Consider the following 59,267-nt stretch of genomic DNA (forward strand, 5'->3'; position numbering starts at 1 on the left):
AAAACAGTGATGGTCACCGTGTGGCGGTCTAGTGCCGGTATAATTCATCGCTTCATCATTTTATACTGGTGGTAGGACCTCTTGTGAGCCCGCACAGGTAGGTACCACCACCCTGCTTATTTCTGCCGTGAAGCAGTAATGCCTTTCGGTTTGAAGGATTGGACAGCCGTTTGTATTATAAAAACTGAGACATGACAACTGATATCTCAAAGTGGGTGTGGGCGTTTACGTTGTAGATGTCTATGGGTTCCAGTAACCACTTAACACCAGGGAGATATAAGGCCGTGAGCTCGTCCGTCCATCTAAATCAGGGGTTCCCAAACTTACTTTGTCTACTGCCCACTTTGAGAATAAATAATTTTTTAGCGCCCCCATTTTTTCAGAGAGCTCAGTCGCTGTCTAAGAGTCCTCCTAGATGAAATCGCCTCCCAAGCTTCTACACATCGTCCCCTTTTTTTTTTGGTTCTCTTACCGCCCCCCTTTAAGTCCACAGCGCCCACGAGGGGGCGTTATCGCCCACTTTGAGAAAGGCTGATCTAAATAAATAAATAAATTTAGAATGTACTGCCAACCCTACATAAATTACGTTTCAATCAGCCAATTTCAATAGGTAAAGGACTATTATTTTGACAACCTATACAAAATGTTACACCAGTCTATCTTCTGAACAAGCCCTATAATCTATTGAAACATTAGCTTTTGTGGATAGAACACCATAGCGACACTTTAAGAGCAATAGCAGCGGCTTGGCTCTGCCCCTGGCATTGCTGACGTCCATGGGCGACGGTAACCACTCACCATCAGGTGGGCCGTATTCTCGTCTGCCTACAAGGGGAATAAAAAAAATAATAAAAAAACCGCTTAACATCAAGTACAACGTGAGCTTGCTTATACCTTATACAAAACCAGAAGTCGATAAATGTAATCTGTATAAAATTTACAGAATAAGAATTCGTCTAATCTTTAATTAATTGAGTTTTCAAGGTCACGTTTGGAAATAACTAATATTTAACTATTTATGTCACGTACAAATCATAAACAAGATATTTTATAATATAAACAAAGAACTAATTTTTGGACGATGATAAAAACAAAGGTCATTCAATGATGGTTGGGTTCGAAGCCGTTCTAATATTTATTAGGTTATATGCAATTGGATCGTCAAAGCGCGTCTGAGTGCTTTTAGGCTTTTTTTTATTGCTTAAATTGGGGGACGAGCTCACAGCCCACCTGGTGTTGAGCAGTTACCGGAGCCCATGGATATCTACAACGTAAATGCGCCACACGCCTTGAGATATCAGTTCTCATGTCTCGGTTTTTACAATACAACGGGTGCCCCACCCTTCGAACCGAAACGCATTACTGCTTCACTACAGAAATAAGCAATGTGCTTAGTGCGAGTTTTTTAACGCTCTCAATAGCGTAAAAGTTAGCTCATATTTGTATGGGATGGGATCGTTTGCGTACGTTTGCCGCTAGGGGCGCTGTTCCAACTGCATACAAAATTGGGTTAACTTTTACGCTATCGAGAACGTTAAGAAACTCGCACTAAGCACACAGGACTCTTCAAGCTCCTGTCCCCGTGCTCACCGTACTCGTCGAAGACTTCGACGTGCGAACTAACCCATAGACAATAGACACAAGTCACTTGTCGCAAACATCTACACGTTTCTGTTGTTTGTTCAGTGATTTTATGACCTGGTAACTAAGACCTTTAGGTCATGTCTTATTTTAATTTACATTCTTATTTTTATGAAAAATGAAAATATGGAGTGAAATAAAATGAAATGAGATGAGATGATATGGAATAAATATCTATATATTAATACGTGAAGGAAAAACTTTGTACCGCTTTTTACGAAAATTGCGCGGACGGAGGAGTATGAAACTTCCCACACTTATAGAGAATATAGAGAAGGAGTGCAGAAAGTTAATATTTTTATTAAATTATGCCTAAAAAGTACATTAAATCAATAAAAAAAACATTACACACACTACCATGTATTTGACGCACACACGCATGCATACTATTTGTTTATTGTCAAACTTTTCTTTGCAGCTGTCAGTTATAGTCTGTCAAATTGAGAATAGACTAAATATTGTTTTCTCTTTTTTAAATTTTTGTCTAAAATGTAGTTTTGACGAAATCTGTGATTAAAGGAGTATTTAATAGTCTTTGACAACAGAATCATAATAGTGTACGAACTTATAATTTCCATTAGTTATAGTCGAATTTCGACTACCAGGGGACGACTAGTAAGATTAAAAGTACTTTTAGTGTTTGTTGAATCTCTTGTTTATTTCGTTTATACAAAGAAGTATTTAGAGTCGTAAATAAGGATAAATTGTAGCATGACGTTGAGGCGATGACGTGAGTGGAATAACAGAATTAGTTCACTCTAATTTTCAAATCATAAATGTTCGTTAAAGAAGCTTAACCCACTGAGTTTCCCGACATGAGAACCCTCTTGTCGTAGCCACTGGAAATTACATACCCGATCCTGTAGACCGAATGGTAAATAGTCGACGTCGCCCAATATACGTCATTACGGATCCTCCCGATTCACTAACGGTGCTTTTAGGTACCACAAGCACCGGTCATCGTTGTCACAAAGCGAATTTTCTCGCCAGATTTTCTCAGTGGGTCGCGTTTCCGATCCGGTGGTAGATTCTGCGAAGCACTGCTCTTGCTAGGGCCAGCGTTAGCAACACTCCGGTCTGAGCCCCGTGAGCTCACCTACACGTTAGGGCAAAACTGAAATAGAATCTCAAGGCTATCAGCATACTTGGGAATAAAAAAAACTGAGTTTCTCACCGAATCTTCTAAATGGTCGCGATTCCGACCCGGTAGCAGACTCAGCGAAACACTGCTCTTGCTAGTGCTAGCAATTCTCTCAGGTTGAGCCTGTGAGCTCGCCTAACGATCCGTGAGCAGTTGAAATAGCACCTTAGGCTACCAACAATTAGGTGGGGAAAATTTCAAACCGCGGCTACGTTGTCACATACAATATCATCTATTGGCGAATAATAATACTATTTTCCTCAATTGAGAGCAACTAACCGCTTTAAAGACACGACAAGATGGAGTTATAAAAAAAAATACCGAGTAAAGCTCGGTCATCATCTACTACTATTAATTAAACACGTAAATGTTTTCAGCTTATTAATTCAGCCGATATGGGGCTGTCAAGAAATGTGTTTCCCAAACTCGTTCAGATTCGGAGCCTCAACGTCTTCGTACCAGATCGAAGGGTCCTGGAATGTCAGTGGTGAGTTGCAAAAACGTAATTCCTCTGTAATTAACGTAATTTTCATACACATTTCATTCATACGGTGAAGGAATAACATCGTGTAATAAAAATCAAACCCGCAGAATTATAATTTGCGTAATTACTGGCGGTAGGACCTCTTGTGAGTCCGCGTGGGTAGGTACCACCGCCCTGCCTGTTTCTGCCGTGAAGCAGTAATGCGTTTCGGTATGAAGGGGGTGGGGCGGCCGTTGTAACTATACTTGAGACCTTAGAACTTATATCTCAAGGTGGGTGGCGCATTTACGTTGTAGATATCTATGGGCTTCAGTACTAACCACTTAACACCAGTTGGGCTGTGAGCTCGTTAACCCATCTGGAAAAAAAACGAGGTATAAAGAAAATAAGAAAGTAGAAAATAACTTTTCATAAATTTGAATTAAAAATAGTGTAAGAAAAAATTATTTGATTGTAAAAAAAGCGTGGGGTGCATGGTATCAGTAGTTATAAATATTTTATGAACAGATATGAGTAGAAGGGTTATTTTGATAATATCCTGAAAAGCACCCCACGCTTTTTTTACAATAAAATCATTTTTACTTACCTACACTATTTTTAATTAAAACTTATTAAAGTTGATTTTCTATTTTTTAGTTGGATTTTCTATAAAAGCGTATTTTGTTAGTTTTTATAAACTATTATATTTATTAAATTTTCATGCAATGCTATTTATAGTTTTTTTTTTCTCTAATATTATACAATGAACCGCTTTTTTAATTAACAATGCATGCAGTCGTTAACTGTAATTGTGTTAGCATTTAGTGTGAGATCAATGTATATGTTTGTTATCTGTAATGCTCTGTGCTTATGTATAACATGTTGGTGCCCAATAAATAAAATAATAAAACAAAACGACATGACTGATCCAAATGAGTCTCGTGAAAGAGCATCATGGATAACCGCCCTCCTCGATCCACGCTGATATTGACGCGGTGGTAAAATCAGGGGATCCGATTTGGCGGCGGCAACTAAACGGTCTCCGAAAGATCGCCAGATCGATGTCCCGTGGACATAACGGGGCAGGAGAGATGCAAAACGCGTTATCTTGCCTCCAACCTGCCTTGGTGTCATTCGAAGCTCACAGATTCTGAAAAGACTGGTGGTAGGACCTCTTATGAGTCTGCACGGGTAGGTACCACCCCCCCGCCTATTTCTGCAGTGAAGCAGTAATGCGCTTCGGTTTGAAGGGTGGAGCAGCCGTTGTAACCATACTGAGACCTTAGAACTTAAATCTCAAGGTGGATGGCGCATTTACGTCGTAGATGTCTATGGGCTCCAGTAACCACTTAATACCAGGTGAGCTGTGAGCTCGTCCACCCATCTAAGCAATAAAAAAAAAAGACTGGAATTCTAGACGGTTCAACTCCGAATTGCTACCGTCTTCAGCGTGTGTGCCAAAATTCAGAGAGCTCTTCGTGACACAAAACCGCCTTCGCCACTTGGACTCCGGCAGCGACTTGGCACTGCCCATGGCGTTGCTGACGTCCATGGGCGACGGTAACCACTCACCATCAGTTGGGCCGTGTGCTTGTCTGCCTGCTCGGGCAATAAAAAAAAGAAAGATGTGTGGTGTCATGGGACACCGGATAGGAACGAAGTTCCTTAATATAAAAATATTAATTTTAAATTCTATTCGAGGTATAAAGAAAATAAAACTAGAGGTTTCGCAACAACCCACAGTCATTCGGTAACATGCGAACTTATTGTGGTACACTTCATTCACGGTTGTTTGCATAAGAGTTAGTGTATTGCGCAAACGAACGCTCTGAGATCGTGGTCAATGAATAATAAAAAATAAGTTATTTTTTGTACGTTATTACAAAATTAAGTCGTACACTGTGTGCATTACTAATAAAAATCTTACCTTATGGACGTTTTTTCCGGGTTAGGATACCCCTCCGCATCGTCCCATAAGGAACTTCATCATCATCATCATTATCCTGCCCTTCTCCCAGTCACCTGGGGTCGGCGCAACATGTTTTCTCCTTCCATACTCTTCTATCATATACCATTTCTTCACTCACTCCCCTCTTACCCATATCGTCTTTCATACAATCCATCCATTTCTTCTTAGGTCTACCTCTTCCTCTATATCCTTCCACATTCATAGTTAACACTCTCTTAACAACTTCATTTTCATTTCGTCTCATCACATGTCCATACCATTCCAAACGCGCACTCCTCAGCTTCTCCCATAATGGAACTTCGTTCCAAAAAAAAACATAGTAGGACTATTAAGACGAAGGATGGTCACCAGGACTAATAAGTATACCGCTCCTCAAATATATCTTATTTTTCAGTCCTTCCCTTTTTTCAGACAAAGCTCCAAGCATTTGGGATCATTTCATTCACACGCAGCCTCATAAAATCGAAGATCACTCCAACGGTGATGTTGCTTGTGACTCTTACAACCAATACTTGACGGATATTGAGATGGCCGATCACTTGGGACTTGATTATTATAGGTAAGAAAAATGTCTACTTACTAATTATTTAGTACTTTAACGGCCGTCTGGTGTAGTGGTAAGTGACATGGTCACTACACAGGGGGGTCGCGGGTTCGTATATTTAATATATGTATGTGTATATTAAAAATATTATATTTATTTCCGTTATCTGGTACTTGTAACACAAGTTCTTTACGAACTTAGCACGGGACTTGTTAACGTGGCGTGATTGTTAGTAAATATTTATATTTATTATATTTATATTTAACATCAATTTGTAGATCGCGTAGCATTAAGACTTCCGATTGTAGTCCGTACGTTTGTAAGCTAATCGAACAACGTTTCGATAGAATATAAATATAAAAAAAAAAAAATTGTGATACAGACCGAGTTAGAGTATGATGAAAGAGAAAAATAATCTAGAAAAATCAATGATTAATAGCATTATGTCTGGCATTGTATATTCGCAGATTCTCCATATCATGGCCAAGACTGTTACCTGAAGGGTTTTGTACGAAGATCAGTAAAGATGGCAAACAATACTACGATAACCTGATTAATGGACTACTGAAAAAGGGAATCCAGCCATTGGTGACTTTGTATCATTGGGATTTACCGCAGAAGCTTCAGGATTTGGGTAATATTTGTCTCTTGTAATTTGTGCGCGTATCAAAGGATACCTAGGGCGCCGAACCTTTGCCTAAAAAAAATGCAGGCGTCTAATACGCCTTCAGCTCTAACACTAGGAGTAGGTTTATGGACCCCGATAACCGTACTCGTCGAACTCGACAAAGAGTTAGACGTGCAACCTAACCCATGCATCAGCCCGCTGAGTTTCTCACCGGATCTTCTCAGCGGGTCGTGATTCCGATCCAGTAGTACATTCATTCGTGAAGCAGCTGCTCTTGAGTTGTTAGGTCTCCTTCGGGGGCGCCCGAGCAGCTGTTAGCAAATCCCACCCCTCCTAGCTGAGCATATACTCGCTCTCCTGTCCTGATGAAGCTAAAAACGCTTCTGGGCTACCAGTAATCACTCATTCAAAATAATATAAAAACCTAGGTCGTGTGTGTCGCGAGCTTAAAACAAAAGTATTTTGGTGGTATATAGACAGGCTGAACAGATTCAGATCAACACACCTTTCCAAGCTACGACATAATATGATTACTTTAAAAAAACACAGTGTGAAATCACTAGCTCAGTCACTAATGTTTGATATGATTTAAAGTTTTAATAATTCCGTTTATAATAGTAATATTTTGCTTTTATTTTCCTACCTAGGAACTGGTAATACAATTTTTTTAGAGCCCGCACAAATTATACCATCGTCCCATATATTTCTACAATCAACAAAGCTCCAATCTTAAGGTTGCAAGTGCTATTTAAAACGCAACTGTAACTAAAACAAAATGTTACGAGTGATGGGCCGAATTCATGCCTGTGAACCTCGTGAGCGCTTATCAACGGGATTAAGCTAATAAAATTTTATTCTCTATATAAAAACCATAGGTATTGCAGTAGTGCGTGTACTGGTGTTAGGGCGTGCTTACTGGTGGTAAGGGCATGTTGTGGGTCCATAAGGTATCATCAACCTGCCTATTACCGCCGTGAAGCGTTAATGCGTATCGATTTGAAGGGGAAACCTAAAGTCAAGAACGATGAATTAAAGGCGATATGGAATGAAGGTTGGAAGTTTGCTGTCATCCACCGTACTCAACAGATATTGCGCCGAAAGACTTCTGCTTTTTCCAAAGTCTGGACAATAGTTTTTAGTTTAATTAAGTTATATTATTTGTTTACAAAATAGGGTGGGGTCGGTTACAAAATAGGGTTTGTTGTTTCCCGTACAGCTTCTTCAAAAAGGGCGTTGAAAAATTTGCCTTTAAAAAAATTACTTTACCTATCTCCATACTAAACGGCAATGCAGGTCAAACTCATAATAATAGCGTATTAAATAACTTCGCTGCAGAAATAAGCAGATCCTGAACAACGACTACCACTGGTGTTCCAAGATATTCAGTTGTGTTTTCAGTAGGCCACTTGCGCAAACTTTGCGATTTTATGAAACGTTGCGCTAATGTCTTTCATTATTTACCCTGAAATTAATGTGACCTGACTTGATTCTCATTTGGTATTTTAAATCTATACATGTATTTGATTCTGTAAAAGATGCGTCTCTCTCTCTCTCTCTCTCTCTCTCTCTCTCTCTCACTGCTGAGGATCGTGACTCCGTCCGATTTCGTCAACCAACTGTCTCCATCGATCCCGCCCTGCAACCCGGTGGAGTGCGTCGCTGATAGGTATCCCCAGTTCCTCCGCTATTTGGTCCGACCATCGTTTGGGACCTCTACCCCTAGGCCCTTTTCCCTCTATTTTAAAAGATGCGTATTGCTCTTAATTTCCAATTTGTTGCTTCCTCGTGAGACTAGTCACGATAGCCATTTATATAAATAAAAATGAATTGCTGTTCGTTATTCTCGCTAAAATCGAGAACGGCTGGACCGATTTGGCCAACTTTGGTCTTTAATTACTTTATGGGAGTCCAGAGAAGGTTTAAAAGTTTAGATAAATACGAAAATGCTCGGAATTTAATAAAAATAACAATTTTGTTTTTCCTTTCATGTGTCCCCCGTCGGACGGATTCCTTTTGTTTGTTTTAAGTTTATTTTATACAAAAGTTTAGGTATTTTATTTATCGATTGAGGCACTACGAAATCTGCTGGGTCAGCTAGTTTAATATAACTTTGTTACAGGAGGTTGGGCCAATCCTGAAATGTCAGAATGGTTTGCCGATTACGCGGACGTAGTATTCTCTCTGTACGGAGATAGAGTGAAGCTTTGGATCACGATCAATGAGCCTGTGCTTATTTGTGATTTCACGTATAATAGTGGGCCCCATGCTCCTGGAATCGATGAACCCGAATTAGGCCCTTACTTATGCACCAAGACTGTACTAATGGCCCACGCTAAGGCTTACCATATATATAACAAGAAATATAAGCCATTGTATAAAGGTTGGTATGAAAAGCACTTAGAATTGGTATTAAGAGCACCAAAACGGATATGTGCATTACAATGCAACATCTTTTTTTTAATCGCTAGATGGGTGGACGAGCTCATAGCCCACCTGGTGTTAAGTGGTTATTGGAACCCATAGACACACACAACGTAAATGCGCCACCCACCTTGAGATTTCTAAAGTCTCAGTATAGTTACAACGGCTGCCCCACACTTCAAACCGAAACGCATTACTGCTTCACGGCAGAAATAGGCAGGGTGGTGGTACCTATCTATGCGGACTTACAAAACGTCCAACCGTCAGCGATTACGCAAATGAAACATCCAAATCAGCCAAACCGCAACTTAGAACACTTCTTAAATATGTTCGCATTTTCGTATTGGTACCATTGGTGCCTGCGAGATTTTAGGATTGGCATAGTAGTATTGCTCGATAGGAGTGCAAAGGATGTCCTTTTTACGCCAAAACCAGGTTTGAATTCCACATACCACGCCTACCAATGTCAAGGTTGCTGCTTTCTCGCCATCCAAAAAGGTAGCAATATAATATATATTACAATATAATATTCAGACTTCGACTTCAAATATCGAAGATGGGTGAGGGTATTCATATTGTAGTTTCATTCTATGGGCTCTGATGGGCTCTGATGGGCTAAACGCAGCTGTAACTGAACCAAAATGTTACGAGTGATGGGCCGAATTTATGCCTGTGTATTTTGTGAGCCCTTATCAACGGGATTAAGCTAATAAAATCTTATTCTCTATGAAAACCATAGGTATTGGAGTAGTGCGTGTACTGGTGTTACGACCTCTTGTGAGTCCGCACGGGTAGGTACCACCACCCTGCCTATTTTTGCTGAGAAGCAGTAATTCGTTTCGGTTTGAAGGGTGGGGCAGCAATGTTGTAACTATACTGAAACCTTAGAACTTATATCTCAAGGTGGGTGGCGCATTTAAGTTGTAGGTATCTATGAGCTCCAGCAATCACTTAACATCAGGTGGGCTGTGAGCATATTTTTTAAAGTCAATCGGCTAAGACCGCTTTTCCTCAACATCTCGCCTCCTAGCTTAAAACATGAGAAAGCGGGCCTCAAGATTGACTCTGTCTAACTAAGAGGGAATATCTTCCAACGTCCTCAAACCTTACTGAAGGTAAATATATTTACATTTCGGGAGGCACTTGTGTTGAGTGCTAGCTTGATATTTAAAGGTCCCTTTTTGTCCAGGTAAAGTCTCCATCGCTAATAACGTCGTTTACTTTGGTGCAAAAACTGATGATGACAAGGAAATCACTGATCTATGCAACCAGTATAGCGTAAGCGTTTTGATTGTTAACATTATCCGGTAAATTTACTGGTGGTAGGACCTCTTGTGAGTCCGCGCGGATGGGTACCACCATACTGCCTGTTTCAGCCGTGAAGCAGTAATGCGTTTCGGTTTGAAGGGTGGGGCAGCCGTTGTAACTATACTTGAGACCTTAGAACTTATATCTCAAGGTGGGTGGCGCTTTACGTTGTGGATGTCTATGGGCTCCAGTAACCACTTAACACCAGGTGGGCTGTGAGCTCGTCCACCCATATAACCAATAAAAAAAAATATATCTATATATTAATACGTGAAGCAAAAACTTTGTATCCCTTTTTACGAAAATTGCGCGGACGGAGGAGTATGAAACTTTCCACACTTATAGAGAATATAGAGAAGGAGTGCACAATGCTAATTTTTTTTTTAAATAATGCATAAAAGATACATTAAAGCAATAAAGAAAACATTACACACACTACATACCATGTATTTGACGCACACACGCATGCTTACTATTTATTGTCAAACTTTTGTTCTTGACGTCTGTTGTCAAATTGAGATTAAATATTGTTTACTTTATTAATATTTTTTATAGTGTAGCCTTGGCGAAATTTGTGACTATAGAAGTATAAAATACAATCATAATAGTGTACAAACTTACAATTTCAATTAATTATAGTCGAATTGGTGTGCAATCATTTTGGAGGTTTATTAGCCTACTGGTACCACGCTGGCTAGACGGGTTGGTACAGGGTTTAATTTCGAGTTTTCCTTCTCTCACACTAGTAAATATTGTGTGTTATGCTTTCCCTTTTGTCGCCTCTTACTATGCTTATTATGCTTAGCGTTTGTGGACTATGAGAAAGCCTTTGATTCCGTCGAAACATGGGCGGTCCTTAGATCTCTCCAGCGGTGCCGTATTGACCACCGGTACATCGAAGTATTGAAGTGTTTGTATAATAACGCCACCATGTCAGTCCGAGTACAGGAGCATTGCACGAAGGAAATCCGAAACTGTTTATCACTGCTCTGGAGGATTCCTTCAAGCTCCTGGAATGGCAAGGACTTGGCATCAATATTAACGGCGAATACATCACTCATCTTCGGTTTGCCGATGACATCGTGGTCATGGCAGAGTCACTGGAAGGTTTAGGGCGTATGCTCGGTGACCTCAGTAGGGTTTCTCAACAAGTGGGTCTTAAAATGAACATGGACAAAACAAAAATCATGTACAATGTCCATGTTGCACCCACCATAGTTACTGTTGGGAGCTCTACTCTTGAAGTTGTTGACGAATATATATACCTAGGACAGGCAGTCCGATTAGGTAGGTCCAGCTTTGAGAGAGAGGTCAGTAGACGGATCCAACTCGGCTGGGCAGCGTTCGGTAAACTGCACAACGTCTTCTCGTCCAAAATACCTCAGTGCCTTAAGACAAAGGCGTACAACCAATGTGTGCTACCAGTGATGACTTACGGCTCGGAGACGTGGTGCTTCACTAGGGATCTTTTTAGAAGGCTCAAAGTCGCGCAGCGAGCTATGGAGAGGGCTATGCTCGGCATTTCTCTACGTGATCGAATCCGAAATGAGGAGATCCGTAGAAGAACGAAGGTTGCTGACATAGCCCGTAGAATTAGTGAACTGAAGTGGCAATGGGCCGGCCACATAGCACGAAGAGAGGACGGTCGATGGGGCAGAAAGATCCTGGAGTGGCGACCACGTACTGGCAAGCGCAGTGTGGCACGGCCACCTACTAGGTAACTAGATGGACCGACGACCTAGGAAAAAGCGCTGGGTCTCGTTGGATGCAGGTGGCAATGGACCGGTCGCACTGAAAATCTATTGGAGAGGCCCATGTTCAGCAGTGGACGGCAATAGGCTGAAATGATGATGATGATGATAGTCGAATTTCGACTACTGCGGGACCTCTAGTATATATTAATATACATACAATAATACACCGTTTAATATTCGTGTTTTGAAAAACTTTCAGTACGGGCGTTACCTGCACCCAGTATTCTCCAAGACAGGCGGATGGCCCCCCAGTCTCGTGATGTTTATGAATAAAATCAGCGCAGAGGGAGGACATCCACGTTCCAGATTACCATCCTTGTCAAAACGCGAAATCGAACTTATCAGAGGTTTGATCTAGTATCTATTTCTGCCGTGAAGCAGTAATGCGTTTCGGTTTGAAGGGTGGGGCAGCCGTTGTAACTATACTTGAGACCTTAGAACTTATATCTCAAGGTGGGTGTCGCATTTACGTTGTGGACGTCTATAGGCTCCAGTAACCACTTAACACCAGGTGGGCTGTAATTTCGTCCACCCATCAAAGAATATTTATGATTCCTATTTATGACATGACACTACCTATATTTAAGGCAAAAAAAAGTACTTATGGCACTTTCAATTTTCGCGGCTACTTTACATTATAAACAATACTTTAATGGGTCCTTACCAGTATTATAATTACTTTTCGGCTATGTTTGCAAGCGTCAACTTCATATACGATATTGGTAGCAGAAAAATCTGTCTACACGTCCTTACGGATCCTTCGGATCCAGTAGCTCTTGCATTAGACGCCTTTAGCTCTTACTAGGAGCAGGCTTAGGGACCCCGAAAACCGTACTCGTCGAACTCGGCAAAGACTTCGACGTATAACGTAACCTAAGCTTCAGCCCGCTGAGTTTCTCGCCGGACTTTCTCAGCGGGTCGCGATTCCGATCCGGTAGTAGATTCATTCGCGAAACAGCTACTCTTGAGTTGTTAAGTCTCCTTTGGAGGCGCTCGGGTAGCTGTTAGCAAATCCCACCCCTCCTGGCTGAGCCCTTGCTTGCCCACCTGTTGAAAATGGAAAGGCCTTTGGGCCACCAGTAAACCCTCAATCCTTAAAAAAAACAACAAATGTCTACCGAAAACAAGTAGGAAGAGAGTCAAACAAGAACGCATTACTGCTTTATGACACAAATAGGTAAGGTGGGAGCACTTACCCGTGCGATTACAAGTAGGTTTAGAGTTTAATCTCCTATTTTAAGCTATTGCATAGCTTTTATCGGGGGCTTTGAGCGCGGCGACCGAATCAAGAAATGCCGTAACGAAAATAAAACCTAACACCCCCCCCACTCCGCTTACCTTGTAGCTCGCGTTCAACACATTCACACGTTGTGCTTGTGTAGTGTTTGTGAATAAGCGCGCGGCATGACGTCGCACTGCATACGCATCTTGAAAAGTCTGCCCATCTCTCTCTCGCGCGGTCTAGCTTATGAGTGTGAAGGGGACAGTTAATGTTTTGCTTTTGTTAATGTATAAAAATATATCGTGGTCTTAATTTATTATTGTTTTAATATTAAATTATTATTGTCCAATTATATTTGCATGAGTTGATAAAAATGCTGTGCAATAGCGTTACCGCGGGAGTCCCCAAGTGCCATTACTTTTTTTTAAATTTATTATCTGTATACGAATCAGATGAATTAATTAGCACGACTTTTTAGCGGGAATGCGAGGAGTGAAGTTGTGTGATTTGTTTTATTTTGTCTATTTAGTGTTTCTTCGGGTTTAAATGTGTAATAATGGTGGTTTATTAACTGTTTAATATCTGTGAAAGTGCACAAATGTGGGAAAATGAAACAAAGCCGCTGGACGTAGCTTCTCGGGATCCTCCAAAAAGTCCACTGAAAAAATCTTAGTAAATGACCACCATTTTACTGAGATTATATTTCATCCCATTTCATTTCATTTAATTTCATCCCAGTTGATTAATGTCTCAAATTGATCATCTTCATTTCATTTCACTCCATAATATAATTTTTCATACAAATATGAATATAAATTAAAATAAGATATGACTTAAAGGTCTCGGTGACCAGGTCATAAAATCCCTTAAAAAAAAAATTAATTAGCACAATTTTCAAATGTCGACGCACAAAACCACGTACCAAAAAAGTAGTACGTGCTCACGGAAGTTGTTAAACATTACAAACGTAAAAAATATTATAATGACAATTAAAAAAAAAACACCAGACTAAAACGTATAAGTAGGTACCTAGTTTAATTTAACTTCACAATGTTTATTCTTTAGGTACTTACGACTTCTTCGGATTAAACTACTACACCAGTCGTTTGGTGAGAAAAGCCCGAGCCAATGAAACTTCAGAAAAATCACCCAGAAAGCTTCTGGAGTCGCGTGCGATTTTCGAACACTACCCAAACAGCACTGAAGGATATCCTGAACCGTTTAGTGTATGTTCTCTGATATTAGATATTACTCTTTTTTTTTATTGCTTTGACGGGTGGACGAGCTCACAGCCCACCTGCTGTTAAGTGGTTACTGGAGCCCATAGACATCTACGCCGTAAATGCGCCACCCATCTTGAGATATAAGTCTAAGGTCTCAAGTATAGTTACAATGGCTGCCCTACCCTTCAAACCGAAACGCATTACTGCTTCACGCCAGAAATAGATAGGGCGGTGGTACCTACCCGCGCGGACTCACAAGAGGTCCTACTACCAGTAATTACGCAAATTATAATTTTGCGGGTTTTATTTTTATTACACGATGTTATTCCTCCACCGTGGAAGTCAATCGTGAACATTTGTTGGGTACGTATTTAATTAGAAAAATTGGTATCCGCCCGCGGAATTCGAACACCGGTGCATCGTTCAACAAGAATGTACCGGACGTCTTATCCCTTAGACCAAGATGACTTCACTCATTAGGGAACATTGGGGTTCGCGTACTTATAGATGTTTAATTGAAGAATCAAAGGCCAATTTACACACGGTTAAATCAATACATTTCACTGCGTTCAAAACTGCTGCATACATACCAGATTACTTTTTTTTAGTGTCGTAATCTGTTGCATATATTGTTGCTTATTCATTAAAATTTTACAGTCGTACCCTGAAGGGCTTCGAAATACAATAAATTGGATCAGGAAAAATTATGGGGAGCAAAACATAATCATTACGGAAAACGGCTACTCCTCTTTTGAAGACGACCTCAACGACTATAAAAGGATCGCTTACATTGAGAAGCATTTGGAACAAGTTTGTATATATTTTTTTTTAACATTGATATCGCGACATGTGATATAAATTTGTTAATTGTTTGTGAAACTTTTATTACATCGTCTCAAACTGTTTCGTCTGTGTGTCGCATGTCGCGTGACGGTCGGCCGCGGAGTAGGGATAAAGTGAAAGGCGCTCGTCAGAGCAGTCACGGCCAATATGGCGCCGCCTACAGTTCGCAGCAGCTGACCGTATAGTGTATAGACTATTGCTCATTTGTGCCAGTACTCCACGCTATTTTGTTTGTTTTTGTCAGTGTTTAATGTAAATGTTGTTTGTCAGAGTTAAATGTCTATAATGTGAAAAAAAGTTTCATAAAACCACACAATCCTTTTTTTATACGGTTTTATTTACTTTTTGCGTGCTAACAAAACTCACCTCTCTCTAGTCATTCCCGACAAATACTTCGAAATTACGTTTGGACTTATCTTACTGACACAAGCGCCATTTAGAGAGAAATATACTGTCGCGACGGCCAGCAGAGGCTATCGAGAAACTTGTTGTTCAGGGTAGGGTCAATGGTAAGAGATCTCGTGGACGAATCCCCATGCGCTGGACTGATCAGGTGAAAGACCTTACTGAAACCCCACTTAACGAGTGTGTGCGCCAAGGATCAGTTCGCAAACTATGGAAAACATCTGTCAAGGCTTTAATAAGCAAGAATTCCACATGACCACGACTGGTCTGCCAAGAGCAACCGACTATGATGATACTGTAAATATTGTTCTATGGTAAAACGTGGGCAGACAACCAATGAGGTAGACCGATGACCTGGTTAAAATAGCTGGTTTTTTTTTTTTTTTCCTACCTAAGCTGATAGCCCTAGTGGCTATTTCAGCGTAACCCTAACTTTAGTAGGTGAGCTCACGGGGCTCAAAACTGATGACGTTGCTAACACGAACCCTAGCAAGAGCCGTGCTTCGCAGAATCTACCACCGGATCGGAAACGCGACCCACTGAGAAGATCCGGCGAGAAACTCAGTGGGCTGTGTCTGAGAGTTAATTTACTCGTCGAGCCCTTCGTCGCAAGCGACGGGTTCGACGAGAACGGTGACCGGTGCTTGAAGTACCTAAAAGCACCGTTAGTGGATCGGGAGGATCCGAGATGACGTGTTTTGGGCGACGTCGACTGCTTTCCATTCGGTCCGCAGGATCGGGAATGTAGTTACCGGCGGCCACGATGAGAGGGTTCTCGTGTCGTGCCGCTTTATCGAAGTGGAATAGCTGGTAAGGATTGAATGCGAAAGGCAATAGACCAAAACGAATGTAGTGCATATGAAGAGACCTACACTCAGCATTGGGTGGACAAGGTTTGAAGTAGAGATGCCGTACTGCAGCTGAAATAACGACCAGCCTGAAAATTGGGCGCGTCTGACCAAACATAGCTCTTTTAAAGATTCGTCATAAAAAATATTTAAAAAAAAACCAACAAAATACGCTTTTATAGAAAATTCAACTAAAAAATAGAAAATAAAGTTTAATAAATTTGAATTAAAAATAGTGTAAGAAAAAAATATTTGATTGTAAAAAAAGCGTGGCGTGCTCGGTGCCAGTAGCTATAAATATTTTATGAACAGATATGAATAGAAAGGTTATTTTGGTAATATCCTGAAAAACACGGTCTGAAGTCTGAAGCTAATAAAAGCGTATTAAAAACTGGAACCTTAGTGTTTTGTATGACAATTTTGCTTCACACACCAAAATGGCATTAACATTTCTTGCCTATGGGTGCCACTGACTTCGCACCTAAGGTCCGCGAATAAATCTGCCTGTGAGCTGAGATTCTGACATCTAATGAATAAACAGTACAGTAGAAGTTGCTAGGTAGACCGACCGCCCGAATATTAATGTCCGAAACTTTTATATACGAAAGCTCAACATCACAATAGCTTCTGTGAAATATATTCTATGATGTAGCTATTCGTAACAAATTCAAAAAACAAACTCATTTTCTTTTAGATCCTACTTAGCATTCACGAGGATGGAGCTAAAATATTTGGATACTGTTACTGGTCGTTAATGGATAACTTTGAATGGACGAGTGGATATACGTAAGTCAGATCGGTCATATCTAGTTCCCTCGGTTTTTCTTCTTCTTTTTCTCCACCTTATCCCACTAGATGGGGTAGGCACAGCTAATTTTTCTCTTCCATTCTCTTCTATCAGCCGTCATCTCAACACTTACTCCTCTCTCTCTCTCTCATATCGTCATTCACACACTCCATCCATGTCTACTTCGGTCGACCTCTTCCCCCTCTACCTTGCCTACCATTTCCATACATCTCCTAGTCACATGCATCTTCTCTCTACGCATCACATGTCCATACCACGCTTTTTATGATTTCTATTGGATGTTGCTTCAACTTTGTGGTGAATGAAAACATTGAAGCTGTAACATAACAATGCGTACAGTAATTTTCACGCAAGACTGACTTAGGGAGTGGATAGGTATGTCAATGCTATTCTTATAACGCTAGAAATAAAAAGCTTTTATATTGGATATTTCATCGCTCCCATAAACTAGAGCGTAGAGTTGCCATGCTCAGAAATAAATAAATAGGATGTAGACAACCATTCGAAAAGCTTCCGAAAAATCTACGGTCACTTTCAAAATAAAAGTTTCGATAAAGAGAAAGAGTTATATCTGCAGACAAGCCCAACGGCTGTTAGGTGGTTACCAGAGCTCATAGATATCACCAACAGCCATCTAGAGACCTGAAGTCTCAACTTTTTTTCCTTTTTCCCTACCTGTACTTATAGCCTTGAGAGGCTATTTCGGCTTCTCTTTGACGTATAGCTCACGGAGCTCTAACCGGGAACGTTGCCCACCCTGGCCCTAGCAATAGCAGTGCTTCGCAGAATCTACCACCGGATCGGAAACGCGACCCACTGAAAAGATCCGGCAAGAAACTCTGTGTGCTGCGTCTGTGGGTTAATTCACTCAACGTGCCCTTCGTCGCAAGCGATGGGTTCGACGAGGATGGTAACCGGTGCTTGTGGTACCTAAAACACCGTTAATGGATCGGGAGGATCCGTAATGACGTGTTCATGTCTCAACTGTATTGTGTGGTGCAATTGTGCTGCTGTGGGTTCCTTTGCGCCGTTGAAAGAGACAGCATGGTGGAGCCTACCTATGTCGCATAATACGGCCTACCACTATAGCTTTCAGGAGTTGTTCTGAGTCTTAGAATGCGAGACTGGAAGCAAATAACACCTACAAAGAATCATGTTACTTTTTTTATTGCTTAGATGGGTGGACGAGCTCACGGCCACCTGGTGTTAAGTGTCTACCGGAGCCCTTAGACACGTACAACGTAAATCCCGCCACACACCTTGAGATGTTTGCCCTAGTGTCTCAGTTTTTAAAGTACAACGGCTGCCCCAGCCTTCAAGCCGAAACGCATTACTGCTTTACGACAGAAACAGGCGGGGTGGTGGTACCTACTCGTGCCGAAAACCCGTAACTGATGTCTGCATACAGCTTTAAATGTGTTTTAATTAATTACAAAAATGTATTTAATTAATTTTTGATATTTTCAGAGCAAAATTCGGTTTATATAAAGTCGATTTTACCGACAAAAACCGTAAGCGCACCCCGAGAATTTCATCTCAATATTATTCACAGGTCATCAAGAGCAGATCTATTGATTCCAAAAAATTTATATCAAAGTCCGAAGACACGTAAAGAAAAATAATATGGTCAAAATCAACTAATATTTTATTTTAACAATACGCGTCTTCATTTATATGTATTCTGATTTTACGTTTTCAAAATAAATAATTATATATATAAATAAAAAAATATTTATTTATTTGGCTTATTTTTTTGACATGAAACCATATTTTTAAATTAACGTTTATTTTATACACATAATAAATTATTTACGAACTAATTAAGGTACATCCTAATGATTAGGCACTATATAGAACTCATTGTCTTATAATATAATTAGTAGTATATTAATACGTGAAGCAAAAACTTTGTATCCCTTTTTACGAAAATTGCGCGGACGGAGGAGTATGAAAATTTCCACACTTATAGAGAATATAGAGAAGAAGTGCACAATGCTAATATTTTTTAATAATGCATAAAAGATACATTAAATCAATAAAGAAAACATTACACACACTACATACCATGTATTTGACGCACACACGCATGCATACTATTTATTGTCAAACTTTTGTTCTTGACGTCTGTGGTCAAATTGAGAATAGATTAAATATTGTTTATCTTTATTAATATTTTTTTATAGAAGTATAAAATACAATCCTAATAGTGTACTTGCAATTCCAATTATAGTCGAATTTCGACTACTGCGAGACCTCTAGCAATTAGTAATTTCATAATCAAGTAAATAGTTGATTCATATTCCTTTATACTTTAAATATTTTATTGGCGCCTTCCGCTTGACAGCTTCCGGCGCAATCAACCTTTAATGTTATATAATTTGATCTTATTAAACAATAATTGTAGGTAAATAATCAACAGAATAATTAATATAAACAATTTTTAATATCACCTATTAAGTTTGTATCTAAATAGGTCAGTTTGCGGTAGGCAGCGGCTTGGCTCTGCCCCTGGCATTGCTGAAGTCCATGGGCGACGGTAAACACTCACCATCAAGTGGGCCGTGTACTCGTCTGCCTATGGGCAATAAAAACAAAAAGAAAAAAGATTATTGTAATTATAATACCAGCCTAAGGGATAAGACGCCAGGTGCATTCGTGTTGAGCGATGCAACCACTCTATTCCGTGGATGCAACGGTGTTCAAATCCCGGGCGGGTACCAATTTGTCTAATGAAATACGTACTCAACAACTGTTCACGACTCACTTCCACGGTGAAGGAAATTACGGTGATTACGCAAATTATAATTTTGCGGGTTTGATTTTTATTATACTATTTTAACACTATTTTTACCTGTTTATTTATAACTCCACTTGTACAATATTTAGACATCTGTTCTCTACCGAATACACCGGTTTTTGTTATGTTTTTTCAGACTACCGCCTTTTTTATTATGTCACGTCCCCACCACTGTAATTGCTCCCACCAACAGTGTTGCTATTTGGCAATCCGAAAATAGTCTTAACATTAACAAATTTAATTATTTTACAAAAAACCTTACAAGTCAAACGAAAAACAAGTACAACAAACAATGTAAAAAATTAAGAAAATAAAAAAATAAAAAAATTATAATTCATCTTTAACATAGAAATCAGACAAGGAATGGGTCTCGATAATATTCTTGTAGTATTCCGCTGATTTCCTCGGAGTGCGCGTTCGCTCTGGACTCGAAAAGTCTACTTCATATAGGCCAAACTTTATCCTGCAATAAAATTATTATCTATATATATATATAAATGAATTGCTGTTCGTTAGTCTCGCTAAAACTCGAGAACGGCTGGACCGATTTGGCTAATTTTGGTCTTGAATTATTCGTGGAAGTCTAGAGAAGATTTAAAAGGTGAAAAATTTTAAAAAAAGCTCGGAATTATATAAAAACAAACAATTTTGTTTTTCCTTTGATGTGTCCTCTTGATGTGTCTTTTATTTATCGATTGAGGCGCTACGAAGTCTGTCGGGTCACCAAGTTACAAATAAAGATATTCATACAGATATATGACGACGGTATCTAAACACTGAGTTCCTCGCCGGATCTTTTTTTTTTTTTTTATTGCTTAGATGGGTGGACGAGCTCACAGCCCACCTGATGTTAAGTGGTTACTGGAAACCATAGACATCTACAATGTAAATGCGCCACCCACCTCGAGATATCAGTTCTAAGGTCTCAGTATAGTTACAACGGCTACCCACCCTTCGAACCGAAACGCATTACTGCTTCACGGCGGAAATAGGCGGGATGGTGGTACCTACCCGTGTGGACTGCCAAGAGGTCCTACCACCAGTAATCTTCTCAGTGGGTCGCGTTTCCGATCCGGTGGTAGATTCTGCGAAGCACTGCCCTTGCTAGGGTTAGTGTTAGCAACGCCGTCAGGTTTCAGCCCCGTCAGCTCACTTATTAATTCGGTTAATAGAATAGGTAGGAAAAAATACGCCCTTCATCTAACGAGGCTAGCGAATATTACTCAGTGCTAGGGTTGCTGATATCCATGGGCAACGCTAACCACTCACCTCCAAGTAGGCCGTATGCGCGTCTGCCTACAAGGACGTGAAATAAATAAAAAAAATGGCTTTTAGCTAATTTACGCTATACCTTTAAGAGTGATAATAAATTAAACTTACTAAAACATAAGAACTCTGTTAAAACAGTTAATCAATCGTGGCATAGCTAAAACACGTAATAATTCAACTTAAAGAGCCCACAGACGTCCAGTACTGAACATACTATAAGATCCCACTCCACTCCTATTAGATCCCTGTATTGACCAGTATGGGCCCTTTGATCGTGTTGTTAGTACCGCATCGTAGCAAAACTAGACAGAATGGTGGCTACTATGGCAGACTTAAAATCCTCGCTACTACCACTAAAGCTGCTAGCTGTAGGGCTTTCAAAGGAAAAAAATCAGTAGCCACTAAATTAAAGATTGCTGAAAATACTAAAAATTCTTTACCAAAATTTACAAGACTATTTAAACTACCACTTACTGATGGTAGGACCTCTTATGAGTCCGCGCGGGTAGGTACCACCACCCTGCCTATTTCTAACGTGAAACAGTAAAGCGTTTCGGTTTGAACGCTGGGGCAGCCGTTGTAACAATATTGAGACCTTAGAACTTATATCTCAAGGTTGGTGCCGCATTTACGTTGTAGATGTCTATGGGCTCCAGTTACCAGTTAATACCTGGTGGGCTGTGAGCTCGTCCACCCATCTAAGCAATAAAAATAAATAAATAAAACTTACGTATAACCATCTGACCACTCAAAATTATCCATTAAGGACCAAATTGTGTAACGGGTAACGTTGACTCCATCCTTCATGGCTAACAGAACCTGCTCCAAATGATCCTTCAAGTAACTGATCCTGTCAAAATCTTCCAGACCAGTATCGGTGGTCGCGTATCCGTTTTCCATTATATATATTTCCTGATCACCGTAATTATGTCTGATCCAGTTCAGGACTTTACGAAGGCCTGGTGGATGGGTCTGAAATTTTAATTTACGAATCGCCAATTTGTTGACAATTGAGGGCGTTGTCTTAAAGCCAGTGTTATCTATTGATTGACAGCATCAGAGCTGACGTCACATGGAGCACAAGATCTTCGGAGCACTCTTGACGCGGCCATTCGCAGCAGCAAACTGGCTGCTATTTAATACGTTACCACGGAATTGTTAAACGACTGGCGCATGGTTCAAACCTTAGTGGCATCAAGAATGGATTGATGGTAGGACCTCTGGTGGCAGGACCTCTTATGAGTCCGCATGGTTAGGTACCACCACCCCGCCTATTTCTTCCGTGAAGCAGCAATGCGTTTCGGTTTGAAGGGTGGGGTAGCCATAATTATACTGAGTCCTTAGAACTATATCTCAAGATCGGTGGCGCATTTACGTTGTAGATGTCTATGGGCTCCAGTGTCTACTTAACAGCAGGTGGGCTGTGAGCTCATCCACCCATCTAAGCAATAAAAAATAAAAAAAAATTAGACAAATATAGCAGTAAAAATCAACACATGACTATCACACTATCCCTTTATTATAATTATTTCCCTGCTCTCATGAGTGTGGCGCAAAAGCGTTCTTCCGTAAGATTATCCTAAAAAGTGTTACTCCAGAAGGAGTATTCTTATTAGAGATAAAATTTCTAAAGATCGTTTTCCACTGGAGACGTGGCACTAAATATTGATTGTTAAGGTACGTAAAAACAAATGGGTTTTACCGAAAACCACTTCGTAGCTCCACTCGTCCAAGTGGGTTGACTTTCCAAAATGGCTCCCAATATCGGTACTCCCTCAAGAGGCCACAACGGTATATGTTCGTTTACCAGGGACTTCCTTATTGACTTTGAAATGTAGTAATTCATTCCGAAGAAGTCGTAAGTACCTAGAAAGTAGATAATTTGATTGGTTAAAAACATAAAATCTCGGCAGTACAGTAATAAATTAACTAGGACTATAAATCTTACCTTTTATAAATTCGATTTCTTCTTTAGTAAACTCAGGGAGAAGAGAGTACGGATATCCCAACAATTTACTTCTTTCGTCCACTATTTTTATAACAGCCTGCGGCCAGTTACCGGTTTTCGAGAAAATCGGATGCGTATATATCCCATTCTGAGGAATATTCACAATATTTTATTACGGTTCGTTGGGCGTATTATGAGCAAGTTTGCATTTTTAATTGCATAGACGGGCTTATGAGCGTGGTTACTAGAGCCCATGGATGTCACAACGTGAATTTTGCCACCCACCTTGAGACTATAATCTCAGTTATAACTACTGTATAGCCCTTAAAGCCTTCGTTGTAGCAGTAGACAGGGTAGAGGTTGGATTTTTTGCCTACGTATTGCCAGTAGCCTCGGGGGATTGTGCTAGCTTCACCAGACTTATAGGCAAGCCCATGGGGCTCAGCCTCGGACTTGGATAACATATGCCCAAGTAAGTGCCGGTAGACACCGGTTTGGCTTTGCCCCTGGCATTGCTGAAGTCCACGGGCGGCGGTAACAACTCATCAGGTGGCCCGTATGCTCGTCTGCCTACACGGGCAATAAAAAAAATTAAAAATACCAGAGTGGCGGTATCTATCTGTTCTTGTTCATCAATTAATCCAAAAAAACTTAGAAGTGTTTAAGAACAACACATAGCTCAGGCTACGTAGTTTCTTTTCAGACTTTAACTTACAAAATGTAGTCAAATTAACAAACAAAATCGAGTACATACACACAACTGGTTCGCCAAGTCACTAAGGTCACGATCGTTGTCCGTAGTTGGTTCATACCATATCAAAACGTTCGTCAAGGAAACTTTACCTGAAATTATAATTAAAAATAGGGGACAGAATCACAAGAGAATCCAACTCCAAACTAGAATTCCCTGTTCAGGACATTCATTCGGCTAAACAATGAATTCTCAAAATTAGGGTCATGTAAATTAAATTGTAATTGGTTCTAAGGTTAAATCTATCGACCATTCTGAAGTTAATATTTCATGAAGTATTCGATTTTGAGTCGACATCATTAACAAAAAGACGAAATGATAAAGAACCCACCAGTGAAGCCTAAAAATTAGATCTGACGTTATGGTTCTGTTACTAATAGTTGGAGTTTAAAAAATCATACTAAGTAGAAAAACAACTTGTTTAGAGGAATATATGTTTAGGCAAAGACAAAACCACCAAAACTACAATTCCACTTTCTCCTTTCAAATATTTAACTATCCACGGTCCATTTTCAACAATAGTCCAGCTCTGATTTTTTTTACATAAACGAATAGAACCAATTCACGCCTCATCTGGTTTAAAGCGGTCCATAGGCATCACGACGTGAATACCCAGACAGGATGTACATGCAGGATGATGTTACAAACTTATCACACATGGGGAAATAGAATACGCTGGACAACTCGAAGGCACGCAATTTGAGGGTTTCATTTTATCATTTAGTTTCTTGCAAAATTAGCAAAGAATTTAAAACATGCGGTCACTACACGTCTTACCTATTAGGCTATTAATGCAACCCTCGGAGAAAACCCCGTGGAGTTGTGTACAAGAAACACGAGAGGCTTGTTATACCTAATTACTATAATATGAACTTAATGACTTACCGTGATACTTCGGTCTGAACTCCTCATCATAAATCCTCCAAGCTGTGGCATGAGCTAACAAAACATTCTTGGCACACAAATAATTTCCTAATTCAATGGATTCGATTCCAGGGGCCATTTTACTATCGCTGTACGACATCTCACAAATTAGTAGGGGCTCATTAATAGTTATCCAGGTCTTCACTCGGTCTCCATAAAGAGAAAATACCACCCTCGCGTAGTTGGCGAACCAATCGATTATTAAAGGGTTTGCCCAGCCGCCTGTCCGGAATAAAAGTTAATATTTAGTGTACACATTTTCAGCTCTGTTCTGAAGATTTCACGTGAATCGACCTACCCGTTCTTCGTCTAAAAATAAACATAACGGAACGCATTACTGGTGGTACTTATCAGACCTTACGACCTATGCAGACTAGTAAGAATCCCACCACCAGTAAACTAATTATTTTTTGGGGGAAAAAACTGTTGGAAAGTCTTTCACATAACGGTTGTAACACGGTAAGGAGGCAGTCCAATTGTTGTTTGGAATTCGGTTATATAAAACTTATTTTGTAATTGTCATGCGATTCAGGTTTTTTGTCAAACATCTTCAATTTCGTGATAGCCACCACAACTTAACCAGCAAACAGCGTAAAATTCATCGATTGCTACTAAAGTTCTTAAAGCGCCATTATTATTACTCAATACCATTACCACTCGCTATCTTCAGCCCTGTTTTGACTACAATCACACACAGAAACCTTGCTCAGCTAAATCACCTCAGTTGTTTTTTGGTCTTTCGTGGGTAAATCCCTTTTCTCCATAAATAAGGCAACTAGATCGCACCTCATCGTATATTACAGACACTCCACGTGTGGCAGAATGACTATGAAATGATTTTAATATGACAGACAGCGCTTACCCAGATCCTGCAATTTTTGAGGCAAATCCAAATGAAACAGAGTCACCATTGGCTCTATACCCTCTTCCAGGAGAGCATCGATCAACTGATTGTAATAATTCCTCCCGTCGTCGCTGATTTTGTTTGAAAAAGCAGTCGGTAGTAGACGAGGCCACGAGATCGAAAATCTGCGACAAGCGTAATTACGCGTACCTATTTTATTTGATAGCACAATGCAGCGCTTTCGTATTTCAGTTTCAAATTACTCGTGTACATGTTTTAAGCTACTAAGTCTGCAAAGCCAGGTGGTGACACATCATAAGCGTCGAATGAAATTCTTTTTTAATACGCTTTTGTTAGCTTCAGACGTATGTATGTTTGTAACGGAATCTTTGAACATGATTTTGACTTCTTCAAAACGTCGAATTAACTCGAAATTTGGTATACTTATTAAGGACCGATGACAATTCAATACTAAAAAAGAATTGAAAAAAAAAATGAAAAAATTTATATTCAACTAAAAAATGAAAAATAAATAATAGTTTAAAACTAACAAAATACACTTTTATACGTTTTTTTTACAATAAAATCATTTTTTCTTACACTGTTTTTAATTCAAATTTATTAAAATTTATTTACTATGTTTTTGTTGGATTTTCTATAAAAGCGTATTTTGTTGGTTTTTTTCAAACTATTATTTATTTTTAATTATTTAGACACTACAAAAATAATCAGTGAATGTCGTCCAGCCGTATTCACGAAAACAGTGAAGTTTGTATGAAGATTTTTACTGGTGGTAGGACCTCTTGTGAGTCCGCACGGGTAGGTACCACCAACCCGCCTATTTCTGCCGTGAAGCAGTAATGCGCGTGGATTTGAAGGATGGGGCAGCCGTTGTATTGAATAAACTGAGACCTTAGAACTTGTATCTCAAGGTGGGTGGCGCATTTACGTTGTGGATGTCTATGGGCTCCAGTAACCACTTAACCCACCCATCTAAGCAATAAAAAAAAATGTCAAAATCTCAGTTTGGTATTTTTTTATCGCTTGGGTGGGTGGACGAACGCCCTACCTAGTGTTGAGTGGTAATCAAAGCCCATAGACATCAACAACGTTAATGCCACCACGCACCTTGAAACATCAGTTCTAAGTCTTACAGTTTTCCCGCCCTTCAGACCAAACGCATTACTGCTTCACGGCAGCCATAAGTAGGCTGGTGGTAACTACCCTTATGGACTCAGAAGACGCCGTAGCGCCATGAAAACCATAAATTCCTCATTTGCCAGCGTAAGTTAAAAAAAAACAACCATACCTATAGAAGTGTAAGTTCAACTCCTTTGCAATTCGTACGTCATCCTTCCACCTGTTGTAGGAGTCGCAGGCGACATCACCATTGCTTCCAGAGTCCACGTAATCTTTATGTTCATGTGTAAACCTATCCCATACGCTCTCGGCTTTATCTGAAGAAAAACAAAACTCAGAACCTTACCTGATACGATAGTAAAAGCAAAATTAACAGCGGAAACATGTGAGGGTAATTGTGAGCGTGAAATGTGCGTCATGTGACTTATTTCAGTGACGTCATCGATAACAAGACAAATTGATGTCGTCGTGGCCTAAAGGATAAGACGTCCGATGCATTCGTGTTGAACGATGCACCGGTGTTCGAATCCCGCAGGCGGGTACCAATTTTTCTAATGAAATACGTACTTGACAAACGTTCACGATTGACTTCCACGGTGAAGGAATAACATCGTGTAATAAAAATCAAACCCGCAAAAATATAATTTGCTTAATTACTGGTGGTAGGACCTCTTGTGAGTCCGCGCGGGTAGGTACCACCACTCTGCCTATTTCTGTCCTGTCATTCAGGATGGCTATACTAAGAAATGTTGGATTCATTCATCCTCTGAATCAATAAGTTACCTTTGTCACATTGACGTAGGTACCACCGCCCCGCCTATTTCTGCCGTGAAGCAGTAATACGTTTCGGTTTGAAGGATGGGGCAGCCGTTGTAACTATACTGAGACCTTAGAGCTTATCTGAAGGTGAGTGGCGCATTTACGTTGTAGATGTCTATGGGCTCCAGTAACCACTTAACACCAGGTGGGCTGTGAACTCGTCCACACATCTAAGCAATAAAAAAATCTACGTACCACTCACGTTCCAGGAGCCTTCGATCTGATAAGCAGCGGTTGCAGCCCCGAATCTGAAGCCAGGTGGAAATTTCATCTCGCCCCAAGCCGCCTTCGTCAGCAAGCTGCATCATATGATGTTGGTTAGAGAATCGTAGCGTATACTGTAATTACTTGTGCGTGAAGAAGTTCGGACTAGGTAAAAGTGGACAGAACATTTTTTATCTGAGAAGAAATGATGATTTTTAATTAATACCAGTCGAGGATTCACAACCCATCCGATCCAGACATTGTCCTTCATCACTTCGATATACCGACCAGACTCCTCTATGCTAATTTATTTAATTCAAATAACATTTTCCAAATTAGTTATACTAAAAGTTTTTGTACCACAAAACAACCGTTGTCTGTGCCGTCATTGTGATAAATAGCATTTTTGAACAATGTTGTCTTCTGTTACAAAGTAATAAACGCAGCACTAATATTAGCGTGTGGCTTCATTGTAATTCAGAACGTATTTATTTTTCAATTTATAATTTAGATTATTTTATATCACTCGTTAGAGCTATCTTTTTTTTTTATTGCTTCGCTGGGTGGACGAGCTCACAGCCCACCTGATATTAAGTGGTTACTGGAGCCCATAGATATCCACAACGTAAATGCGCCACGCACCTTGAGATATAAGTTCTAAGGTCTCAAGTATAGTTACAACGGCTGTCCCACCCTTCAAACCGAAATGCATTACTACTTCACGGCAGAAATAGGCGGGGCGGTGGTACCTACCCGTGCGGACTCACAAGAGGTCCTACCACCAGTAAATCTATATCTTATTTAGCGTATCTTATTTAGCGTCGCTAGTTCCATTGCTGTTTTATCTGTTTCCTGCTAAAAGATTTCTTTATTGCTTATATGGGTGAAGGAGCTAATGGTCCTTCTGGTGTTAAGTGGTTAGGTGCCTATAGACATCTACAATGCAAAACCACCACCCACCTCGAAACATGAGTTCTAAGGTTTTTACACTAGAACGGCTGCCCCACCCTTCAAACCGAAATGCATTACTACTTCACGGCAGAAATAGTCAGAGTGGAGGTACCGACCCGTGCAGAGCCACAAGACGTCTTACCATCAATAATTACCTACATTACCCAATTGTCTTGGGAAAAGAGAATCCTTTTTTATTATTAGATCGACGAAGACACTATATTTACATACTCAATTTCGTTGTATTATAATATGTAGACAGCTGTTTTGCTGTCTCAGTCTGTCTGTTGTCAATGTTTTTTTTAATAATAAACAACAAGAATTATCTTAATATAGTGCTTCAGTAATAAGACATTCTATAGATTTTTCACAAAACAGATAAGAGAAAGGTTATTTACTAAATGGCTGTGCAGTCGGTCCCAGAACAGCAGAACCCGATCTCTTCTCGTCAATGTCACAAAGGTAACTTATTGATTCAGGGGATGAATGAATCCAACATTTCTTAGTATAGCCATCCTGAATGACAGGAGGCTGAAAGTCAACGTGGCGAAGACTCAGGCGATATCCGTGGGCAGCAATCTTCTCCCGGCCCCGCCAAGATTGCTCGGCGAAGTTATCGACTATACGATGGGATATCGTGTATTCGGTAAGCAAAAGAGTTTTTTAATTTATATTTGTTTTTTTATGCCTAAATATAGGGAGCATTAAGTGATTTTGATTTAATTTGTCTAAAAACTTCACTCAAAGGTTCAAGTATAATACGGCAAATCTCAATGGCCGTTTTTTTCGTGTAAGAACTACTATTACAACGCCTTTTATTTTAGTCGCATAATCCAAACGATCCTGCTCTTATTCAATGGAGTCGTTTTTTTTTTTATTGTGTTTAAAGTTTAATTAATAAGTTTATGCACTTTGAATTGTTTTATATTTAGTTTTGAATAACTATTCATACGATAGAAAATATATTATACTAATAATATAGTTCTTAATCGAATTCCAGAAGAAAAAGAGGTCGTCCATACGACGCTATTTTTAAAGTTCGTAAATATGATATTATTATATCGATGACTTAAGGGAAAACTTATCGCTTCGCGTCATACCGCATGCTAATGACAGAAGTGTCGCTCTGGCCCAACACGTCACATTGTTAAAAACTAAAAAAATTCACTTCTGTCGGCAGTCTTCATGACTGCCTAGTCTTTTATGACACTTTTTTTTATTTTAAGAAGGTTGATTTCGATTTTTGTAAGTAATTTAAGTATCGGGTATAAATTACGGGTGACTATTGAACGAGACGAGTTGTTTTATTTGCATGTTTTATTTCTAACGTTTATATTTGAGTTTTCCTCGTAACCCGATACGATGCGGAGAATGGACATCAATCGTCAGTCAACAAATATATACCAGATGATGGCGGTGACACTGAAGTCTGTCGTTACAGGTTCAATGTTTTATTTAGAAAATAACAAGGAATTCAAATCTCCTACTACTTCTCTGAGTACTCTTCTCTACTTCTACTACTACGGCTCAATTTTGGATACACCTCGAAAAGTTCACAAAAAAGTGAACTCCACAAACTTTTGCTGTAGGCAGCGGCTTGGCTCTGCCCCTGGCATTGATGCAGTCCATGGTCTACGGTAACCACTCACCATCAGGTGGTCCGTATGCTCGTCTGCCTACAAGGGCAATAAAAAAAAATGCCGCAGTAGGCTAATTAGCAAGGAGAAAGTCATTAACAACTTAAGAAAGAAAAAATCTAGACTTGTAAAAAAAACCATTTCACTTATGAATGCATTAAAAGTTTTAGAGAAAAGATTTAAAGATTGCTGTACACATGTCCCAAAAACATATTTACGCTCAGATAAAAGTATGATTATGGGTATAGAACACATTTTAACTAACTCTTAAAATACTAACTCAATGTCTTATAATAAAAAAAATATACAAATATTCGTCTCCACTCCTTTTTTTTATGATTGGAGGATTACTGGTGGCCCGGAGGCCTTTCCAGTTTCACCAGGACAGGTGGGCGAGCAAAGGCTCAGCCTATCGTCTCCACTCCATGTCCTGTCCTGCCGCCTAACTTCGGTCGTAAAATTTGATTGGTCATTGTACACTGCTTCGTAATAACAACTTTAAACAATGCGCGTAAAGTTGAATTTGCAAAAGATATGTTTGTACGAAGTAGTCGTGGCCTAAAGGATAAGACGTCCGGTGCATTCGTGTTGAGCGATGCACCGGTGTTCGAATCCCGCAGGCGAGTACCAATTTTTCTAATGAAATACGTACTTAACAAATGTTCACGATTGACGTCGTCGGTGAAGGAATAACATCGTGTAATAAAAATCAAACCCGCAAAATTATAATTTGCGTAATTACTGGTGGTAGGACTGGAAGGTGGAATGCGTTTCGGTTTGAAGGGTAGGGCAGCCGCTGTAACTATACTGAACCTTAGAACTTATATCTCAAGGTGTGTGGCGCATTTACGTTGTAGATGACTATGGATTCCAGTAACCATAAACACCAGGTGGGCTGTGAGCTCGTCCACACATCAAGGCAATAAATAAAAACAGTTAACTATAACTACGTAGATACTCACCAATTCTGTGAGTGTTTCGGGACAGTTCGAGTGCTACTTTTGTATGAAACTGTGTATCTTGGGTTTTTATATATCAATGACTCACACTCACAATTGAGGCCTATAAAATCAAAGGCAGCTAAATCCAAGTCTGTCAAATATTCAGGTAAACTACAAAAATCGGCCCTAAACACCTCATTACGGATCCTCCCGATCCATCGAAGTACTGCTCTTGCTAGGGCCAGTGTTAGCAACACTCCCGGTTTGAGAAGCTGAAATAACTGTTCGGATAGCTACGATATTCTTTATTTTAAACCAGATTTATAAAGAATGAGAATATTACTAATAATCTGAGTTTTAAATGATAAAACTTCGTTTATTAGTACTTAATACAGAGTAAAAATGAAATTTTTGAACTGAATTTGTTAGAGGTTTTTTTTTATTGCTTAGATGGGTGGACGAGCTCACAGCCCACCTGGTGTTAAGTGGTTACTGGAGCCAATAGACATGTGCAACGTAAATGCGCCACCCACCTTGAGATATAAGTTCTAAGGTCTCACTATAGTTACAACGGCTGCCCCACCCTTTAAACCGAAACGCATTACTGCTTTACGGCAGAAATAGGCAGGGCAGTGGTGCCTACCCCCTGCGGACTCACAAGAGGTCCTACCACCAGTACGAGGGCTGAAAATTTCGGGAATTAACGAAGTGACACAACATTACTATTTAAAAATGTATTTATTGCTTTTCGAAGTATTCTCCGCGAAATTCGACACATTTTTCCATACGATGGAACCAATCATTGAAGCAACCATTCCATTCGGAAGTTGGGGTCTACAATATGGCCGTTTTGTAGGCGTCCACAGCTTCTTCAGGTGATAAAAATCTCTGTCCACGCAATTTATTCTTTATTTTAGGGAAAGTGTAGAAATCATTAGGGCTTAGGTCGGGGCTGTACGGCGGATGGTCTAATAATCCTGTTTTCTTGCTCTAAAAACTCTTTTGTTCTGTGCGCGGTGTGAGAACTCGTATTGTTGTGATGGAGGATGATGCGGCGGTTGCAGTTCTCTTTACGGAGTTCAGAAACGACCTGTGGCAAACAAATGCTAGCATATCATTCTGCATTAACCGTTCTTTGTCCCTCAAGAGGAATAGTCGTAACATGGCCGGTTTTGGAGACAAACGTGGCCACCATTTTTTTTGCAACACTCCGTGAACGAACAATTTTTGTTGGCTTTAACTCATTTTCGAACACCCAAATATGATACAATGTTGTATACAGCATTTGAGGATCCTGCATGGAATCTTTCGAGAGTTCTGACGCACCAAGTAACGCGAGCCGCTTTTTGCTCTTCACAGAGCGAATGCGGTATCCATCGGGAAAACAACTTTTTTACACCTAATTGTTCATGCAAGTTTATTTGTATTTGACTCATGCCAATGTCTAAAGTTGCCTGAATTTCGCGGTATGTCACATGTCGATCTTCCTCAATCAGCTTACGCACAGCATCAACGTTTTCTTGGGTGACTGCAGTTTGTGGACGACCTTGACGGGGATCATCACTGAGCTTGACACGTCCACGTTGAAACACAGCAAACCAGCGATAAATTGTGGTTTTGGATGGGGCTTCATCACCAAATGCAGAAATCATCCGGTCAACACACTGTTTTTGTGTTAAACCACTTCGAAAGTCATAATAAATCATCGCTCTTGAATTTTCTCGAGTCAATTCCATTTTCTCAACGACTAAACAAGTTTGACAAAACCTCGTGACAAGACCGAGAATCTTTTTTTGAATAAATAAATGGTATTCGATTTTTAAAACCAAGGAGTTTTCAATTAAAAAGATTTTAATATGACTGGAACAGTGGAAATATTCCATTCCCGATACTTTTAGTGCAGCCTAGTAGCTGCATTTGTTATAACATGAAAACACTAAAGCGTGTTCAACTAACTAAACAATAGCGCCATTGTTAATCTATTTTACGACATTAAGGCGTTTAGCTGCCTTTGATTTTATAGGCCTCAATTATTATTCTTCATTTTTCACCGAGTAGAACGTAAATTCGATTTGCGCAGTTGTTCGATTAATTTGATTTATTTTACCAAACTCGCACTAAGAGCACGTTTGTTGGATTTTGTAAAAATGAAAAGAGTCCAATATCTATTTGATTTGTTAGTACGTTTTATAAAAGAATGCATAACAAAGGTATTTACAAAACTTAATGACTTATTAAAGGAAGCTTGTGATATTTTTTGTGTATTTTTTCACTATCATTGTACGTCTTTGGTGATAACAATGCCACAGAGCACTAAAATAGGAACGCTCTGACGGACTCAGTGTTGCAATAGTTATTGCTCCTGGGTGTTGCGCTGAAGTTCGTGGATTCAATTACCGCTTTTGGCAAACTTTTTGTGATGAACAGATTTTTTTGCTCTTTGTCTGGATGATTATCATCTTTAAGTGTATATATGTAGACATTTATCAGTCTCTAGTAGCCATAGCACAGGGAATAGGATTCCCTATTGGGGGCGGATACGCATCGTGGCCTAAAGGTTAAGGCGTCTGGTGCATTCGTATCAATCCCGCCGGCGGGTATCAATTTTTTTTGTGAAATTAAACAAAACAGCTGGACGTAGCTTCTCGAGATCTTCGAAAAAGTCCACTGAAAAAATCTCGAGCGGGCTGATGCATGGGTTAGGTTGCAAGCCGACCTCTTTGTCGAGTTTGACGAGTACGGTCACCGGTGTCCCTTAGCCTGCTTCTAGTGTTAGAGCTGAAGGCGTCTAATGCAAAGGTTATTATCGTTAGTAAATAAACTAAATAGGAGCGGAGAGGTAACATTTCTCGATTACGAGACCACAACCTTCGTATGAACTCGCACTCACAAAATAACACCGAGTACGTTTGCCACTATATACTGTTCCAATTGCATACAAATTTGAGTAAACTGGCTCGCTGTCGAGAACGTTACAAAACTCGCACATTTTTTTCCCTACCTATGCTGATAGCCTTGAGAGGCTATTTCAGCTTCGCCCTAACGTGTGTAGGTGAGCTCACGGGGCTCAAACCGGAGTGTTGCTAGCACTGACCCTAGCAAGAGCAGCGCTTCGCAGAATCTATCGCCGGATCCAGTGCCGGATTAAGCAAGCGCGGGGCCCGTAGCAAATTATTTCAAAGAGCCCTTGATCTACTATGGGTTCTTAAGTATAAAGTGGTAAAAAAACAAATCAATAGTCTATACGTTTATTTGCCATTTATAGGTTACAATTTTGTGGGTATTTAGTAAATTACTATAGGCGCTGTTAGGCTCTGACAAGAACAAAAAGCCAGAGATGAGATTTTCTGGCTATATAGAATAATTTTAATTAGAAACTAACAATTGAAAACTGATGATCGCTTGCATACGTAAGACTTTTTTTAGAGCTGATTATCAGGCTGATTGAAATTCTACACGTTTAAATAAACAACTTTTTCTTAATAAGTCACTCAAAAAATTAAGCTCGGGCATAGATGAGTGGGTTTAAATATGCGGGGCCCACGTTCGCGCGGGGCCCGTAGCAATTGCTACTCTTGCTACATGGTTAATCCGGCACTGGCCGAATCGGAAACGCGACCCACTGAGAAGATCCGGCGGACTAACTCGCACTAAGCACAGTAGTCCATACACACAACCGACTTTTTCACCAGTTTCTCGTCGGATTTTCTCAGTGGGTCGCGATTCCGATCCGGTGGTAGATTCTGCGAAGCACTGCTCTTGCTAGGGCTGGTATTAGCAAATTCTCTCAGGTTGAGCCCGTGAGCTCACCTACCCGTCCGCGTAAAGCTGGAAGCTCTTAGGTTACTAGTGAATAGTTAGAAAAAAATTACACCAACCAATAATTACTATAGTAAAATTATTTTGTCTGTGTAGTTTGGGTCATAAAACAAAGCCCGGTTAGGGCGGTGAGCATGTTGCGCGGGCGCAACGCCATTATCGATAAAAACAAATGAGTCATCGAACGGCGGCGGGGTGGTATACGAAGGGTGGTGAGACATTGTTATGTTAAGAGTCATTTGTACTTACCTGCAAATTATAGTACATTATGTCGAAGAGTAATGTGTTTTTATGCATTCGTTCTCTGAATTTCTTTAGTGACACAATGGCTACTCCTTTGTTTTGTATCAAAAAGGCAGAATTTATTCAAAATAATATTTGCACGTGTTGTTATAAACAATGTGTTAAGAATTTTCACTGAAATAAGAATAAATCCCGTAAAGTTACAAAGTGTTAATTTCTGCCGTTCTCGTTAACTTGCTGCGTCGATATGTGGTGTAAGTGTTCGATTAGTGATTTTTTCTTTCATTTTTATCACTAACCCACAAAATGACAAAACTAAATACACTATCGATAACGCTTATCGATAACAATAATGCGCATCCCTATACCCGTCTATAAGGCTCGGGAGTGGAAGAGAGCGAAATACTCGCTTCACCGCTCCGATTTTTTATGACCCAAACTGCACGGACAAAATAATTCTACTATACGCAATACTAAAAAAGCTTGCCCGCATATTTTAATTGACGTCAATTCTCTGTCGTAAGAATGTCTCTGGTCATATTACTGAGTTACTTAAAATCAAACCAGACGATTTAAAATCTGGCGTCGCGATCTTGCACAAGAGTGCAACGGATTTCTTTAATTATTTTAACGCTTAGGTCTTACATTGTATCTCAAATTAAACTTTAATTAATATTTCATAAGTGATTTTGAGCTTTTTTTATTGCACTTTTAATGCAAACTCATTAAGCTGTCTGTACATTTTTATTTAAGTTTCCTTTTGCAGTCTATGTTGATTTATTAATCTAAAAAAAAAATACACATGTGTGCAATTCACAGGTGGTAGATGTGAAACTTTCAAAAATTAAAATTCAATTATCGTAATTGTCTAAGTATATGTAAAATTTTGTCATTAGTAAATAATTATAACGGGGGACACATCAAATTAAAAACTAAATTATTATTTTTATTTAATTCCGAACATTTTCATATTTATTCTCATTTAAAACCTTCTCTGGACTTCCACGAATAATTCAAGACCAAAATTAGCCAAATCGGTCCAGCCGTTCTCGAGTTTTAGCGAGACTAACGAACAGAAATTCATTATTATATAGATAGTATGAGGTAGCGCCCTCTGTGAATTAATATTTTAACTTCACGTATATCCTAAATTAAAATTCACTACATACAAGAGGTTTCATACACACGTTAGTATTAAAAAATCTCATAGATGGCGCTGTATTAAAAAAAACACTACACTGAGGACGTCTTTTTTTTTTTTTTTTGGTCAGGAGGAAATCGCCGGACTTCCGCCCTCCCCTGGGGATGAAGGGCGGGGCATGTCGGAGTCGAACTGACTAAAACCTCCTGTCGCTCAACAACCCGCGTCCGAACCTCGCATGAGACAGAACCCATGAAAAGGCAAAGGGGGGAAAGTGAAGCGTTTAGTGCGGAGCACATCTCTCCCATCACCATCCCCCTCGGGACGCCGGACCGGTGGTCGTCGGCGCCACGACCACCAGCCCTCTCGGTCGGCAGGCTATCCGGAGCCCGCCTAGATGGCGCCGGTTAGAATGGGTTATCCTACGGAATACCCCGCTGGATCAAAACCAGCGTGGGTCGAAGATAGCCGGCCTTCCATCACCCGGATGCTCTTGCGTAAAACGCGTGCAGAGCAGCTTGCACGTCGTCTTCTTAGGCCCCCTTTGCCGGTCCCCAGACCGACGTGTAAAGGGGACCCGAAACACTTAGAGGGCCAGGGCTTGGGCGATATCCGCCTCCCTGGCCCCCGCTCGACGGCGGCGGGCTTGCGCGTCTCTCACGCGCCCCGCCGCCTCCTTCTGCGAGATGGTGCACTCGCAGAAGTCGAGCATCGCCTTCCACGACTCGTCGTCGCCGAGCATCGATGCCACAACACTCGGCAACGACAAGTCGTTTCCTATTTTTGCGACGAGGACACGGCGCCACCCCTCCCATGCGGGGCAGGCAACGAGCGTGTGCTCTGCCGTGTCCAAGTCGCAACCACAATGGTGGCACTCTGCCGTCGGCTCGGCTCTGATCCGGTGCAGGAACTCACCGAAGCAACCATGCCCAGTGAGCACCTGCGTGAGCCGGAAAGTGAGGCGTCCTCTGTCACGATTCGCCCAGTCCACAAGGACTGGGCGAATCGCCTCGACGGTCCTACGACCAGCCGAAGGATCGGCCAGCCGCCTGGACACTGAGGACGTCTAATGTGTTCTATCTCATTCTCTCGCCGACTAAATCCTATACATTTATGTGTTTGTGTCTCTATGGACTTATTTTTTCGTTTCATCGAGTTTGAAATCACAACGATTGTAAAAAAGTTACACTTCAAAAGTCTTATTGCGGCATTTCTTTCCTTTTGTTTATTTCGTAATTATTTTTACTTGCTCGCGTACATATTGAAGAAGCTTATGAGATTGAATCCTCAATTTTCACCGTGTGTTAAAACAATTACTACAGTGGAATTTTTCTAATCAAATACGTTCTCAACAAATGTTCACGATTGACTTCCACGGGGAAGGAATAACATCTATACTAATATTATAAAGAGGAAAGATTTGTTTGTTTGTTTGTTTCGAATAGGCTCCGAAACTACTGGACCGATTTGAAAAATTCTTTTTCCATTAGAAGCCGACATTGTCCCTGATGAACATAGGCTACTTTTTTTAAATTTTTTTTATTATATTTTTTTGGTTTCATGTGTGTTTTAATGTTTCCGAAGCGAAGCAAGGGCGGGTCGCTAGTCGTGTAATAAAAATCAAACCCGCAAAATTATAATTTACGTAATTACTGGTGGTAGGACCTTTTGTGAGTCCGCGCGGGTAGGTATCACCACCTTACTTATTTCTGCTGTGAAGCAGGAATGCATTTCGGTTTGAAAGGCGGGGCAGCCGTCGATAGTTTTGCCGAGCGATCTTGGCGGGGGCGGGAATAGATTGCTGTCCACGGATATCGCCTGAGTCTTCGCCACGTTGACTTTCAGCCTCCTGTCATTCAGGATGGCTATACTAAGAAATGTTAGATTCATCCATCCCCTGAATCAATAAGTTACCTTTGTCACATTGACGAGAAGAGATCGGGTCCTGCTGTCCTGGGACCGAATGCACAGCCATTTAGCAAATATATATATATATATATTTAATACTACCTATGCTGATAGCCTTGAGAGGCTATTTCAGCTTAAGCAAATAACCTCTCTTTTATCCGTTTCGTGATTACTATTAAAGCGTGATTTAAATCTTGTGGTTTAATATTTAAAAAAACATTTGCTTGTGGCAGCGAAACAGCTGTCTACATAATATGATATTACGAAATTGAGTATGTAAATATAGTATATTCGACTATCTAATAATAAAAAAGATTCTTTTTTCCTAAGACAATAGCGTGATATAGCCAATAACTGGGGGTAAGACGTCTTGTGGGTCCGCACGGGTAGGTACCACCACCCTGACTATTTCTGCCGTGAAGTAGTAATGCATTTGAATGGTGGGGCAGCCGTTCTAATGTAAAAACTGAAAACTTAAAACTCATGTTTCGAGGTGGGTGGCGGTTTTACGTTGTAAATGTCTATAAGCTCCAGTAACCACTTAACACCAGGTGGACCGTTAGCTCCTTCACCCATATAAGCAATAAAGAAATCTTTTAGCAGGAAACAGATTAAACAGCAATGGAACTAGCGACGCTAAACAAGACAGCTCTAACGATTGGTATAAAATAATTTAATTACAAATCTATACTATCTATACTAATATAATAATATTATAAAGAGGAAAGATTTGTTTGTTTGTTTGTTTTGAATAGGCTCCGAAACTACTGGACCGATTTGAAAAATTCTTTTTCCATTAGAAGCCGACATTGTCCCTGATGAACATAGGCTACTTTTTTTAAATTTTTTTTAATTTTGTTTTTTTGGTTTCATGTGTGTTTTAATGTTTCCGAAGCGAAGCGAGGGCGGGTCGCTAGTTGAAAAATAAATACGTTCTGAATTACAATGAAGCCACTCGTTAATATTAGTGCTGCGTTTATTACTTTGTAACAGAAGACAACATTGTTCAAAAATGCTATTTATCACAATGACGGTACCAGCAACGGTTGTTTTGTGGTATATAAATTTTTAGTATAATTTATTTGAAAGTTTTTGTTTGAATTAAATAAATCAGAATAGAGGAGTCTGGTCGGTATATCGAAGTGATGAAGGACAACGTCTGAATCAGATGGGCTGTGAATCCTCGACTGGTATTAATTAAAAATCATCATCTCTTCTCAGATATAGATTTTTCTGTCCATTATGACCTAGTCCGAAGTTCTTCACAAGCAACTTACTAACGTATACGCTACGATTCTCTAACCATCATCATATGATGCAGCTTGCTGACGAAGGCGGCTTGGGGCGAAATGAAATTTCCACCTGGCTTCAGATTCGGGGCTGCAACCGCTGCTTATCAGATCGAAGGCTCCTGGAACGTGAGTGGTGCGTAGATTTGTCTTGTTATCGATGACGTCACTGAGATAAGTCAGATGACGCACATTACATTTAAAAGTCGTCGTGGCTAAAAGATAAGACGTCCGGTGTATTCGTGTTGAGCAATGCACCGGTGTTCGAATCTCACAGGCGGGTACCAATTTTTATAATGAAATACGTACAAGGTGAGTGGTGCATTTACGTGGTAGATGTCTATGGGCTCCAGTAACCACTTATAACACCAGGTGGGCTGTGAGCTCGTCCACCCATCTAAGCAATTAAAAAAAAATCACACCCACAATTACCCTCACATGATTCCGCTTTCAATTTTTCTTTTGCTATCGTATCAGATAAGGTTTTGGGTTTTGTTTTTCTTCAGATAAAGCCGAGAGCGTATGGGATAGGCTTACACATGAACATAAAGATTACGTGGACTCTGGAGCCAATGGTGATGTCGCCTGCGACTCCTACAACAGGTGGAAGGATGATGTACGAATTGCAAAGGAGTTGAACTTACACTTCTATAGGTATGGTTGGTTTTTTTTGACTTACGCTGGCAAATGAGGAATTTATGGTTTTCCTGACGCTACGGCGTCTTCTGAGTCCATAAGGGTAGTTACCACCAGCCTACTTATGGCTGCCGTGAAGCAGTAATGCGTTTCGGTCTGAAGGGCGGGACAACTGTAAGACTTAGAACTGATGTTTCAAGGCGCGTGGTGGCATTAACGTTGTTCATGTCTATGGGCTTTGATTACCACTCAACACTAGGTAGGGCGTTCGTCCACCCACCCAAGCGATAAAAAAATACCAGACTGAGATTTTGACCTCATGCAAACTTCACGGTTTTCGTGAACACGGCCGGACGACAGTCGCTGATTATTTTTGTAGTGTCTTCTTCTTCTCAGTCGTGTCACTCTTGACAGAGTGGTCGTGATCGTCATGTAGTGTTGGGAGGGGCAGACTTGATGCGTCTCACGATGTCGCGCCATCTCTCCCTGCTCGAGGCCATTCTACTGCACTCATTTAGGGGACCTCCCACTGCAGTTTTCATTTGGTCGGTCCACCGCATTGGTGGCCTCCCGCGCGGTCTTGTACCACCAACGCTTCCCTGTACAACGAGGCGTTCTACATGGAAGCGTTTTGTAGTGTCTGAATAATTAAAAAAAAAAGAATTTCAGTCGACGCTTACGATGTGCCACCACCTGGCTTTGCAGACTTAGTAACTTAAAACCCGTCCACGAGTAATTTGAAACTGAAATACGAAAGCGCTGCATTGTGCTATCAAATAAAATAGGTACGCATAATTACGCTTGTCGCAGATTTTCGATCTCGTGGCCTCGTCTACTACCGACTGCTTTTTCAAACAAAATCAGCGACGACGGGAGGAATTATTACAATCAGTTGATCGATGCTCTCCTGGAAGAGGGTATAGAGCCATCGGTGACTCTGTTTCAATTGGATTTGCCTCAAAGATTACAGGATCTGGGTAAGCGCTGTCTGTCATATTAAAATCATTTCATAATAATTCTGCCACACGTGGAGGGTCTATAATATATGATGAGGTATGATCTAGTTGCCTTATCTGTGGAGAAAAGGGATTTACCCACGAAAGACCAAAAAACAACTGAGGTGATTTAGCAAGGTTTCTGTGTGTGATTGTAGTCAAAACAGGGCTGAAGATGTACGAAGTGGTACGAAGGTACTGGGTAATAATAATGGCGTTTTAAGAACTTTAGTAGCATTCGATGAATTTGACGCTGTGTGCTGGTTAAGTTGTGTCTGGCTATCACGAAATTGAAGATGTTTGACAAAAAACCTGAATCGTATGACAGTTACAAAATAAGTTTTATATAACCGAATTCCAACCAACAATTGGACTGCCTCCTTACCGTGTTACAACCGTTCTGTGAAAGACTTTCCAACAGTTTTTACCCCCAAAAAATAATCAGTTTTCTGGTGGTGGGATGTCTTACGAGTCTGCACTGATAAGTACCACCAGTAATGCGTTCCGTTATGCTTATTTTTAGACGAAGAACGGGCAGGTCGATTCACACGAACTCTTCGGAACAAAGCCGAAAATGCGTACACTAAATATTAACTTTTATTTCGGACAGGCGGCTGGGCAAACCCTTTAATAATCGATTGGTTCGCCAACTACGCAAGGGTGGTATTTTCTCTTTATGGAGACCGAGTGAAGACCTGGATAACTATTAATGAGCCCCTACTAATTTGTGAGGTGTCGTACAGCGATAGTAAAATGGCCCCTGGAATCGAATCCGTTGAATCAGGAAAATATTTGTGTGCCAAGAATGTTTTGTTAGCTCATGCCACAGCTTGGAGGATTTATGATGAGGAGTTCAGACCGAAGTATCGCGGTAAGTAATTAAGTTCATATTATAGTAATTAGGTATAACAAGCCTCTCGTGTTTCTTGTACACAACTCCACGGGGTTTTCTCCGAGGGTTGCATTGATAGCCTAATAGGTAAGACGTGTAGTGACCGCATGTTTTAAATTCTTTGCTAATTTTGCAAGAAACTAAATGATAAAATGAAACCCTCAAATTGCGTGCCTTCGAGTTGTCCAGCGTATTCTAATTCCACATGTGGGGTGGGCTTGTAACATCATCCTGTATGTACATTCACGTCGTGATGCCTATGGACCGCTTTAAACCAGATGAGGCGTGAATTGGGTCTACCCGTTTATGTAATAAAAAAACTAAGCTGAATTCTTGTTGAAAAGGGACCGTGGACAATCTTTGAATCAATCTTTGAAAGGAGAAAATGGTATTATACTTTTGGTGGTTTTATCTTTGCCTAACATTTTTTCTCTTAAAGAGTTGTTTTTCTACTTATTACGGTTTTATAAACTCCAATTATTAGTGGCAGAACCATAACGTCAGATCTAATTTTTAGGCTCCACTGATGGGTTCTTTATCATTTCGTTTTTTTTCTTGATGATGTCGACTGAAAATCGAATATTTCATGAAATCTTAACTTCGAAATAGTCGATTGATTTACACTTAGAGCCAGTTACAATTTAATTTACATGCCCCTAATTTTGAGAATTAATTTTTTAACCAAATAAATGCCTGCCCTTTCTAGTGCGCAATACCTATTTATATATTTATTGAAACGTGGAAAAGTATCAGGGAATCCTAGTTTGGGTTTGGATTCTCTTGTAATTCTGTCCCATATTTTTAATTATAATTTCAGGTAAAGTTTCCTTGACGAACGTTTTGATATGGTATGAACCAACTACGGACAACGATCGTGACCTTGCTGACTTGGCGAACCAGTTGTGTGTAAGTAGGGTGCGTTGTTGAATAGTGAACCAACCTTTTTCTAAGTCATATATCTTGTTAGGAATTAAAGTTAAGAATTTCGTTTTGGTGTCATAGTTTAGGCAATTTTATACAGTTTCTCATATTCAGGTTACAGAAAGCCAGAGAAATATATACTGAGCCGCCTGTATTTCAACAGTGAGCCACAATTTCGTTACCAGTAAAATCCTTATTTGTGAAAAGACACCATAAAATGTCTACTGTACTTTACGTAAGTACTGCTGCAATGCAATGATCGGGAGCGTCAGTTTCGACTGTAAAAGGTATATTTACATCAATTGCATGTATAGAAGACTTTGCGATATTATTTTTCAGGCCTTCGAAACATTTAATTTGCTCGCTTGTGAGGGGAAAAATCGTCGTATTAGCAAGTGAGTGGATCCGTTCAAAAAAATTTGGAATCCACTTAGAATAATGTGCGAACATGCCGAGTGTCCTTCTTAAGGTCGATAAATCGCTTGGTGGAGGTAAATTAATCAGTGACTTGAGTCGCTCACTGTCAAGTTTAATTATGTTGTTACGACTGCTCTGGGGTAGACCGGTGTTTCAAAATAAAAGAGTGGACTGTATTAATATTTAGTAAATTTATAAAATAGTAAAACAAGTTAGTGTCGCGGGTGGCGTTGCTGCACGAAATGACGAAGCTGGTGTAAATCCGCTACCCCGCGCCGCTGTCCTCCTCCTGGCGCCCGCGCCGCGCGATCGTCGATGTCCGTGCATCGACAATGTGATTTTGAATATTATAGCCTAGAATATTAAGTGACTTTTGAGAAAATTGGCATTTTTGTATACTTAGCATTAAACCGTATTTCTTTGCGGCATTCATAAAACTTTCCAAGTTATGATCGTGTTCTTCAAGAGTACGGCCAGAAATAGTTGTATCATCAAGATACGCATATGTGTTTTGAAGCTTCTTCTCTTTTCTTATAATCCAATCTACAACCAATTGTTCTTGGGAAGCTCGAAACACCATTTGTTACTCCAAAAAGAACACGCCTGAACTGGTACAAATTTTCCAGCGCTTCAAAAGCGATAAATTTCCTTTCTTCGGGTAGTATAGGTACTTGATAGTACGTGTTTTTCAGGTCTATTAGGCTGAAAAATGTATTCTTTGCCACTTTCGAAACTAAGTCCTCAATGTTTGGTAAAGGGTACGCGTTGAGTTCTGTGTAATGATTAATTGTCTGAGAGTAATCAATTACAAGGCGTTTTCTATGGGTTTCGCTTTTTGTAATTAGTACTTGGGCCCTCCACGTTTATTTACTCTCTTCAATCACGCCCTCTGCTATAAGGTTTCTGATTTCCTCTTTAATAAATTCACTATCTTCTTAGCTGTGCCTTCAAGACTTTATAGCAATAGGTTTGCAGTTGGGAGATATATTCGCAAAAGCGGTACAGCTGGTACTGATACTTCAGCTACGTTACATACTTGAAGTGGATCTTTTGGCCCACCGGTGGTAGTTCAATGTTCCTGGTTTGTTCACTGTTCAACAACCGACTATAGTCGATTTTTTTGTTAATTTATCTACATTTTGTAAGCTAAGGTGTGAAAAGAAACTACGTAGCCTGAGCTGTGTTGCCTAAAGCACTTCTAAGTTTGTCGGATTATGTGATGAAGAAGAACACTTAGATACCGCAACTCTGGTTCTTTTTTTATATTGCCCGTGTAGGCAGACGAGCATACGTCCCACCTGATGGTGAGTGGTTACCTTCGCCCATAGACTTCAGCAATGCCAGGGGCAAAGCCAAAGCTGGGACAAGCCGCTGCCTACCGGCACTTGCTAGGGCATATGTTATCCAAGCCTGAGCCCCTTGGCCTTTAAGTCTGGTGAAGCTAACATGCCCCCCGAGGCTACTGGCAATACGTAGACAAAAAATCTAACCTCTACCCTGTCTTCCGCTACAACGAAGAGCTCCGACTGTAATCACTCAAGACCAGGTCGGCCGTGAGCTCATAAGCCCGTCTATGCAATTAAAAATGCAAAAGTGCTCATAATACGCCCAACGAACAGAAATAAAACATTGTGAATATTTTTCAGAATGGAATATATACGCATCCGATTTTCTCGAAAACCGGTAACTGGCCACAGTCTGTTATAAAAATAGTGAACGAAAGAAGCAAAATGTTGGGATACCCTTACTCTCTTCTCCCTGAGTTTACTAAAGAAGAAATCGAATTTATAAAAGGTAAGATTTATGGTTCTAATTATTTTATTACTGTACTCCCGAGATTTTATGTTTTTAACCAATCAAATTATCTACTTTCTAGGTACTTACGACTTCTTCGGAATGAATTACTACATTTCAAAGTCAATAAGGAAGCCTCTGGTTAACGAACATATACCGTTGTGGCCTGTGGGAGTACCGATATTGGGTGCCATTTTGGAGAGTCCACCCACTTGGACGAATGGAGCTACGAAGTGGTTTTCAGTAAAATACATTTGTTCTTACGTAGCTTAACAATCAATATTTAGCGCCACGTCTACAGTGGAACGTCTAGTCTCTTTTGAAATTTTATCTCTAACAAGAATACTCCTTCTGTAGTAACACTTTCTAGAATATTCATACGGAAGAGTGCTTTCACGCTCATGAGAGCAGGGAAATAATTACAATACAGGGATAGTGTGATAGTGATGTGTTGATTTTTACTGCTATATTTGTCTAAATCCCATACTTGATGCCACTGAGGCTTGAACCATACGCCAGTTGTTTAACAACTCCGTGGTAAAGTAATAAATAGGAGCCAGTTTGCTGATGCGAATGGCCGACGTCGAGAGTGCTCCGATGATCTTGTCTGTCTCCATGTGACATCAGCTCTGTTGCTTTCAACCAATACACAAGACTAGCTTTAAGACAACGCCCTCAATTGTCAACGACTTTTTGGCGGGAACGCGAAGAGTGAAGTTGTGTGATTTGTTTTATTTTGTCTATTTATTGTTTCTACGGGTTTAAATATGTAATAACGGTGGTTTATTAAATGTTTAGTATCTGTGAAAGTGCACAAATGTGAGAAAATGAAACAAAGCCGCTGGACGTAATTTCTCAGGATTCTCTAAAGAATCCACTGAAAAAATCTCAGTAACTGACCACCATTTTACTGAGATTACATTTCATCCCACATCATCTCATTTCATTTCATTTCATCCCGCTTGATTAATGTCTCAAATTAATCATCTTCATTTCATTTGATTTCACTCCACATTTTTCATAAAAATAAGAATATAAATTAAAATAAGACATGAATTAAAGGTCTTAGTTACCAGGTCATAAAATTCCTTTAAAAAAAAACAATTGTCTTCATATGGTACACAGTATTCGCAATTCGTAACTTTAAAATTTCAGGCCCATCCACCAGGCCTTCGTAAAGTCCTGAACTGGATCAGACATAACTACGGTGATCAGGATATATATATAATGGAAAACGGATACGCGACCGCCGATACTGGTCTGGAAGATTTTGACAGGATCAGTTACTTGAAGGATCATTTGGAGCAGGTTCTGTTAGCCATGAAGGATGGAGTCAACGTTACTTGTTACACAGTTTGGTCCTTAATGGACAATTTCGAGTGGTCAGATGGCTATACGTAAGTGGTGGTTTAAATAATCTTGTAAATTTTGGCAAATAAGCTTTGGTTATTTCAGGAATCTTTGGTTTAGTGGCTACTTATTTTTTTTGTTTAAAGCCGTACAGCTAGCAACTTAAGTGGTATTAGCGAGGATTTTAAGTCCACAGTATAGTCGTATTTTTAATTAGACGAAGCCAACTGACAGTGGCTAATGTCACTTTGTAAAATAATGTTGCTATATTTAAAGTAACTAGATGATGACCGATTGATAACGCCATCTTGTTGTGTCTTTAAAGCGGTTAGTTGCCCTCAATTAAGAAAAATAGTATTATTATTCGCCAATAGATGTCGGGAAGAGTTGATTATTGAAAACACAAATAAAACAACATTTTCTGAAAATAAATCGTAGCTAGATCGATTTATCGCCCGCCAAATCCCCTGTATACTAAATTTTATGAAAATCGTTGGTGCCGTTTCCGAGATTCAGATTAGGTATAAACATATAATATATATTAATATACAAGAATTGCTCGTTTAAAGGTATAAGATAGTGATCAGTTCAGTTCTTGTTCTTGATGAATGGACAATGAGTGTGAACAGTTAATCATTTCAAACTATAAAATCATATTGGAACGAAGTTCCTTATCGCGCGTTGTGAAAGGGGGCTAGACGGAAAAAATTCTTACGAAAAGTTGTCACGACACTTTTTAGATCCGTCATTCTGACCAATCAACGTGTAGGCGCTTATCGCGTGACATTGCTCGTATCCGATTGGTCCGCGTAATGAGTACAGTTTCTCGAGATAGCGTTTCAACAATAGTAATTTAGTTCATTGTATTGTATTTTTCTTCTTCATAATGCCGTAATTTATTATTAAAACTTAAAATAAAAAAAAAAATATGTGCTATTCACACGTGGTAGAAGTGAAACCTTCCAAAATTAAAATACAATTATCCTAAACGTCTTAAGTATATGTAAAATTTTGTCATTAGTAAATAATTGTAAGGTAGCGCCCTCTGTGAATTGATATTTTAATTTCACGTATAATCCTAAATTAAAATTCACTACAAGAGCTTTCATACACACGTTAGTATTAAAAAATCTCACAGATGGCGCTGTATTAAATAGTATGTATATTTCTGTCTCATTCTTTGCTGGTTTCATCCTACACATTTTTGTATTTGTGTCTCTTACCTGTCGTTTTTTCCGTTGCATCCGGTTTGAAATCACAACGATTCTAAAGAAGTTTTCACTTCAAAAATTACAATTCCTTCACTAATTAATCGAAAGGAACTTCGTTCCATCCGGGTGTCCCTTGACACCTCTGAAGTTTTATTTCTATTTTACAATAAGATTGTATTAAAGAGCTCTGATATAAGTTACTAGTAGTATGCAACTACAATCAGTTTTTTATTTTCATTACCTATTTACCTATAATTGTTATGTTTTATCACTACATAGTATAAAACAAAGTCGCTTTCTCTGTCCCTATATCTGTCTGTCACTATGTATGCTTAAATCTTTAAAACTACGCAACGGATTTCGATGCGGTTTTTCTTAATAGATAGAGTGATTGAAGAGGAAGGTTTATATGTATAATAACATCCATTAAATAGTAGGAAAATCAATAATAAATTACAGTTTCCGAAGCGAAGCGAGGGCGGGTCGCTAGTACATCTGTAGTTTCAACTACACGATGTATTGAAAATACAAGTCTTACAGTGACTTGACAGTCTTACAAGTTTCCTCGCAATGTTTTCCTTAATGAGTAAAACACTCTGTAATCAGTATAGGTAGATACTAAAGGGAACATAATCGTCGAAAACTCGTGGGTATCTACAAAGACTCCCTGTACAAGTTTCCCGAGCGCTATGACATGTCCTTCTTCAAACGAGGCTTGTGGAGAGTATTAAACGGTAGGCAGCGGCTTGGCTCTGCCCCTGCATTGCTGAAGTCCATGGGCGACGTTAACCACTCACCATCAGGTGGGCCGTATGCTCGTCTGCCTACAAGGGCAATAAAAAAAAAAAGCACGAGTAAAATTCGAACCCCGTACCCAATATCGGCACATTAACTATTCATTGGACAATCGAGGCAATTTCATTCATTCAGGAGTTTTTTCAATCATTCACTTTGTCACAACGCTATTTTTATTTCATCAAAAACTGACAACAAAGTAAACGTCGGTTGACTTCGTCTAATAAAAAATAATGACACCATTCTGTCTAGTTTTGCCACGATGCAGTACTAACAACACGATCAAAGGGGAATCTTATAGGAGTGGAGTAGGATCTTATAGTACGTTCAGTACTGGACGTCTGTGGGCTCTTTAAGTTGAATTATTACGTGTTTTAGCTATGCCAAGGTTGTTTAGATTAACTCTTTTACCGGAGTTCTTATGTTTTAACATTTTTACGAAAATTGCGCGGTCGGTGGAGTATGAAATTTTCCACCCTTATAGAGAATATAGAGAAGAAGTGCACAATGCTAATATTTTTTTAAAATAATGCATAAAAGATACATTAAAGCAATAAAGAAAACATTACACACACTACATACCATGTATTTGACGCACACACGCATGCATACTATTTATTGTCAAACTTTTCTTCTTGACGTCTGTAGTCAAATTGAGAATAGATTAAATATTGTTTGTCTTTGTTAATATTTTTTATAGTGTAGCCTTGGCGAAATTTGCGATTATAGAAGTATAAAATACAATCATAGTAGTGTACAAACTTACAATTCCAATTAATTATAGTCGAATTTCGACTACTGCGGGACCTCTAGTTTTATTTAAACTCTTAAAGGTATAGCGTAACTACAACTGACTATGTGGCTGCTATACTTAGATTTTTTTTCCTACCTATTCCAGTAACCTCGAGGGGTTATTCTAGATTCACCGAATTAATAAGTGAGCTCACGGGGCTCAAGCCTGACGTCGTTGCTAACACTAACCCTAGTAAGGGCAGTGCTTCGCAGAATCTACCACCGGATCGGAAACGCGACCCACTGAGAAGATCCGGCGAGAAACTCAGTGCTTAGATACCGTTATCGTATAACTGTATACCTAAATCTCTTTATTTGTCCTTTAGCTGACCCGGCAGACTTCGTAGTGCCTCAATCGATAAATAAAAGACCTAAACTTTTGTATAAAATAAATTTAAAATAAACAAAAGGAATCCTTCCGACGGGGGACACAACAAAGGGAAAACAAAATTGTCATTTTTAATAAATTCCGAGCATTTTCACATTTATCTACCTTTTAAACCTTCTCTGAACTTCCACAAATCATTTAAGACCAAAATTAGCCAAATCGGTCCAGCCGTTCTCGAGTTTTAGCGAGACTAACGAACAGCAATTCATTTTTATATATTATGTAGATAATAATTTTATTGCAGGATAAAGTTTGGCCTGTATGAAGTGGACTTTTCGAGTCCAGAGCGAACACGCGCTCCGAGGAAATCAGCGGAATACTACAAGAATGTTATCGAGACCCAATTATTAATCCCTGTCTGATTTCTACGTTAAAGATGAATTATAATTTATTTTATTTTACTACTACTACCGCTTAGCCATCCCTGGCGCCGCACCGACAAATATAATCTACCTACTAGGACAATCAAACACTCACTTACCGAACAATGCGCCGCAACCGCCAGCTCTACTAATTAAATAAATCTACTAAAGAATAAAAATGTGAGCCGTCCCACGACGCCTGGCAGATGTGAAACATCGACATTATTTTGTAAAAGTAATATGCAGAAAAGAACAGATTGTGAAAGGAACTAAATATGTCATAATTATAAAATAAAATATTACGAAAAAATAATTTGTTTTCAAGTAAAACACAGGTTATGTGTACTGTAGTAAACAACACTGTATACACTACGGAGTATACACTATAGGTATCCAAGCTCAGTGTAGCGAGAAAGATGGCTTAACGCCGGATCGAGTGGGAGAGAATCGCACAGTCGATTGCGCATGGCGACGCGTCGCCACGGCATGCGTCACCACGCCAGAAATCGGTTTTACGTGCGGCTATAGATGTTACACATCAATAAAGAAATAAAATACCAGTAAAATAAAAAAACAAGATCAATAATTGAGAGTTTAATACGAGGTACTAACTGCTAACTATAAAAAAAAATAAAAAATATTAAAAAATATTACAATGAACACTTATATTCGTTGCTGCGTCTACCAGTACTTTGAATTACAAATGAGGTAAAATCAAATAATTACAATACAACAGAACATTTACTATGGACCGGAGAAAAAGTACACTAATTGGGGGCAGATCGAAATTATATATTATGTGTCAAGCTCTAATTATATAATCAAAGGTGTCAAGATTTAACTTAGTCGCGAAAGAGAACAACGACACCTATTGGCTATCGGAATACAGCACTACTATATACTTGTTGCTATAAAGAATCTCAGGTGAAATTGGATGTTAATTACGGTCTAATAATCAAAATTTAAGTAAATAAAAGTATATGGAATGTGCTATAAGCAAAACTAAATTAGGACTATAAAATATGCAAAAAATAACCTAATACCTACCTACTGCGGTTCCTCGACGCCGCCAACCTAGAACTGAACTATCAGCTATCCGGGTGCTGGTTAGCCCCTCCTAACCCCGAAGGGTAGGGTAGGACTGGGAGCAGACACTGGTGGCCAGACTCTAAGGCGCTTACGTCGAACAATTTTTATTTAACAAAAAAAATGGTTACGCAGCTTTCCAGGCTGAACAACACCTACCCGCAATTAACCATTGTTAAGAAATGAGGGATATATCGAACAATAAATTGTTCGACGAGGACAATGACCGGGGCTTTATGAGCTTAAAAGCACCGAGAGCGGATCCGGTGTACTCGACAAGACATGTTTTGGGCGACGGCGGCTTTGCATTGCCCCGTTGCTTGGGTTGGATATGCAAATGGCATAACACAGGGAATCCTAATTTGGGACCGGGTAGCCATGCGTGATTTCTTCTAAGCTATTTATTTGTTTATTAATTTTGGCATGTGAACATGTTACCTATTACCTGGTGGTAAGACCTCTTGTGAGTCCGCACGGTTAGGTACCACCACCCCGCCTATTTCTGCCGTGAAGCAGTAATGCGTTTCGGTTTGAAGGGCGGGGGAGCCGTTGTAACTATACTGAGACCTTAGAACTGATATCTCAAGGTGGATGGCGTATTTACGTTATAGATGTCTATAGGCTCCAGTAACCACTGAACACCAGGTGGGCTGTGAGCTCGTTCACTCATCTAAGCAATAAACAAAAAAACACAAACTTAATGATTTCGCGGATTTTATTTTTATTGATCGATTAGTAGTCCTTCATCGTGGTATTGCATTCGTGAACATGATTAAGCCGTGTATACGTTTCCTTTGAAACAGCTGATGGATGGGGCGACGCATATTTAAATGGTTTCCGAAACAAATTTCTTGGAACACCACTGGGGCTTTTAGTCGGCAGAGATTCATCGTAATTGACGTCAATACGCTGTTCGATGGCGCTCCTGCCTCTTGTTCTGGTTTAATAATAATCTATTAATACTTGAAGCAAAAATTTTGTACCCCTTTTTACGGAAATTGCGCGGACGGAGGAGTATGAAATTTCTCACACTTATAGAGGCCGGAGCCCCAAACGTTGGTCCGACCAGATCTCCGAGCAAACCAGCGGACCACTTAGCGCTGCACTACACCAGGCAACTGACCGGAACCGATGGAGGCTGACAGTCGACAAGCTAAAACGGAGTCACGATCCTCAGCAATGAGGGAGCGATGGAGAAGAAGAATAGAGAATATAGAGAAGGAGTGCACAATGCTAATATTTTTTTAAATAATGCATAAAAGATACATTAAATCAATAAACAAACATTACACACACTACCATGTATTTGACACAACACATACATAAAAATATACTCTTTGTTTACTATCAATTGGGAAACTTTTGTTATTGCTTAAAGTCTGTGGTCGAATTGAAAATAGATTAATATTGTTTGTCTTTAATATTATTGATTGCAGTTTTGGCGAATACTGTGATTATATTATCGAATGATAATAGTGTTTGACAATATAACCATAATCATGTTGAAACTTATAATTTCAATTAATTATAGTCGAATTTCGACTACTGCGGGGCCACTAGTAATAATAATATTTTATTCAAGCCTCTTAAAAACAAACACGTACCTACAAGAATTCTTAACACTAGTATACATACATACATGGCTTTTTTATGAGGTATACAATAACAATATTCCCTGAATTTTATGCTACCTGTGTTACAAAAGTCAGTGGTTCAGTGCTAGGTCACCAGGTAAGTAAGATAACCAGGAAGAGCGATATGTAAGAATATAGTACGTACGTGTGTGTGTGTGTGTTTTTTTTTTTTTTTATTGCTTAGATGGGTGGACGAGCTCACAGCCCACCTGGTGTTAAGCGGTTACTGGAGCCCATAGACATCCACAACGTAAATGCGCCACCCACCTTGAGATACAAGTTCTAAGGTCTGAAGTATAGTTACAACGGCTGCCCCACCCTTCAAACCGAAACGCATTACTGCTTCACGGCAGAAATAGGCAGGGTGGTGGTACCCACCCGCGCGGACTCACAAGAGGTCCTACCACCAGTAAGTGTGTGTGTGTTTGTGTGCGTGTGAATGTGTATCATACAATAAAGTATAATAAAATATTACGTTATTAATGATTCATATTCAACCGAATTTGAACACAATTCATATTGACGTAAAGACCATCCATCAATCTCAATTGTGAAAGTTTAAAGCAAGCTCGTAATTAAATCACGCTAAATCACCCGTGTCTGTTGTTGTACTCAATGCAATGTGTGTCCATGTGTGTGACTCATAAAGTCGTCTGGAAGTTAATGGAACAAAACGAAAGATCAAACCTGTATAGCCCGCTGATTTTCTCGCCGGATCCTCTAATAAGTGGGTCGCGTTTTCGATCCGGTAGTAGATTGAGCGAAGCACTGCTCTTGCTAGGTCTAGTGTTAGCAAATTCGCCAGATCGAGTCTACACGCTAAATGAAGCTGCTACAACCCCTCGAAGTTACCAGTATAGGCAGGTAAAAAAAAAACAAATCTAGATTTCAGGAAAACGTTTATCATTCTTTCTCAATTACAAATGTTACAGAGGCGAAGTCCGCTAGACGCGTCTAGTTAAAAATATCTATATATTAATACGTGAAGCAAAAACTTTGTACCCCTTTTTACGAAAATTGCGCGGACGGAGGAGTATGAAATTTCCCACACTTATAGTGAATATAGAGAAGTGCAGAATGCTATATTTTTTTTAATTATGCATTAAAAATATATTAAATCAATAAAGAAAACATTACACACACTACCATGTATTTGACACAACACACATATATAAATATACTATATGTTCATTGTCAAACTTTTGTTATTGCTTAAAGTCTGTGGTCAAATTGAGAATAGGTTAATATTGTTTATCTTTAATAATATAATAAATAGAAATATAATAAATAGTATTTGACAATAGAACCATAATAATGTTCAAACTTATAATTTCAATGAATTATAGTCGAATATCGACTACTGCTGGACCACTAGTATACATAAGCGTGTCTTATAAACAAAGCTTGGACATTCCCGTATTTATATCTTGCGAAAACAGGTCTCCAACAGATGTTCGACCAGCCCATACCGTGGGCCCCGAAGGTCAAATATTTAGGCGTCACCCTCGACAGTAGGATGACATTCCGCCCCCACATCAAGACGGTACGCGACCGTGCCGCCTTCATTCTAGGACGTCTCTACCCGATGATATGTAGGCGAAGTAAAATGTCCCTTAGAAATAAGGTGACACTCTACAAAACTTGCATACGCCTCGTCATGACCTATGCAAGTGTAGTGTTCGCTCACGCGGCCCGCATACACTTAAAATCATTCCAAATCATTCAATCCCGTTTTTGCAGGATAGCCGTCGGAGCCCCGTGGTTCGTCAGGAACGTCGACCTCCATGACGACCTGGACTTAGAGTCCATCAGTAAGAATCTGCAGTCGGCGTCCATGCGCCACTTCGATAAAGCGGCAAGACACGAGAATCCTCTCATCGTGGCCGCCGGTAACTACATTCCCGATCCTGCGGACAGAATGGAAAGCAGTCGACGTCGCCCAAAACACGTCATCTCGGATCCTCCTGATCCACTAACGGTGCTTTTAGGTACTTCAAGCACCGGTCACCGTTCTCGCCGAACCCGTCGCTTGCGACGAAGGGCTCGACGAGTAAATTAACTCTCAGACACAGCCCACTGAGTTTCTCGCCGGATCTTCTCAGTGGGTCGCGTTTCCGATCCGGTGGTAGATTCTGCGAAGCACGGCTCTTGCTACGGTTCGTGTTAGCAACATCGTCATGTTTGAGCCCCGTGAGCTCACCTACTAAAGTTAGGGTTACGCTGACATAGCCGCTAGGGCTATCAGCTTAGGTAGGAAAAAAAAAAAAAAAAGTCTCCAACAGGAATTCGATGCTAGTGGGACAGGTCACTAACCCCGCTACCAAAGACGTGATAAAACAAAAAATACAAGGCCCAGACGCTTTCCCATTTCGCGATTGGACGACCACAATCCGCGAAGGAACCAGGTCGGTTATGAAGGTTAGACAATCGTTAAAAGCTGGTCTCGGTCTTCAAGTTTCTTTTTTGCTTTGGTATATAAATGAGCATACAGATCACCTAATGGTGAGTGGGTTCTGTCGCTAATGAACGTCAGCAATTAATGGGTAAGCGCCGCTAAATGAAGTTGTGTGGTAGTTAAACTTACCCCTACTTCTTTTTAGGGTAGAACGTGTGATTTCTTTATTGTCATTGTAGGCAGACGATGCATGCATGCAGCAGAGATGCGAATGTTGCGATGTATGTGTGGAGTAACGAGAATGGATAGAATACGGAATGAATATGTTAGAGGAAGTCTGAAAATGGCACCTGTGACAGAGAAGCTGAGAGCGCGTTTGGGATGGTATGGACATGTGATGAGACGAAATGAAAATGAGGTTGGTAAGAGAATGCTAACTATGAATGTGGAATGATATAGAGGAAGAGGTAGACCTAAGAAAAAATGGATGGACTGCGTGAAAGACGATATGGCTAAGAAGGGAGTGAACGAAGAAATGGTATTGTGAGGTTTATAGGGAGAAGACATGCAGGAGGCGTGTGTGCTGGTTGTTTGTTGCGTGTTGTCCTCCATAAGCCTCATCGGAGCGGTCAATAAAACACTACGTATAATTACATTTTTATTCGCGTCAGCGACCGCGGTGAATCGCTGCACGTTGACCACTGACTGACTAACATATGCTGCTCGTTACTATACCTATGCACAATAACTGCATAGTAAGCTAAGCGGGGCGGGGCATAATTCCCCTACACTACAACCCCTCTATATTTGAAAAAAAAAATTAAAATCTTAAAGTTAACACATATTTCGATTCAATACAATAAAGTTATACACAAGATAAAGAGGTAAACACAAAATAAAGGTTAACACAATAAAATATTCCTATTACATATTTAGGCATAGTTTGCTTGAGCTTGCTGCATTGCTGTTGAATAAGTGAAATAAATATCCATACGTAAAAAGTTGATTTATCTGTCAAGCAAAAAATGTTATAAACTTGCAACATAATAACATATTAACCTAAATACAAAAAATATTGCTATAATAACAAAATTATAATAATATGCTTTAATGACAAAATTAAATATAAAGTATGTCGTGTGTTTCGCCTACTCACTGAAACGTTCGGGCCTCCTAACTATACGGCCGCACCGTGTCATACGAGCAGTGTCAGCAGCGCTGGCTCCGAGCAAATATGCTGCTCAAGCGTTACTACGAGTATCTACGGTTGCAACTTCTCTGCAGAAATTTCGCCAAAAATAGGTTTGCTACAATTAGGCATAACTACTTTTCTCAACTTTATTTTATAATTCTGCAATAGTTGCACAAGCGTGACATCATTCGCTTGACAATCCGCTAATTCTTCGAAATTTAGAGGACGAATGCCATTAGATGATACTTCAAAATTTAAAAAAAAAACAGTTTCTCTTGCTCAAAACTCTCCTACAAGACCGGAGGTCGTGTCATTAAGTAAGTATTGTCCGTGCTGAGATTAGCCTGCAAGTGCCAGTGCTGCTCAAAGTCTGCGGTGAGTCGAGACTGAGCTTGAATGCTGCGTCAGTACCGTGAGTAGTCCATGTGTGCAGAGCTGCCACGCCGGGGATGTGTGACCTCAAGCGTCGATGATCCGGTCGCGGGCTGCGATGAACTGCAGCGGCGTGATGAGGCAGTGAAAATGCATGCCGTAGGACCAGGAGGCGCGGTGAGTCGGCTGCAATGGTCCTATTGAGGCTGCAATGCTAGCTTGCTGTGGGACGACTCCGATGACTTGTTTTTAACTGCGAGAATGCGGGAAATTGCAGTAGCTGAAGTTTTTCGTTTCGCGGTAAAGGCGCCACAAGCGGTTGCGTAATGAGCGCGCCACCCACGTGCTGAGCCGGATACATCGTCACCAAAAATATGCTTCACGTTCAAGTCGGGCGAATCACGTCGGGGTCACCAGTGTGAGGTTTTATGGAGAAGACTGAGGAGGAAAATATTATACACGATCACGTCGGGCGAATCAGTGTGAGGTTTATAGGGAGAAGACATGGAGGAGGCGTGTGCTGGTTGTTTGTTGCGTGTTGTCCTCCATAAGCCTCATCGGAGCGGTCATTAAAACACTACGTATAATTACATTTTTATTCGCGTCAGCGACCGCGGTGGATCGCTGCACGTTGACCACTGATTGACTAACATATGCTGCTCATTACTATATGCACAATAACTGCATAGTAAGCTAAGCGGGGCGGGGTATCATTCCCCTACAGTATATAATAGAAGAGTATGGAAGGAGAAAACATGTTGCGCCGACCCCAGGTGACTGGGAGAAGGGCAGGAGAATGAATGATGAATGATGTAGGCAGACAATGACCGTACGACCCACTTGATTGTGAGTGGTTACCGTCACCCGTGAATGTTAGCAATGCCAGGGATGGAGCTAAACCGCTGCCTACCTGCTTCCCTCTCGTCGACCCATATCCATTAGCTATTATACATCAGTGTGCTTAGTGCGAGTTTTTTAACGTTCTCGATGGCGTAAAAGTTAGCTCATATTTGTATGGGATGGGATCGTTTGCGTACGTTGGCCGCTAGGGGCGCTGTTCCAACTGCATACAAAATTGGGTTAACTTTTACGCTCTCGAGAACGTTAAGAAACTCGCACTAAGCACACAGGTGGAACAGTAATTCGTCTACGCAACTAGCGCTATAAAAAAGGGTGCGTGTACTTATGTACGCGCGTAAGAACTTATACTTTATTTTTATAATTTTTTTTTTTTTTTTTATTACATTTTAATCAATTTGAAAAAAAATCGATTAAACAACATCCTCAAACACGCATATTGGACATCTTTTTGTCTTGACATCGTATAAATTCGGTAATTCTCGGTACGGTTCGGAAAGTTCACCTGCGGCTATATTCAGACTCGCCAAGTTACGTCGGTCGTATTGTAATGAGCCATTTTGTGGGTAACTTCATTCTGTTAATTTTGTGTCACGGTGCGCGCGCATCGTAAAATTTCACTCTCATCATTTTTTCATAACGCGCCTAAAGAAGTATAACTTCAAAAATCGCTGAATTAAAAACACGTATATAAAGGGTCTTAAAAACCATATTAGTTTCTTAACGCAAGCTCGTTCGTTTTGTTGACCAAACGAATTAGTACGAAACAGAAAATACTGAAAAGCTCCGGTATCGTGGGAACATTTACTTTTAATGCTCCTTCGAGATGAAGCGATTTGGATTATTCTTTGTGCATTTGACGATTGGTAAACTTTTGTTTTTACACAAATACATTTTTGTAAATATCAATTTAAGATTTAATTCAGAGCGTGATAAAAAAAACATTATTTAATGTTTAGTTGATACGGTTGTGTTTTGAGTGACTTCTTCTAGTCATGGACGTCCACTGCTGGACATAAGCCTCCTCTAAGCCTCGCCACAAAGACCGGTCCTGCGCTGCCTGCATCCAGCGGATCCCCGCGAACCTCAATAGATCGTCTTAATTGAGTGACTTACTATTTTAAATTAAATACGTGTGTTTTGTGTAGCACTTTCTATGACACTGCCAAATATATTTAAGACTAGCCGAGCCCCGCGATGCTACCCGCGGTACGACAATAGGCTAGTCTAAAAAAAACCTAGCCAAAGTTACTCCTTATATCATCAGCTATTTATCAGTGAAAGTCTCGTCGAAATCGGTCCAGCCGTTCCAGAGATTAGCCGGAATAAACAGA

The 59,267-nt window shown here is 40.0% G+C and overlaps 3 protein-coding genes across 4 annotated transcripts; 2 read left to right on the forward strand and 1 right to left on the reverse strand.

The window, feature by feature from the left end:
- The first annotated feature begins 3,133 nt into the window (after positions 1-3,133).
- Positions 3,134-18,830, forward strand: LOC114242845 (myrosinase 1). Its single transcript, XM_028174141.2, has 10 exons — positions 3,134-3,269; positions 5,626-5,773; positions 6,226-6,392; positions 8,506-8,766; positions 9,997-10,085; positions 12,069-12,216; positions 14,157-14,317; positions 14,972-15,124; positions 17,105-17,196; positions 18,686-18,830. The coding sequence occupies exons 1-10, from the start codon at positions 3,194-3,196 to the stop codon at positions 18,828-18,830; spliced, it is 1,440 nt and encodes a 479-aa protein (XP_028029942.2). The 5' UTR covers positions 3,134-3,193.
- A 105-nt stretch (positions 18,831-18,935) lies between these two features.
- LOC114252308 (myrosinase 1-like) lies at positions 18,936-28,380 on the reverse strand. Its single transcript, XM_089735639.1, has 10 exons — positions 28,275-28,380; positions 27,906-28,009; positions 27,061-27,208; positions 25,770-25,936; positions 24,869-25,129; positions 23,987-24,075; positions 23,233-23,380; positions 22,987-23,150; positions 22,015-22,256; positions 18,936-20,478 (listed from the first exon to the last, which is right to left on the reverse strand). The coding sequence occupies exons 1-10, from the start codon at positions 28,316-28,318 to the stop codon at positions 20,343-20,345; spliced, it is 1,503 nt and encodes a 500-aa protein (XP_089591765.1). The 5' UTR covers positions 28,319-28,380; the 3' UTR covers positions 18,936-20,342.
- A 794-nt stretch (positions 28,381-29,174) lies between these two features.
- LOC114248393 (myrosinase 1) lies at positions 29,175-50,852 on the forward strand. 2 transcript variants are annotated; one of them, XM_089735641.1, is made up of 10 exons: positions 29,175-29,327; positions 39,876-39,979; positions 40,350-40,497; positions 41,290-41,456; positions 42,085-42,345; positions 43,184-43,272; positions 45,351-45,498; positions 45,581-45,741; positions 46,654-46,895; positions 50,279-50,852. In XM_089735641.1, the coding sequence occupies exons 1-10, from the start codon at positions 29,317-29,319 to the stop codon at positions 50,394-50,396; spliced, it is 1,449 nt and encodes a 482-aa protein (XP_089591767.1). In that variant the 5' UTR covers positions 29,175-29,316; the 3' UTR covers positions 50,397-50,852. The 2 variants fall into 2 exon arrangements, with proteins under 2 accessions (XP_089591767.1, XP_089591766.1); XM_089735640.1 differs by lacking the exon at positions 29,175-29,327 and adding an exon at positions 39,582-39,610.
- Positions 50,853-59,267: the final 8,415 nt, after the last annotated feature.

The sequence above is a fragment of the Bombyx mandarina genome, chromosome 20, assembly GCF_030267445.1.
Source record: "Bombyx mandarina strain Sakado chromosome 20, ASM3026744v2".
NCBI classification, from domain to species: Eukaryota; Metazoa; Arthropoda; class Insecta; order Lepidoptera; family Bombycidae; genus Bombyx; species Bombyx mandarina.

Coding starts and splice junctions, on each gene's coding strand:
- LOC114242845 (XM_028174141.2), top strand. CDS start 3,194: ATGTGTTTCCCAAACTCGTTCAGATTCGGAGCCTCAACGTCTTCGTAC. Junction 14,318..14,971: donor GATATCCTGAACCGTTTAGT/GTATGTTCTCTG, acceptor AAAATTTTACAG/TCGTACCCTGAAGGGCTTCG. Junction 17,197..18,685: donor GAATGGACGAGTGGATATAC/GTAAGTCAGATC, acceptor TGATATTTTCAG/AGCAAAATTCGGTTTATATA.
- LOC114252308 (XM_089735639.1), bottom strand. CDS start 28,318: ATGCTATTTATCACAATGACGGCACAGACAACGGTTGTTTTGTG. Junction 25,937..27,060: donor TTGAACTTACACTTCTATAG/GTATGGTTGTTT, acceptor CGCTTGTCGCAG/ATTTTCGATCTCGTGGCCTC. Junction 25,130..25,769: donor TCAAAAATTGCAGGATCTGG/GTAAGCGCTGTC, acceptor TATTCCGGACAG/GCGGCTGGGCAAACCCTTTA.
- LOC114248393 (XM_089735640.1), top strand. CDS start 39,582: ATGACGGTACCAGCAACGGTTGTTTTGTG. Junction 39,611..39,875: donor CCAGCAACGGTTGTTTTGTG/GTATATAAATTT, acceptor CATATGATGCAG/CTTGCTGACGAAGGCGGCTT. Junction 42,346..43,183: donor GTTCAGACCGAAGTATCGCG/GTAAGTAATTAA, acceptor TTATAATTTCAG/GTAAAGTTTCCTTGACGAAC.